A 72089-nucleotide genomic window follows, 5' to 3' on the forward strand; every position below is an offset into this window, starting at 1 on the left:
TGTTTCGTTCGGGATCCTAGAGAATGTGGTCATCAGCAACATAATTTTTCCATACCTAAACGTGTCATTTGGATAGGTTGACTGGATGTATGTGGTGAGCGTCATCCGACATTCTTCTCGCAACGAATCAACTTTGTTGGTGTCTACTAGTTTTGTCGAAGAATTTATTTTAGAGTTGAACATTGCAAGGCCCCTTAAACAAGTATATTCATTCATATCCAGACGCAACTGTCTAATGTTGTCCAAAATAAGTTGAAATTCGGCCACTGTGTTGAGGAAACTGTTCGGGCTGCAATGTTTTCTCAATAGGTCGTTATATTCTAGTAGTTCTTGAAAGTTGATCATTGTCAAGAATTGGGCCGAACCGATCACAAATAGCTCCTTCCACGTTTCTTGCAACAACGTAATTTGATCACTCTTGCATAAAGCCCCAAAGGCAGGTCCGTTTTTCGCCCATTGCATGTTCATGAATAGAAGTCTTGCCGCATATTCGCAAACAAGTGCCGGAGGACATGGCAGAAGTGATTGCGATGCGGGAGACACTGATGGAATGGGTATCACGTTGGATCCAAGCTGCAACTAAACAAATATTTTAGTGAAACAATATCTTAACATTGTTGCAATTTGTAAAAAATATGCATATATTATTTAAATACTTACAGGTCTATGTGGCGAATAAATTGTCGGAGTGTCTACAATAGGTGGAACATAAGAAGGAATTGGAACATGTGCAGCACTCTGTATAGCTAAAGCAATATTTCCTGTAGCGGCCAAAACTTGGTTTGATTCTTCGGAATAATATGGTCCCAACGCTTGTTTTCTCAATGTAGAGTTTCTTGGCCCACGTTCATTTTGTACAGCTGCAACAAAATCACAATATTTATTAAATCTCTTTTGATACACTATCCATTTGTTAGACTAGCCTATTTTATATTGTTCTAGTACTCTTTAGCCCGCCCCTTTTAAAAACAACAAAATTAGTATTCTTTAACAATAGCCTCTACCCCATATGAAAACAAACTGCTGCTACGTTAGATTATTATCACACCTGGCAGCTAAAGGACCCGTGAAGTTAAGAATCACGAATGGACTACTTCGCTTCATAAACAATGGCAAAAACTGTTGCAAATGCTTAAGGCAGCCGCTTAAAGAGTTCTTAACACTTGAAAGCACTTAATTTAAGTATTGAAAATCAATTGCTAAGAAACAATTACTACAAATAATTACAAATAAGCTTCCGAGGCTTTGTAAGTGTAGCTACCATGTTGATATTATAGTTAATTAAGTTTTTTTACAAAATTGAATCTAATTAAAGGGCTTAATTAATTGTCAAAATAGATAGTCACTTTTCGCACATTTTTTACACTTACCGTCTTTATTCATTCCAACAGCTTCACATTTTTTCAATCTGCATGCACGACACTGATTTCGGCTACTTTTGTCGATAACACACATATTTTCCACTTTTCCTTTGCACACATAATGCCTACTCCTTCTAATGGACCTTTTGAAGAAACCAGCACAACCATCGCAGGCGAAGATGTTGTAATGTTTCCCGGATGAATTGTCGCCACACACTTTGCACGGTATATCCAATATGCGCGCTGAAAAAATAATATATAATTATAATTACTGAAATAATTATAAGGTACTAATTAAGGGTTTTTTAGAAATGATTCTTACAGGAAGAGTTTGGTGATTGTTGCCTCACGAGGTTACTATTGGTATCCAGTGTTACTGGTGATTCACTGGGTTTCATGATATTTTCACTTTGAGCACTATGAACACTAATCATTTTTAACTAACTTCAAAAACGCCAACTGAGAACTGACCAAACTCCAAAATGTACTGTGCAAACTTATTGAAAATTTCCGTATATATTATGAGAAGCTTTGAAGGGGTGGGGATTTCTATCAACATCTATTGGTTAGGTAAAGGGCCATACCCTCCGCGGGGATTGGTCTGAGCTCACCCAAAAAGAAATAGGGGTGACGCTTTTTACTTGGTGAAGCCAAGTTTGAGCTATCTTTGTCAATTTATATATTACACACAAAAATATAAATACTTAATTATAATTAACAAATAAACAATTATTGTAAATAGAATGTTTAAATTTAAAAAATACAAAGTTAATATCTACTACTAGTGAAGCTTCAAATATAGTGTATGATATACACGAAATATTTCAACTAGGATTTCATAGTAGGTTTTTCCAATATGTTATAATTCACTGTATAAAAAACATATTTTTCATTTAATTTTATTTAATTTAATTAACAATTTTCTAAGCGGCAGTAATTTACCTAGGGGGTTGAAAATTTTAAACAATTTCAAATTAGGATTTATATTGTTACCTATACTAAGAATTTCGATTGCTTTTATTATCAATATTTAATAAATACAATTTTGCCGACAATGATGAAATTTATTGAATTTACAATGTTTGTATAGAATGTGAAATTGTTGATCAAATCCGTTCCGCAATCGAGTGAGTCTTTTGAGGGGCGACAAATTTCCGTCGGGATGTGCTTCTCCAGATTTAACTTTTTACTTTTATAAATGTTAGAAATATTCATTTTATTTGTTTTTAATTTAAATTGACTATATCTTAAAAAGTAGCATGGTAATTTGCATACACATTTATACATTAATGGTTTTACAATTCGTTCGTTGCATTATTCGATTTCCGAATGTTGCATTATGACATTATTTGTACCTGTATGCACTTTTGCAGTCAAGTGCATAATACTGCAATCTTGTGACATTAACTTTTGGAGTGAAATCCCCTTTATCCTTATCAACATATTTGGGAAAGATTGTTTTTGATGTCGGCCGTTTAAATAATTTAACTAATCATAATCTTTCTGACATTAGCATAAGTTCATCATAAAATATTTGAGACGGGAAACAATATTTCTAGTTTTATGTTTTATTCTAGTCTTTATTGCAATTTAAAATTCTCTTCTTTGACTATAATTTTCCTTTATGGAATAAAATGCAATTATTAAACGAGTCTTTTATTTACGTTTTATTCCAGACAATTGATCTCTGGAAAATAAAATTCTTTTCTTTCACTACATTTTACTCTTAAGTAGGAGTCAATTTTATATTTTTCTTTAGAATAAAGTGCATTTCAAATCTATAGTCACGGAATGCACTTTGTACTAGGTAAATAGTTTGCATGTTCTTTGATGTCGCGGCATGACGAGCAATTAACTTTGAAGATAAATCCATCTACATATTCCATTGAAATAATAGAATTATATAATATACCTAGGAATAATATTGAATAAGTTTTATAATTCATATTTTTTTTATCGAATATAGCAGGTCTTTGAGAGATTATTTTAATTTCTAAAAATTTTGATAGTACTGCAACTAAAAACATCTTTATGGGTAGCTACAAACTGCAATTTTACAATTTAAAACAGATTTGTTGATTGTTGTCACAATAAATTCCCCAAATGTAGTGCACCCTTTATGAAAATCGGTTATACGAACATACTGCCTACGTTATTAACTCGGTTATTGATTCTCCGCTAGATCTAACTGAATTAATTTTTATGAAAATATGAATGAGCATCAACAATACACAGACAAAATATTTTCTTTTGTGCTCCCATCCCTAATATGAGGTGAGTAACGTTAATATCAAAATATTTTTAATAAAGGGCAATACCTAATACGTCAGTAGGGGTTGGGATCATATACTGAATATTAATATTAGAATTCCTATCGTACTTCTGTTAAATTAATACCAATTTATTTAGTATGTTTATCATTTTTTCTGCATGCCACCAACGGGATTTTCGAGATATAAGCTGCAGTTTACATAACATATTAATTTTTCTGTATTGCTTAATCATTTCATTATAAGATATAAAATTGAAGTTTATAAAAAATATAATTTCTCATGAATCACTTTTCCCTTCACACCAAATAAACCATAAATAAAGTTTATAGCAGACTTGGTGCCAGACTCAATAATCTTTCTGTAGAAGTAAGTGCCAAAACGTGACATAAATATTAATAAGCAGTAACACCATCAACAAGTTGTTCCTGTTGTAAAATAAAAGGAACTAAATGTTTATAATGGGATTTGTATTCCGACAATAAAGATATTGATAATTTCCGAATAGCACAAAGGCAAAACAATGTTAAGAACTACTTATACAATTCTTTGACTTGGGTTTTTCCAACTTCCTAAAGGAAATAAACAGGTTCAGACTAGAAACGAATTTTGTTTATAGATGAATTATTGATTTTATACCAATTTTATTGAACTTGTTATGCAAAATGCAAATGTAAATGCAACTACCTGCGTCGCATTTACATTGAAGTTCCGATATGTCCAACTTAACTGCGATTAAACTCATAAATTGCATCTTTGGCTTTTATATGCAACATTTGCCCTATGCAGTTATAAATGAAGGCTTTATAAGTTAAAAATTAATCGGTATCAATTTTACTCAAGAAAATTAAAATGTAATGATGTAATATGTAAATTAGTGGTGTTTTACATTTAGCTGCACGCAAAACTCTAATGCAATTATTTTGTATTCTTATTGAAAAAAGTTTTGCACATAACATATTAAATCAACAATCTCTTCAAAAACTACATTTTGTTGTTACGGACAGTTACAAAATACAGGTTAAAAATTGTCAATACTATATAAAATTAAATGCAATAATTTCGGTATTATTTTGATGTTTGCTTTTAGATTTTCTAAATTATTTGATCAGCCCAGGTATAAACTATATACGTCGGCTTCTTTTAGTAGTGATTTAGGTGGTGTGGTATAATCATATCAATATATTATAAAAGAACAATTGTTTGAATAGGGCTTTCTTCCTCTTTTAAATCACTTAGTTTTTATTTTCCTGGATTATTACGAATTTATTAGGATTAGGTAAAATTCTAATTATTTTAATTTTACCTGATTACGGCGAAGCAAAGGAACGGTAATGAGTATTTATGTAAGTATTTCGGATATCGCACGATCAAAAACTGAAGAGCCGACATATAAAAATAAAAATACTAAAAAAATTGTGTAAATGAATTATTAATATTGATAACTTTGAGACACCGCATAAATCTTTTTTCGTAAAATTTTTAGAAAAGGATAAAATACTTGAAGTTACCCCTCCTCAAATTTGAATAATTTATAAAAAATTTAAAGACATGGGGTTCCCCAGCGGCATATTAGATTTTATATAAATTTAATTTATTTAAATTACATAAATACAAACATTCACTTATTTGTTTTTTATCTATTATATTAAAATAAATAAATAAAAATATTTCTCAATTTTTATGAAAATGAAATGTGTGTATGTAAATCCTTTTAATAAGACAAGTTAAATAATGTTGTAAGGATAATTGCTATATTATATATGTTGTAAATAACGTTTTCATAAAACAGAATAAACCACATCACATATTAATTGTTTTAATCAATTTTTGATATGTTCTTGAAGTTCTTTATTTGTGTCACGTCACGATATAACAATATACAGAAATAGAACAATTTATTAATCCTGTTTCACTCGAAAATTTATAGTATGGGAATTTAAAAAGGTGACAACACCAGTTGAACGTATAAAATTCCCACGGAAATTAAGATAAAACAAATGACACGGTATGAACCCCAAAGCATCCTTAAATATCGACGCAAAATTAAAATGACCATGTGGTATTGATGGTGAGACCATTTAGCATTGTCTACATATTGGGGTTTTATAACCAGGATGCATCACGCAGACCATTAATTAAAAGTTGAATGAGACCCCTTCCCCAAATAGTTTTTTGGTTAAAAATTAATAATTATATTTTGACATTATCCGTAAAAGTTTCATTTTCAATTTTTTCATTGTGAGCAAATATTATTTATTTTTATATGTATTTAAAAGATATTAAATTTCGTATAGTTCAATTAAACGAATTGTTGAATATTTTCTCTACTTGACATGTGAAATGAACTTGTTAAGAGAGATATTTTGAAGTGGTATAACTTTTTTTAAAATTCTAAAGAAAAGGTTTTATAGTTAAAAAGTTGTACAAGAACCACAGTATTTTCAGTTAACTAACCATTTTATTCAGTAGTTACTTAATACACCCGTATTACACATGTAAATTCTTATAAAATGTCAAAAGTTTGAAATAAAATATCGATAATATTTAATATAACTAGGGTTAGGGTTAATATAAAAAGTTGTACAAAAACCACAGTATTTTCAGTTAACTAACCATTTTGTTCAGTAGTTAATTAATAAATACACACGTATTTTCTTAAGATTACAGTTTTAAATTCTTCTTATAAAATGTCAAAAGTTTGAAATAAAATAACGATAATATTTAATATAATTGTTAACGTTTTAGGGTTAATATGTTGAGTACGACTAAATCCATGTTTATCTCCCAAGAGCATTCGATGAGCTTATCACAGGCGATCACCGAATAAACCAAATCGCGTAATGCATTTACCCTCCTTCGTCCGCCCCGTTTTTAATACGAATTCCGTGGGGCAGAAGCAAGTGTGCGATCGAGTTAATTTAGAGTGTAATAAAGTGCAGGTACAACGTATTTCCGGGCCTCCCCAATTCACTACGTTTTGCTCCCGCTGCTGATGGACCACATGGCATAATGTGTCGCACCCCTCCTCACGCAATATCACCCTTACGCTACTAATACCACCGAGGATGTCATCGCGGGGTAATGATGAACATGACGATAGGTTCGAGTCCAGGTGTAGATTTTATTGACATACCGACTGAAAATTCTACGTACTATTTAAAGAGCAGGGAAAATTATTTCTTTTTTACATTAAGTTTTTTAATATTTACATATATACAGGGTGTCTAGAAATTAGACTTAATTTTTACGATTTTATCATAATATAATTTGATTCTCAACCGACAAAACAAATAGAATAATCTTTTAGCATTCATCCCCTCGCTTCTAATTAAAATTTAAAATTGATAGTACCAGAATCATAATCTACATATCCTTATTTGACTCTTTACCATAATTATAACGAATAAACCATAAACGATTCAGAAATATTAATAGAACCATCTTCAGGGGACAATACTTTAAAGGATGTAACTCTGTAAGGGGCACTTTTTAACATGTCTATTAAGAAAACTAGAACTTCTTTTGACATAGTTAAAATTTTTTGTATTATTCCATTATCTATGAATAATATATATTTTTTAAACAATGGAATTTAATTTTAAATATTAACTACAAATTATAATTTTTTGTCAATTAAGAAATGTTTAATTTTATATATAAATTATAATTTATAGCATGTTTGTCGTTGTGTGAATATTAAAAGCATTTAATGCATATTAATTTTTAGTTGAACTTTGGTAATTATAACACTTCGAGTCCCTGTCATCTGGAATCAAATTTAGTCTAACAAGTTCCCACAAAATTGAGATAAAACAAATGACTATCTCATTAATCGGTAACATTCCCCTAAACAACAAAATATATTGATGCCACATCGATGATGACATATGCCGTGTTGATCGTGAGAGTATTTAGCATATTGTCAATTGGAGGGTTGTTACTGTAGATATTGATAATGTCTATTAGTTAGCAATCTGTTTTGCGGGGGATGATGATACATAATTGTTCGTGGGAATTCCTATGCACTTTGTCGCACCATATGACACGGGATGTGAGTCAGAAAAGTTAGGGTGAAAACTGATTTTCTGTGCTCATAGTATTCTAGTAATTTCCTAAACATTATAATTTTTATTTTTAAAAATTAAAAATATCAATTACGCTTTTAGCGTTAAAATTAACTTTTTTTAATTATTTTGGGTCATTCTGTTGTCACACCTTTTAATGTAATTTAATGTAATATAATATTTGACTAAATTAAGATAATTAAATAAAAATAAGATATTAATTTATATTATCTTATAACATTGTTGTCTAAGAAAGTAATAAGTAACAGTAATATTGGTCTTCCTAGTAGGAAAAATATTTATTTACCTATACTTAAACACAATTAGGAAAGTTTAAACTTCAGAAAACCTCAAAACCATGCGGAAAAATTAAACCTATTTTTGTGTCCTGTGACAATCGTCATTGTTGCATTTTTTTAAACATTTTCGGCATCTTTCTGTGGTATTAACATTACAATGAGGTGTTAATTCTGCTAATGCTCTCTTCATTTTACAACATAATAATGGCAACCGAGTAAGCCAAAAAGAGAAATAACAGATAATGAGATGACATCTAACTGGGATCAGAGGTAGCCATGCCGGCTGCAAACCGCAAACAATGGCCACTCTGATCTCTCCACAATAAATGCAGATTACGGATGGCTTTGGTTTTGCATTTTGTGCACTGTCAAATGCTCCCCCTTTTTGAAAGTGATTGCCCGCAAACAAACCATTAGATAATTGATATGTAGTCTGTGCGATATTCCGATTTTATCGTGCATCCACGTCCGTTTTCATAATCCGACGATCCGACTGTAAGGGGTTTATTGTGTCACGCAAATAGGACTTAACGATGGAAGTTAGAGGTGCGGGAATCAATCAATCCGTTTGTCACACAAAAAATTGTTAATTTTCTAAACTAACTTAATTATTTACAAAATTATTGTACAACAAATTAATATTAATAATTAATGGTTTCAAGGGGTGAATGTAAAGTTTCTGGCCTTGGCTGAATTAAAATGTAATCTTCAGTAGTAATACTGTAAAACCGTTAAGCTGCGTGGCTTGGTTTGTGAATGGCATCTATTTAAATAGAGAAAAAAGTGAATAAATCCACGTTGTGATAAATGAATAAAAAATGAATATGTGTCTGATTGTTCACTGTAAATATTTACATTAAACCGGTGTACATTATTCAACTCAATTAAATATACAAGAGCTTTCCGCCATTACATAGAATTAACGCCAACCAACTTTAAAATAATGTTTGACCATTTTAGGATTCAATGGAAATTGTATTTGTGGTCGCTTTAAGTTGCTGATGAAACATAATTCATGAAAATACACTAGAGACTACAGAGCAATCCAATAGTGGATTTTTCGAGGCCAATCTGTACCAAAGATGGCCAAGGCGACTTTAATCATGGCCACAGCCTTTTGAGTTCTTCGCAGCATAATTCACATCCATTGTCTTGAAAAGAACAAAACCTTTAAAATATTGAAAAAAAATTATATGCATACTGGAGTCGTTGCCATGGCAAAATTCCATAAATTAGGATATCAATTGCTTCCACATTCTAGTACACAATATATAAGTAGTTACTAATTCCAAATATAGGAAAATGACCAATGAAAACATTGGCTTACTAAAAACAATTAAACATTTATTTTTCTTTTAAAAAGCATTTTAGTACAATTATGTTCCAATTTTCACAAATCTCATAATGCAATAACTAAATCAAGTAAAACATATGCAATTTCATTTCGGCTCTATTAAAAAGCCTATACACAATTAAGTTTTAAAAATATTTATGTAGAAATAAGTCTTTGATGCATCCACCATGAGGGAGTAGTGTGTATACGCTCTTTAAATGTAAGAGCTTTTTATTCAGAGACTTCAACGTCATGTCAAGAAGCGAACCTGCTCTTGTTTAATCAGACGTATCTTAAGACACTGCTTTTCATAATGTCTTAAGATCACTTGTTCATTGAAAGGAACAAAGGCACACAAACCACTCACTTTTAAATAAAGGGGGCGGAAATTATAGGTCGTCGTTTCCCACGACATTTTATTATTTTCTATTTTAAAGTACTATTTTTAGACTTTTTTTTCATAATAATATGAACCTCCTCAGATGAAGGTAAATTTTATTTATAAATAACACAATACATCTGTTATCTAATTAGAAAATAATAATAACAAATTAGCTTATTAAATCTCTGTGTCGATGTTTTTAAATTAATTATAGATTAATTATTGGAACAATCGTAATATCTGTCGTATAAATATAAAATTATATAACATAAAAAAGTGTGATAAGCCCTTCTCTGTGATTTCATAAGAAACTTAATCTCAACATCCTTTTATTGATGTTGTGACAATAGAAACACGTTCTAAAGACCTCCTTATCCTTATTCCTACCCTTTATTTGAAAATCATTAACTGAAAACCATACGTAGACGGGCGAGAGTGCTTTAACTTTTCAATTAATCCATGTGGAAGGTCAGGTAAAGTCATCGAGTTGGCAGCGAGCTGAATTGGAGCAAGGGACACCTGGATAAGGATGCGCGATTGCTTCGGTACGTTTTTCAAAAGAATTGACCTAACTCTAGTTATCCTCATTAGTTGGTTGGACGAGCCGATACAATGCAATGATGGCCTCCCTTGCATACAATATTCGTCCCTTGCGATGGGATTCGAGCTTTTTAAATTTAGGGATAATTTCAGTTCATTGAGGCACATATGCTTATTACTTACAGGGCTGTACAATATTACATGTAGAAAATGTATACGAATACACTCATGTATATTTATAAGATTTGGTATTATAAATTTAGTGTAGTTTGTATGGAATTATTCTGTTTCGTTTTATTGGTTTATCAGTAATATATATATCACATTTTTTGTATGTTATTTATCTAAAAATCTAGTTCTAGTATCTAGTTAAAAATTAAGATATAGCTGCCAACGTTCTTAAAAAAATATTACTTTAATTATATATTATGTTATTAGACTGTTAAATATTGTAAATAAATATAAAAGTATTCTAGTCAATCTGGAATGTCTTATGTTTATGTTTTCATTATTTTTAATAATAAATAAAACATTGGTAATTGATACATATTTACTTTAAGATTGATAATGACCCTCATTAAAATATAAAAATAAAATAACATAAATAATTAAATCTAATAAGTAAATATATTTTTGTTATTGACGGCTTTTTATTCTAATAAAAATATGTTTATACAGTGTGGCCTATTATTATTAATCATATTATATATCATTACAATTTTATAGTTTGTGTGAAAAAATAATTTATTTCATTTTAATCAGTGTAAATTTTAAATATTTTTGTAGTAAACCTAAAAACTTTCTTGAAAAGAATAATTTAGTTTATTTTAATTAAATCAGTTAAAACTTTTCATTGAAATAGTGTTACTAAAATTTTAAAATACTATTATTAAACAAAAAAAATTTCTTGAAAAAATAGTCATACATCTTAAAGAATACCCTTATATAATAAATGAGCTTGTTCTTAATTTTTTTTCAGCTATTCAAAAGAACAACGAAAATAGAGACGAAAATTATAAATTTTGATATACTAAACTTTAAAAATTAATGAATTGTTTTTAAAGGAAATGCTTTAATTTCGTAATAAAAACATCTAAAATTTAAGGAAACCTTTAGATAAAATTTAATGGAAGAATTGAATTTAATTTTATTTTAATATAAATTTAATTGAATTATAGTCTACATTGATAAAAAACTAAACCAAAACCTTTAATGCCAAAAAGGAAAAAGTAGTCTACATTGAGATAACTACATTTAACTAAATAAAATGAAGTACAGAATTAACTAGGGTTGGTTGATTGGACAACCCTGAGTGAGAAAAAAGGTAAAATGGCGGATGAAACGGGGCTGTTTTGTGTGTGCCTTCTGCCTTTGTGCCTTCGCGACTAAATACAGGATTATTCCTTGCAAACCCCATGCTTTACACGCAGAAAGCCGAAAGTAACTGTTTCAATGATCATACACGAGTTAATAGCCCCTAAAAGCTGATCGTTTGTCCCGATAACGGATTGTTCAAAGGTTTAACGTACGGCGCAAATTTGTCGGATTGTGCATAATTGTCCCCTTGTATTCTGCAACATTTGAATTTATTGAAAAATTCGTTGGCTTAGTTGATATAAATATTGGTAATGAACATTTTCGATGTTTGTTATTATTTTAATTGCAATTTTTGATGATTGCAAAAATATTTATATTAACACCCAAAATAATATAAACATAGTTTATTTTGTTTATAATATATTTGATAATATTAATATTTTGGGATAGTGGCGTGTAAGTTACTCTCCATTACCTCAAAATTTCGCCAATTTACTCTAGACTTCATTAATTCAAATTATCATATATTATTAATTAATTATATATTAAGTAATACTTACAATAGTATAACGAACGCGTCATATTATTAAAAGATTTAATACATGATATATTTTTCTTAAATATGAAACAACATTGTGCCGAGGTTAAGTTACTCCAAAACATCCACAACATAAAAAAAACATTTATAGTAGTAACCAATATATCTACATTTCATGAGATTTATAAGTTGAAATTATTTTTATAAATATTGCTCAAGTGATTCTTTAGCAATGTAACTTGTTTCTAAAACAAAACGTTTTATGTAGTTAGGTTAGAAATTAGAAATTATGTTTGTTTGGAAAGTTAAAGTTGTGACTACTTTCAAGTGTTCAACTATATATGGCACATCTATTTTATTGTTTTGTGTTTACTTTTGTGATATGTAATGTTCAGTCGATATGCTATTTAAACGTTTCATTATGGACGAACTTATTTTATATATTATTAAAAGGTTTCAAATTTGTCATTTATTGGGTCATCCGTAGGACCGTCAAATGTAGAATGTTACAATAAGTAACAATAATAGTTAATTGTAAGTATTTGTTTTATATTTGTAATCAATGCTAATACTTTTTTTAAATTCTTCTAAAAAGCAAATAATAAATTTGCAAAATTTTGAGACAATAGACAAATATAGACCAAACCAATGTCTCCTAAAATTAATAATTCTGTCTAAAAATTGTCAAACTAATTAATTCAATATATATTCAAATTATTTTATTAACGTAGAACTACGATTTTATAACAAATTAACAAAAAATATAATTATTTGAGAAATATAAGTAGAAATTAATAATCTGAACAAAAACAGAGACTTTAAATAATATCATTTATACCTATGATTATATATTATAATTACATGAATGTAATGATATGTTGTACCATATTCAGTTCTAAGTGCCAGTTTTTGTTGATAACTTTTAACCCCTTGAATTTATGCAGTTTTATAAAACTTCTTCGACATGAGTCGTTAAATATATTGTCTATTGTTTAATAAATTTGCACTTGAAATAGAATATTCCTTTTACATCGGCTGCCCCGCCTCATTACCGACTTTTCTTTTCTAAAAGAACAGGATTCTTAGCTGTCCCAGACTATTTTCTACACCGGAAACGACGTCATTCGAATGGGAAAATAACGTCTTGGCATTGAAACGGCAACTGATAATGCACAACATGAGATCGGGGTATCGTATGTCGCATAATAAAAATCCACGGACTTGTTGGCAATAAAAAGGCGATCGGATGGGACTATCAGGTGTAACACGCCCATCGGACTGAAATCGCAACGGTTGAACTTCATAGAGGGTAGAACAATGGGGCTTGAGCTTTTAGCTGCTTTCATTCAAGTTATTATGCGTCTCGGTACAGGTTAAAGACTAGACCCAAGAACTTTGCTTTGACGTTATATCCGGGGTGGAGCTCCATGTCATTATATGTGGAGATAAAAAAAGTACCCAACAGAATAAAGCGGGGTGTAAGGCTGAAAGTTTATCAAAGGATCTGGTAAACTCGCCTTAAACGGCTTTTATACAAAAGACAAATCTGATAATTATTAAAATATAGATGTCTGCGGTAAGTATTTGATGTACTATGAAGGGGCAAATATGTAAATAGATTATGAATAATGAGCCTCGAGTCCCAAGGGAATATTAACATATGGTAAATCATCTGAACAAATGATTTCTTGATTTTTTTTTAAGCATATTAGTTATGCACTTCATTTCAAATAATACATATTAAATGCAAGAAAACTTGTTAATGACAAAATCAAAGTAACAAGTGTACTAATTGTAAAAAAGTGAAATTGAAAAAGGGGAGTCAATTATACAAGAATCACAAAAAATAAAATGACTGATATCAGAAACATTAATTTATTATATGCAAATTATTCTATTTTACAGTATGTACCGATAAAATGTTTTTATACAATTCAGAAATTCTTAACACGAGATCACAATCTGGAACGCAAAGGGTCGACATTCATTCATAAATTCTTCCGTTTCAAAAGCAAATAGTCACGATGACAAATCATTTGCCATATTTACTATTTCATTTATACATTCCATCAACACATCCATTATAAACGAAATAAGCGTGAAAAACCCCATTGACTGTCCAAATTCACTACGTTCGTACCCCACAATGGACGGTGTATTGTCAGCGATTTGTCATTTTAATGTCAAACAAATTGGTCTCTTTGGTGTGCTGCGGGTTTTTATTACCTGTTCTATTACGCCCGCAAAATATAAAAGGGTCCATTCAAGGAAAGTGCGCTTCCGGCCTATTTATTGCTAAATACTCGAGTCGAGAAACCTCAACATCTTTTTTCGATTTTATGGACTTGTATATTTAGATTTTATTTACTTCGAAGGACAAATATAAAATAAATTTTTGACCTGAATTAACTCTTTCAATAAAGAAATTCTAATTATTAATATATATTGTTATTTATTATTTATTTACTATTTTTGAAAGTTTGGTGAAATTAAAATAATCAATTTATTTATAAAATATTTATTATATGACATTTATATCAATAATAATCGATCTATTCAAAGCATTTAAAATAATTGTTTATGAATTACATTAATCAATTTTATGTGATCGTAAATGATTAAATTTTATTATTATTATTATTTATATGCTAATAGATTCTATATAAATTCTACTCAATGAATGTTAAGAAATATTGAAAAGTCTTCATACTTTTTAGAATAAAACAAAAAAGTTTAGCAGCAATAAAGGTAAATTATCATAAATTTTGACATCTATATGGTTTTAATAATTACATTAAAATTGGTTGTCAATAGTTCCATGGGGATTGCGTGTAATTTTTACTTGATAATTTGAGCTTGGTAACTTGAATGTCTTAGTAATTCAACCAAAATATTTGGCCTGCAAGAAATATCTCATTTTCTTGTAATCCGTCCGATATATTTTGAAGATTGAGCTTAATCTGTATTTTTTATTGAAATTTTAGAGTAGCTCACATTTTTTTTTTGAAAAAATCAAAAGCTTTGAAAGAATTTAAATAAATAATACCATAAAACATGATCAAGATAGTCTAACGGTTGATGCAGAAAAATTATATAATTTAGAATATAAATAAAATGTTCTTTCTTTTGATTTTAAGTTTACTGACTTTTGTTCAGATAAATTAATGAAATTATGGAGTTGTATCTTTTTCAATATTCAACGTGTTACCACCACTATAATTTAGAAAATTTTTAGGAATACTGTTAGTAATTTCAGAAATATGATGAAAGACTATTTGATCACCCGGTACAATTATAATTATTTTGTCGTTTATTTGATAACTCAAAAACTTGCTAAGTCGAATACTTTTCCTAAATAATCCTGTTTAAATCAAATAACTATAAGGAATTTTATCTATAAAAACTGATATGCAGAAATTTACAAATGGTCTGGACAAAATGAGACGTAAATTCCTACTAATACCTTGTCAAATTATGTCATGGTTTAGGCAAATAGAAAATATACAGGTAAAAAATATACATTGTATCAGTATCATGGATCATTCAATTAAGTATAATTGAATTTTTTAAAGGCATTATTTAGTGATAATATAAAATTCGATACGCAAATTGGTAAAACTGCCCTAAGTTAAGTTCAGTGCACTTGCACATAAGGAACATAAAGTGATCCATCACAAAGGCTAGGTAAAAATAGCGAAGCATCAACATCATGTAGTACATGTCAACACAGAACAATAGCGATAACATCTTGACTGACTACCAGCATCTTTAAGTGAACTTTTTGAATAGTGCGTGGCCTACGACATCTGAGATCTGTCCCACGGGTGTACGTATGGGCACTGCTGGTACTCGAACAAGGCACAGAAATACCTTCACGGTATCGCAAACGTTGCGGATCTTCCCATTGACTGATGGAATAGTCAACGCCCCTAGCTGCACGATATCTATTGTTCAACGAAGGGTGCTCGATGTGTAAAAAAATATTATAATTGATTTATGAATGTTTAAATGGATGATTCGAGATGGATTCCACACTTTTATTTCATAAGAAACAACTCGTCTACTGTATTCATTCGATGAAAATTTACAACATTTCTATAAACCAACAAAAAAATGAAGATTTGATTTGAAAGGTTTTTTCAACATTTCTTATTGTATGTTATTTTAGTTGTAGTTTCTTGAATTAAATCATGTAAATTTTATTTATTTTCAATAAATTCGATGCTGTTTTTTGCTGTTGCCTTTATTTATCTATTCCATGTAACTTGATAAATTTATTAACCACAAAAAGATACAAAAAGATCAATAAACCAATTCTTGGACAAATGCGGTTCGTAAAAGAAAGCTAGGTATTAGAATAACAGTCCATTCATTGCAAACAAGTAGTGCATGTATTTGGAATTTTCGTTAATAGATCCCGAGCACAATTTTTAAAAAAGCCATTCTTTAGAATAGTAAAATTCAATGAAGGTGTAATCCTACACTGACGGCCAGATCATCTTACTTTTTGTGTATTGAGTAGCGCCCTGATGAAGAAGGTAAAAAAGCTTTGACGCAGGATGCGAATAATTTAACATGACTACGTGAGATATCCAAAATTGACAAAATATTTTTTTTATAAATTCGCTAATATTTAAAAGTGTCTACAATTTAAAAAAAATCGGATAACGCTGTCAACTATTTGTCAGTGAATTATGCATTTAGTGACACTTTCGAAGTTAATTCATTAAGTGCACAACAATCAAATTACAGGCCAGTAAACTGCATACAATTGAAATGAGTAAAAGACCAATCGCTTTATATGGGGGGAATATAATTGGACCTCCTGTAACATAACTCCTTATTGTCGCATGTCCACCACCTCATGGGGGTGTCTTTCAGTTCCGTTAGATCTTGTTTCACTTAGCTTTCACATGACACGGACGATTTGACGATTAATTGTTTTGTATTTAAATTGAATTTTGTTGTGACTGGAGTTACGCATAATGAAACCGAATATTTGAATTAGAGAGTGGGTGAAACTAAAAACTATATTCAGTACAAAATAGACACTATAGAATTTTGTGACCTATTATATTAATAAAAAGCATAATTGTATAATTGTAGTCCTAAATGCATCCTTTATAACCCTTCCTCCTTTTTTAGGGTATGTCCACTAATCAATAAATCATTTTTGTTTTCACAAAATCTGTAAAATTTCAAGTAAATTTAACGCACAGACTGATTAAATAAATCATGAGTCCTCCCAGTCATATTTTTTAAACTGCAATGTATTCATAAAATGGTAACGACATTCACTTTGCAAAACATTTCGTCAGATAATATTTTAATATTGAATTTCGTGATATTTTGATTCAGATGTAGATAACAACCAAAGTATAAACTTACATGTATTGTTAACATCTTAACCTTAACTGATCAGAAAGACCCGTATGTTGTGTTCATGGTTTGTATTGAAATAGTGACACTTTCGCACTTTATAGGAATAATGTGGTAAAGTTCCACATGAACAATGTCTGTAAGGTGACATGTGACAGTAGATAAAGAATCTAAAAGAAAGGTGTCAACACCTGAATTTATTGTGTTTAATTTTTACTTAGAGTATGTGTTGAAATGTATGTAAATTAAAAATCATAGTGAATTCATTTTTTAGTAAATGTCTATATAAATCATACATTTTCAAACAATTTCCATCAAATGCTTTAATAATAATTCAAGTTATACGAAATATGTTAATAATTCTAATAAATTTTATTATTGTCATACGAATTTATAATTTTTTACTTTCAAAACATATTTATTCAAAAATTAATTTATGTAGCTTTTTTAATCTTATAGTTATATATGAATCGTAACAATACACCTATAATTAGTTATATAACATTAGTTAGACTAGGGAAAACTCTGTAGTAGAAGAGTAATTTTCAATTTTATTCAAGTTGAACACAGCTTTGTGATATGTACACAATGACCTAATAAAATAATATACAATATAAAATTGTACTGCATTATGTAATTTCATATGTTAAAGGATCCGTTTGTTTAAGGAGTATTCTGGGTTGCATAAACAATAGGCGTGATAAATACGGATAAATACGCTATATTTAATTATGTAGATGAGTGATTAAATAATGATTTTTTTTATAATAATGGGGTTGTCAGAAGCAGGTAATTGTTCTAAGACTGTAATAAATCATTATAGCCAGGTGTATGTATGTTTGTTGATTAATAATTATTGTTTCGGTAAAGATAATAATAATTAATTAGAAGTATTAATATTTTTTAAATATAATTTATATTTTAAATTTCAAGATTTAACTATGTGACTGAAAATAAAATCAATTCCAATAAGACCTTCGATAGCTCAGTTGGTAGAGCGGTGGACTGTAGTTTGAGTCAGAAAATAGTCATCCATAGGTCGCTGGTTCAAATCCGGCTCGAAGGAATACTTTTTTTCTATTTTATTTGTATTTTTTATTTGTTTTAGGTATTGAAATTTAAACATCTTCTATTATGACCTTTAAGTAGGTATTATACCAATTATTTATAACAATTTCAAAAGCTCACAAGTTTATAATTATAATTATTTAACTAACAATTTATTCAGTTAATTTTCTTTCTTGTTAACATGTTTTCTTGTAAGAATTTTAATTCTCCCATTAAAGTTTTTTAGCATTAGAAGAAGAACTTAATATTTCATTCAAGTTTACTGTCTAGAAGTAAAATTATATATATTTGTAAAACTAACAAGTACTACTCCATTCTATTAAATTAGATAGGAATCTTGATAAAATCGCCATGGTAATATTAAATTCAGGTTAACATTAAAAAAATTAACTACTACCGAGACCTTAATAATTACCAGGTCCAGATATCACTGTGATGATAAGACTAGTCCGTTTTGAATAGAAATGAAAAACAAGATATTGCCAAGGGGTTACACCAACCGTCATTAAGACCACTTTTGCATTTGGATTCAAGGCTGGTTTAACATGAACTGGCTAAATTTACCTTCCTTCTTCGTAACATTTTGTCGTCAGTACGCACATTAAAGAATATTTATCGAGTTGTGGACGAATCCACTTAACATTTCGCACAATAATTTGTAATGATTTATTTGTAACAAGAGGACAACTGCGGGAATGCCACTAATGACACTAACGCCAGTAAATTGTTACAACTGCTGGTTAATTTAATTGTCTGTCGTGATATTTACTACTGTAGTAATCGTATGGTATGTAAAAACTTTAGTTTAACACTGTCTATGAAAGTTTTTGAATTTTTAATTATATATTTACTCTGTTATTAATAAATTAGTACTGTCCATTAGTATATATTTATATTTAATGGTTTATTCCTGGTCTAAGTAATCCTAGTTTGAAATTTTCTAGTAATAATAATAAATAATCCATCTTATGAGTTCAAATTGGTCTTAAATACTTGGATAATTAATAAATCGTGTTTTTTCAAATTGGTTAATCTGCAAATAAAAGACATGTTTGGATTCATCGATATTTATTACTTATAACTACAGCATTAGATACAAATAATCTACTACTAACATTAATTAAATAATATGAGCAAATAGACATCATTGGAAGCTAGTATGAACTAAATTAAAATTAGCACAATTAATTTAAAAATATCCGTTTGAAGTTCGCGCAGTGTTCACTTCACTCGAGTCTAGTTTAACTACTCTATTAAATAAGACTGAGTCCTTATGAGAGGAACTAGAAGAAAATCAGTACGATGGCAAGTAAGCACCATTAAAATCACAATGATAAAAATTTCATTAGAGCGTCGTATATTAATCTAGGACTGATGGTTCCATCAGCTGTGTATCTGACTCCTCGCAGAGATCCATCGTCATGGTTTACAACACCATATTCACCGACGATGAACCCGTCCGAAGTACGTTCCTCCAGTCTGTATTTCCTAAAGTTTCTGCCCTCAACTACGTATCCAACTTTTTGGTTTTTGTCCACAGTTTTGTCTTCCTTCAATAACACCGGCGGTTGATTTGACTGTACACCATGAGTCCTCCCATTGGATATAACACTGACGGCTTCGTCTACCTCATAGTTTTGTTCTGGTTGACCATAAATCCTCGGTAGTGGTCTATTATTGTTCGGTGAGTAAATCTTCTCATTCATTTCCCAATTGCGCTCTGTTGTAATGCTTTTTTTCGTGGAATGTTCTTCATAGTTTATTTCCGGTTTCTCCCAGTTCTTTGGTCCAGCGTTATCAGCGTTGCGAAGAGGTCGGCTGGTGGAGTATAGCTCAGAACTTGCAGTATTTTGAGTCGGTGATGTTTTACTGTTGTTCGTCTTTTCGCCAGAACTGTCAAATTTGTTGACGAAAGATTCACCATTGTAATGTCTTTCGTGCCTGTCATTCGGCTTTGTTTTCTTGTCTATGTTCGCTTGAGGAATTGACTGGATGACCGTACTGTATGACACGGACCTGGCACTGCCAGAGTCCCCGGGAGTATCGTGGTAAATTACCGTGTGGTGGAAAGGTGCTTTAGAATCTTGGGTACCAAATTCTGGTCTTGGATTGAAAGGTAGATTGTCGGGTCTTGGTAAGACATGTACACTAGCCGGATAACTACGGGTAAACTCCGATGTTTCCAAATCGGTGTTTCTAGTGATCGGATCCTTTTCTTCAACGTTGAATTCACTTTTGTTTGCTTCTGCCACAATGCTCGGATGTTCTTCGGATGCCACTAATTCTTGATCCGGAATTTCGGTGGAATCGACTTTCGTTGACGATTCACTACTAGTTGCATCGTCTAAGACTTGTAAGTTCGTGTTCGAAGAAACGTGTTTATTTATTAATGTTCTACCTACTGACGATGAAACACTAACAGATATTATAACACCGCCGTCTAAACTAGAGTCACTGGAATTTTCAAGTTCTTTAGCACTAACTGTCGTTTCGAGTGATTTCGTATCGTCGGCTGCTTGCGAGTCCTTAGGCGTACTTCTTGATGTCCGGACGTATGGATTCAAATCGGTTTGCTCCAGGTCCGGAATGGTCGACAGGACGACTGCCTCAGTTGACGTCGTGGTTTCCCCGAAGGCTTTGCGGAGGGTTGATCCCATAAACACTGAGAGGAAATCCGCTCCGGCTAAAATATCTGGATCGGCACCGCGCTCCTGTCGTACCAACGGCAGGCCTTCGGTAGCCATTTTCGTTCCACACATTATCTGCAAAAACAAAACGGTTACTATCAGCATTTCTTAAAACGCATATTAATGTGTGGGCTTGAGCTGATGTTAAACGTTAATGTTGGGAAACGGTCCGAATACACATTTATATGGTTCATCTGACGAAAACTTGTCTTGCTCAAGTCGACCGCAATTATTCGGGTGAATCACTGGACACTAAGAATCCCTGAATCACTGTTAGGGTATCGGTGGGATTATTTATGGAAATGGGAAATAACGTCTATATCGTATCATTAGTTTATTAGGGAAGGAACGTTATCTCAAGGTTCGCATTAATGATGCACTATAATTTCCTCGAAAGACCAATTTTTCGTTGTAATTAATACCCACAGTGTCTGCAACTCAATGTCTGTTGTGTAAAATTTTAAGAACTCGTTGCGAAAGGAAATCGCAATTTGTTTCTTATAACAAAAAGAATAATCTCGAAGAGAACGAATTTAATTACTATATAAAAGACATATTTATTGTACTAACCCAATATATGCGGCGTCTCAAGATTTCAATTTGAGATAAAAAAAATATAATTTGATACGACTCTACGGTTGATTAACTCTTAGTTGTGCATGTGATTAAAACTTAATTGCTAATGTAAACATTGGCGCCGCATAGGTTCACGGACAGTTCAGAGCCAATTTTGATTTGCGGGTTCCACCTCGCCCATCATATATTATAAATGACGTCCACCCAAATCCTGCCGCTACAATATGCGTGCTGGCTGATCTAATTTAATCAGCGTTTTTTTGCACGAATCACCTTTGGAGCGGCCAGATTAACATAACGAATCGGTGTTTTGGATTAAATTTATTGTTAAACCAGAATTGATAACTGTTTTGGTTCTGGAACTTTTATTTTAAAATAGGATGTTGACCTTTAACTTTATACACTCATAGGTTTTATGAATCATTCATGTTGACTGATGTTAGCAGTGTTTTGGCTAGAATTTTTGCTTCGAAGACAGATGATTGATATTTAGAATTGCATTTGTCATGGGAACATGCCATTAAATTATTAAAAATAGTTTTTATTGTTTATAAAAATAGAAAAGAGGGTGTATCGTACATGTTCCTTAGTAGATTAAAGACGTTGTCCTTGCATAAGTTAAAAAAAAGCTTGCATATGTTTTGCAACAACAATCGCCTTGAGTAGATACAATGCTGGCGCTACTAGACAATTCGCAGAACAATCCGTACAGATATTATATAAATGGCATGTTAGATAATGTATACAACGTGATGGTTGCTGATTTATTGGTATATTTTCAAATTTAATGAACTTATTATCTGTGGTTCAACTATCTGGTGATTGATCTTGGTGATTAAATTGTCATATTAAATTATCGATTGCGATATGAATTATCGATGTGGACACAAGCTAAGCTCTTTTGTTGGTTGCTTATTGTTGCATATTATGTCGAGCTAGCAATAGATAATTTTGTTAAATTAATTTATAGTCAAACATTAATAAAATATTCAAAATAAATCAAAAAGCATCACATTTTATTTGTGAAACCTGATCTACAGTAACATCAATTACGCTAATGAACCTTTCAAATTGATAACACAAATGAACCACGCAAATGTAAATTAAGTAACCATAAATATTAATGGCGAAGACTTAATACATATTTCACCTACGCCATTCAGAACATTAAAACAACTTATTATTTCATTATCAATTTAATAATTAGTTTATATATTATTTTTCATGTTCGTTAATAACATTTTGTAAATATAAATAATAATTTATAAGTAATTAATGGTTGTTGTCTATACTGAGATTTCAAATCATTTATTTCAGTAGCAGGTCTTCTTTATTTTGTATTCAGATTAAGAGTACCTACGAGTGTTGGTATCAGATATCATTGTTTTAAATGGATACACATAAATACCATTAACGGAGTTCGATGCGCCTTCAACAGGTTTGCAAATGCATACGGGATGTCAACTTTGAATTCCGATTACGAAGCAAATAATGGCTAATAAATCGTGATGGGCAGTTTTTTTATATATAGAAATTTAAATATGCACTTAATTTATCACAGCTTTCGCTTCGCTAACGATATTTTGCAATTATATACGTTTAATGTTTACATATATTTTAAATCCGAGATTGTATCAGTCTTGTAAAATTGATCATTTACAGAAAATTAATAATGCCAATTTGTACACTATTTTGCAAGTATACAAACAAATACATTAATCAAATTTTGTTTCACATGGTCCGTTTATATCACAATTTCTTTACAGACTTACAATGGTGTGCAATTTTGGCGTTATCTTACAAATAAGTCACCTTGAAGATTATTTTTTTTTTTTGAAATCATTAATGAATTGTTATTGAGTAAGAATTGTCGCAATTAGCATTCCGTTGAAATTAAACTCGTACATACGAGTAGGTATTCTCGGCTACCGACTGAAACGGATGTAAATGGTATTTGTTTCGGAGTATTGTGTGCAAATTGATCGTTATAAATAAGATTTAAATTGACCGGACGAATATTCGTTTACCAAATACGGTCGTTATGGTTCCCGGTTTTTTGAGTAGCATTGTCATTCAAATCACATTTCGAACTGCGTGATATCGCACATAATTGGCGATAAATATTAATTATTAGTAGGAGCGTACCGTGACTTTTATATGAAGTTTAAAAAAGTGTAACTTGGCTGGCAATTAATTGAGTTTATGCAGTAATGATTTGAATAAATTTACATGATTATGTGAAAAAGCTGTAGTATTAGATATGTCTATATATATTTAATTATTTTTGAAAACAAACAGATAAAAGTCGAAATTTATTATTTATAAAATGGATTTCTAAATAAAAAAGGTCATCTGTCTCAAATTGGTACATTTTGTCAAATACAACTCATTCGTATCAGATATTCTTGGTATATTTCGAGATAATTAATAATATTGTCTTTGAAACATAAAGGACATATTTAAGAATAAGTAATTTAATTGATTATCGATTAAATTATTAATAGTTAAAACATTAATAATATATTTCAAAAATATCATATTTGGGTACTTTAATATAAATATACTTTTCAATATGAATATCATTAAATTTGTTAGAAATATAAGTAGAGATAATTTAATATAAAACTAAATATATATTTATAGAGAGCTTAATTTTTTCGATATTTTATAATGACTTTTAACAAATATCATATTTATTACTTTAACATGGTCACTTATTTGAAAATTCAACATTCAATATGATCATAAAAACAAAATTTAATATCTTTATTACGTATAAAAGTACATATAGAATGTTTTTACTATTTATTAGAATAATAATAAATAAAATAAAAAATTATTATACTTTGAAGGGAATTGGTAATCGTAATACAGAATCAATCACTTTGGGCATCCTGTATAATAATGATATTTTTATATATAATGAATAAATATTATTAATTAAACAATTCAAGAAGAAATATTTAATCATCTAAAACAAAATATCACCATATTTTTTATTAATAATTGATCAATATCAAAAAATAAGCTAATTACATAATTTGAAAGCCAACATAACTTTGTTATTATTTAAACCGATAATTTAAAGGTGTATTCAAATGCCGAGAATATTAAATTAAAATCCTAATGTGCAATTACTGGCCATTATTTAATAAATTGGGTTCCGACATATATATGCAATTTACAATTAAATTTTAAAAATTCAATTAAATCTTATATCATAATTAACACTCTACTTTATTCCTCAAATGTCAAGGTTGTGTATAGGGAAGTAAACAATACTTTACACTTAAAACAATAATTAAGTGCACAATTAAAGAAAATTTACTGAAACATTAAAATTACATCATTCAAATACATTTCATAAAAAAGTGTGTTAATATTGCACATGCCAATCAAATTGTAATTGTGATTAACGATTTTTAATCAGAAATATTAGAATAGGTTTTGAGTTCTTTAATTAATAACTTAAATTACAAAATAACTTTCCGGAAATGGCAATCCCATGTGTTTGCCTTGTGAAATCGTTTACATTTACTTCTATGAAATAAAATTGTAAAATTAAAAACATTCGATTCTTTATGTAAGAGTTACAGTTACTGTAACGGAACTAATAGTAATGAAATAGTAACACATATTTTCCCAGGATAGCAAGGTAACTTTGGCAATGTCACACTTTAATGATTTCAAATTTTTGACCAGTGATTCTGTATTTTATAAAAATGGCGAATGCGACCAACAAATAACTCTTGGTTCATAAAGATTATGATCTTTGGCGTTGAATAAATTAAAATAGTAATTCTTTATGTAAAAAAAACTACCACAACAATTTTAATAATTGGTTCCATGTAAGGCAGAAGACTTCCGTTGACCTTCATCAGTATTTATCAATTATAAAAAATGCAATAATGTAATTTGATTTGACATAAACGAGCTTATTTGAATATTCCTATATTATATATACCTATACTCCAAATTATTATATCATTAAAATACTTTGAGAACAACTTACGAGTATATCTATACATATAAATAAAATTGGAGTGTCTGTTTGTAATATTGAAATAACTCTTTTTTACTACATGCATATGAATATAAATACGGTACATACACCAAAATAACATTTTTTTCAATTTTCGTCTCCCTGTCTGTCTGTTTGTTCCGGCTAATCTCTGAAATGGCTGGACCAATTTTGACTTTTATTGGCAGGTAGCTGATGTAATAAAGAGTAACTACTTTTATTTTATAAAAATAAAGTAATGTTGCAATGTCCAAGTACTGTCCAGTACCATGCGCATCCCACCACTGGGCCGTCACGTCGGGCGCATCCCGGACGAAGCGTGGGTACAGCTGGTTAATCATAAAATTAATTTAAATTAAAAAGTATTGTTCTTTTAATAAAATGATTATCTCTTTTAGTTATTTCTTACGTTTTTAGTAATTTTTTGGGAATCCAGGAAGAATTAGAATTATTTATTACTTTTTTAATGAATTTTCAGGAAATTAGTATTAGTAAAAAAATAAAAATTCATAGTTATTAAAGTGAAACTATGTAATTTAATCAATATGAATTTTAATCCTATAGATTTTAATTGTATGGAAATTGATAGTATGGATTTTGATCGTATGGATTTTGATCGTATAGATTTTAATCATATGGAAAATGATCGTATGGATTTTGAATGTATGGAAAATGATCGTATGGATTTTAATCGTATGGATTTTGATCGTATGGAATTTGATCGCATTTACGTTTTTCTCACGTTTTTAATCAATTTTTGGGATTTTAGTAATTTTTTACGTTTTTAGTAAATTTTTACGATTTTCGTAATAATGTTATATTTATACTACTATACTGTATGTATATATATTTATTTAAGGCTACCACTCGAAATTTCGAAAGAATGGCTCATTAGTATTTACTACTCATACGGGAAATTTTCTTCGAAACCGAGAGGACCGAAATTTCTTCCAATTTTGTTTTCACAAGAAATTTATTTCACAATAATTTTCACATGAAATTTCTATAATTAAATTTTTTTTTATTTTTTTTAAACAGTTTGTATTAAATATATTATTTTTAAAAACGTATGTTTAATTATCATTTTATTGAATATTACTTTTTTTAAATAAATATAAAAAATTATAGAATAATTTAAAAAAATGATTTAATTAATACTTAATAAAGTAAAGTCTGATATAAGTAATAAATATTTCAAACATAACATAATTGATAATCATCAAAACCAATAGCTGATAAGAAACAATTTACTTTCTCTCTCTATATATATATATAGTCTCAAGACATTTGAACATTCAATTAACTGTTAGTATATTTAAATGACAATGGGATCAGATAAAAATACATATATTATTTAAATTAATACTACATATTAGTTTTATTGATGTAATCTCAATAAGATAACATGATGCCTAACACATAAAACGTATTAGAAAATTGCATCATTTATCATAGTCACCTTGTGTAATTATATTTGTTATTAGTCAAGTTCGAATAGAAAATTTTTAAGCAGTTAATTAATTTTTTAAGCCGCATTTCTAGTGCGTTTATAATTAGAATGTGTTAATGTAGGTGGTTTGTAGAACAATATCTATACGAGGATATGGGATGCTGACTAAAATTAAAGGAGGGCGTAGGTATTTACGTATTTAACATACGCCTTCAAAAATTGATACACATTGATATTGCCTGCCAGCAATTTTATGTTGAAGGAAGCAAATTTACTGCCAATTTTGACCACAAAAAATTATTATTCAATGACTCAACGTGGCCGCGTAACATTTTATTTGTTTATTTTAATAAATTTGCAAACGAATTAACTTAAATTAGTCTGTAACAGTTAACTGTCTCAGCGGTGAACCGGATAGGACGCTTTGAGAACTTGAGTGATGTATGTGTGCATTTTTAATGGGTAATAAATCAAATCAATATAATGTTCTGTATGTGTTTAAGTGAATAATACTTGTCATATGTGTGGGAACAGACCGATATGAATTAATTTTTCATATCCTTACTTTGTTGTTATTTATTGAAGTTTTTAGTTTAATGTTACTAATTGCAATTATTAACTAGCAAGAACCTCAAGTTGATTCTTTTAATAACACTTTTATTTCTGCATTACCACACCCTTTTCTGACCTTTATACAATCTATTGTATTTTTATTTTGAAGCGGATATGGATTTTTTTGCACGACTGGGAGCATATTGGTATCAAGTACGACCGGAAAATTAACGATGTGATGAACAAATTTTAAATCTATTGCTCATATTAATAAGAAATTGAAGAAACGATTCAACAGAAATTATAACATAAAATGTAAAATTTTTATTTAATAATATGATTATTATTAATTAAAAAAGCAAAGTAACTAGCTTAATTGAACATAAGTTAAGTGAAGAGACTACATACGTATAAAATAATTCTTACAGCAAGAATACGAAAAATACAAGGATAGATCGATTAATCACTCTTCATTGGAGGAGTAAACGGTGATGTAAACAGCGTTCGAGTTATTTATATCAAATCACGCAATTTTCCTATCTATATCTCCTTCCTTTCAGAAGCAAAAAAGTAATAATAATAATAAACATTTATTTGCTCAATAGAACATTCTTTCCAATATTAATATTATAGTAACATTAAAATGTTAAATATTTTAGCCATAACACTTTTATTTTATGAGAACTGAAGCATCCCCACAACATAATTGAACCACCAAGATGTTTCTCTGTAGGTATAACAACTTTTTGTGTAGTTTTGTCATTGTAGGATGTATAATATAAAATTTATATAAATTAAATTTAGACTCGTCACTAAAAACTATTCGTCACCAATGCTCTGTGATCTAATTAATATGATCCTAAACAAGTTGAACTTTTACATTTTTCGTAGAAACCACACGAACCCTCATTCCCTAACCATCTTCTCCCTGTCCTTAAACTAATTTCAGCAACTTTCATTTCATTAAGATTGGCTTTACTTTAAATTGACGATACGATTGGATTGTTTTTGTAATTCGAATTTACTAATTTTTTCCAGGATTCCACTTTCTAATTTCTCTAAATTTTTTAATAACACAGAAGACAATCGATTTAATTCATCATAAACTCCTAACCATCTCTTGATTGTTTCTCTGGATCTTGGTGATGAATTACATTTCTTCTTACATTTCCATTTCGACCAATGATTAAACGATATAATAATCAGAAGACCACTTTTAAATAATTGCAAAATATTCACAAAGAAAAATGAAATGTCCTAAAGTAAAAAGTAGTTATAGTATTGTCCATTGAAAAGTAAAAAAGTATGCAATTTTTAAAATTAGATCGACCAGCTGCATAGCTTAGGTATACAATAAACATTTTAGTTATCTTCAAAAAAGGGAAGAACACATATTCCTCACAGATAGCTCTTGCATCATTTCTATCTGATTGCATATTTTGTAATTCACATTACTATAAATTAAAAAACAGTAATCCAAACTTGATAGCCCAAATCTGTAATAAAGTAATTTCAAGGTATCAATGCAATATATACAGAATATCTTAATGTCTTTTAAAAGTATGTTTATCAACAAACAAACAACCTAAATCTTGGTAATATAGTTATGCTGAGAAAAATATTCATAATCAATGAATTTGATTCTATGAGTAAAATAGCAACTACTATATTTAGACACATTAATATTTAAATTATTTCTTGTAGAACGGTCACTCAGCATCGCCATTTGCAATTCGAAAAATCTTGAAAGTATCTTTCTATTCTATTTATATAATAATAACTTACTGAAACACCTAGACATTTTTTGAATTATTTTTTAGTAAGTTAGTTAACTGATTTTGGCAAACTAGATTTTACATTGAACAATGGAATCAATTATTTTTGAGTAAAATTAGTTTCTTAATCGATACAATTTCCAGTTGAGTTGATTTCAGACATTAAACTCGCCAAATTACAAAATTCGCAAGGTCCAAATAAGTAGTAAAATAGTAGTTTTTTTTGTAAGACAATTTTCATAATAGCTGACGCCATGGTAGGTGAACCTTGGCAGTGGACCCGCTTTTGGCAAACACAATAATATAAATTATCAAATTCAATTTGATTCGATGTGCCGATATTAATTAATTAAATATCCAAAACTCGACTAATTGAATTTGTACTACCCACCATCTGTGTTTTAATATTAACTTATCTTCCCGTTATAAAAAATAAATTAGGTACCATTGTACCTGCACAATGCTATCATTATGGAATCGACAAAGGAAAATCAATTTTTTGTCCCAGCCATTTCGTTTTTTGTAATGGTCTAACGTTTTGGAATGATTAAAATAATAATAGTAGCGGGCAGCCTTGCGAAGGTCGTACTTGCGTTTTGTTTACACCATGACCACCTCGATGGCGGGGCCCGTAATAACGAGAAACGGTCAAAGCGTGCAAGAATTTTAATATTTGATTTTGTTGATGCCCGCATGCCGTGCCGTGGTACGTTATTTCATGTAAATTTATTCTGGTGCTGTGATCATGTTCGCCACGTCTTTTTCTCTTTTGCTTCGCAATCTGATACGGCGCTGTATTAATTAGCGCAACGCAAAATCTGAAATTGAGTAATAAAACTTCGATATTCCACGCAAATGGGAAGCTTTATAATTTTATACAGAGCCTTTCTGAATTTCTGAGAGTTAATATAAATCGATAATTATGTATTTTATGTTACATTTTTTAACAATAATACTTAATAACAAGTAAAAAAGAAAGGTGAAATTAGATTTTGCCTTCAGGGATAGTCTAATAACTAATATAATTTAATAATTTTATTTATATTCAAATTTACAAAGCATATGTAGATTTAAAAACAACTTAATTGCATTTATTAATTAAAAATAAATAAAAATTTGTATAAATTTAATAGCAAAACTAACATTTCTTGTTCGTGTAGTCTTGAAGACGACAAAAAATTATTTTTCTTGATACTGGAATTGGGTTCAATGATATTTCTTTGGTATAAATGAATTTTGACAATTAATTATTTTTATTTTTTAATAATTACTCCCTCGTTTAAAAGAGAAAAAATATGGGAAGAACTGGAATTTTCCTATTGAAAAATAAAAAGTTTTTGATAATAATATAAATATTACTGAATTTTTCTGAAACAAACATCATAGCGTACAGTTCGATTATGAATAAAAGAATTTTTTTGAGTTCTTCTAGAGGACACTCATTGTACTACGTTATAAATAAATATGATGATTTGCAATAAAACTTGCCCACCTTTAGTAGTCAATTAAAACATAATAAGATAAATTTAATTGCTCGGAACGTACATTGATATTAATTAATTACATGAAGATTTTTTGAATCTGGACCAAAAAAGTGAAGACAAGTAGTCTTAAAAAATCAAGGTCATAAAAATCAACTTCCAGTCGGCTCCAGTGAAACGCAATTAAAAATTCCGCACAGTTGATAAAAGATCACAAACCGTAATACAGAAAAGTTTTTCAAAAAATATTTACAATTAAGTGAGTGATTTTAATATTAATTTATTACTCCGTTGCTGATAAATGCAAATGTTAGACAATCTAGTTACATAAATTCTATAATTTATGAATACTTAAGTTAATTAAAACAATTAAACAAAAAAACTCACACATCTATTTAAATAAATTTAGATATTTACAAAGGATAGAGGTTAAAAAGAATCAGTTTAAAGCAATTTTCTGTTAAATTGCTTTTAATTCATAATTATTAGACCTAGTTAAGTTAATTTTATATTTTTATTAAAATTAAAGTGGTTTGTTTTAAAAAAATTTAGGATTAACTTGAAGCACTTTGAACGTGTGTATCTTGGCTAGACAATAATGTTAGTTGAGTGTATTTCCAGTTCACATGTTTCCGATAAAACCGACACTCCGTGGAATTTAAAATTTCAAGGATATTGTAGTCTGCCTTTTTAGGCCATAAATCCCGTGAATATTTTTTAATGTTACTCCGCTGAATTTATTGATCCTGTATCAATAGCGTTCTTGTTTTTATCTTACATGAACTCCAAATACATCTACATCTTATCGTCTTTCTTAAAATAAGGGGCGTACCGAGAAAACCGTTTTAAAGGTTCACCTTCCCAATCGAAATCGATTTGAATGTGTTGCTATAAATTGTTCACACGCCTGTGGACGAAATAATAATGGTCCAATGCGTTTAATTAAAAACACGGTGTTTAGACCATAATTGAAAGTTAATCTGAAACCATTGTCGAATTCAGCGGCGAACAAAATTTTAATAACGCACGACTGGAATTATATGCTTCTAGGTCGAATTGTCAATGTCTTTCGAAATTACATCACAACTTATGCATATAATTCCGTCATTTACTTATGAGCGTACACCTACACTTAACTAGGGCATAGCACAGTGCTCTTAAGGTTACTTGAAAGTAATTGTTTAATGATTAATTTCATTATGTTATATATCTTTTGTTTCTAATTGTTATTAGAGGTGATTCTACAAAGATGCTTTACGTGTGTTCAGTGGAATAGAATAAAGATTATAAATATTTTTTTGGCCATTGGGTTACATCATTTAAATTGGAACACGGATGTGATAAATTCTATTAGTAAATTTATCTGTTCATCTTAATCATCATCATCAAATTTTGGGTTTTTTCTTAACCTTGTTGCATATAAAAACTTTTACAAGGTAGAACAAATTATTACATATATTAAATGTCACTTGTTAATTCAGGGCATGTACACTTGAATAGTTTATAATATAATTAATAATAACTGATGTAATTTTATTACAGAAATATAAATTCTCTTGTAAAACATTTGTAAAATGACACTGAATAACTTATTTACAACTGGTGAAACATTTACTTGTACTTCAAACATGTTATTATTGTACACATATTTTAGATATAAGTAATATGTAAGAAATTTAATTACTAATTAATTGTCTTTTTGATGACAATATCAAATTTTAATGTTTATTTGTTTCTACAACGTTTCAATCATAATTAAATAAGTAATTAAATAATTCAGTTCGTAATAAATCCTGTTTTTAAGTATTAAACATATAATATTACAATCAGGAGAGTTACAGAGACAAGTGTGCACAACCCAATTTATAATTAAAACAATAGTAAATAACCGATAAAATCGTAACAAAAACTATAATTTCGTTACAGTTTGAGCAGTAACAATAAATGTAGAAGTTTTGTATGTAAATCTTATGTCACAATCGACAAGGTAGTCACTTCTTATCTGGCGACCGCGGCTGTTGTAAATAAAATTTTGCAACGGCACGAATTCACAGCCAGTAAAAAAAATTTTCAGGTGGAAACCTCTGGTAGACTTTCGATTTAACCAAAGTATGCACTTGTGGCGCAATTTCATTCTAGCCTTGATTTGATCTTTGTCTGTAACTTTTGTTATACAACTTGATTAATGTAGACTACTCTATTTGTAAAACGAACATTTTTGACTGGTTTGAAAAATTGAAAACAATTAGAACGTATTAATAAATTGGATTTAAATTGTTGTGGTCTATTAAAAAAATGACTCTAATCCGTGAATAAAAATAAAATACACGTATTTGGACCCCTCGGCAAGGTTGTTGCTGTAATTTAATTAAGACCACTTCAAACGGAGATGATCTTATTTACCGAACATCCGTCTCATTCGCGTTCCATTCTAAACGATTAATTATAACTCCCATCTTTTTTACAAATCGCTGCTGTTGTGTGGTGATTTTTAGTAGCCAGTTTGAACTGAAAATTAATGATGCCAATAAGGATAAGCGTTATTTGCGTTATGGCAGTTTTATTATTCTAAATTGATGATGTAGAGGAGACTGTGAAATGCTAACGAGACAAGTTTTTCGAAAAAGTAAGGTACGGTCCGAGATATCTTCACACTTATTAACCTTGGTATATAAATTGTAAACAAGCTTTATGAGCGCATAGAAGTTAGAATATTTTTTTACATCACGAGGTTGGCAACTGATTTTTATAGTACAGATATTAAGCAAAGAAAATTATACAATTAATTTATATTCTATTCAACTTTGATTTCTCTTTGGTTGTTACAAAACTATTATGTTCTCCTCTTCCTACAAAAACATATCCTCAATTTGTCAATAAACTGCAATAAATCTTTATAACTAATTCTGGTGCACATAATATTCTTCATTTATTTTCAAAATACGTACTATTTGAGTATACATGCTGCTCACATTACGTTAGGTAATTTTAACGACGTCTGACGACTGTCGATTGAAAACTGTTTTATATTCCATTTAAATTATTTTGATAAGTTATTAGTACTTTCTAGTGCATATGGGGCATTCCATGCCAAATAAAGTTTTCATTTGGTTAATTAGACATAATTATTTGTATTAAGAAACGTGTCTTTGAATATTACAATAATAAATAAAAAATTCAGCAAAAGAAGTCAATTTGTCTACCCCATACATACAAGATGAAATGCTTAACTTATTCACTAAAAGCTTATGGAGAAGAGAAAAAGTTATTGATTTGATTATTTTTTAACAAATTTCATTGTCGGTTTCGCTATCATCAACTTTGACATTTTCAATGGAACACTGCACATTTTTGGAAATTCTAAAGTCTACATGTAATTGTAAATAAAATTACTTTATCCTGTTATTAACTCTTTAAAAATATTTGACAGATTGATGGTCTAACTAAAATATTTGTAAAGCCATCAGTTTAGATGCAGAAATGTTCATTTTTGGCATATATGTTACCTAAGGATCATCCTGTAAGTAGCCTATATTAGTACTCTCAAATTTTATATAGGATGTTCGTAATTTAATTAACATTAATTTTTGTTATATTTTGGCACAATTAAATTGAATACTAAATAATATTTCTATTGATTTAAGCATGTATAAAATGAATATTAACAGATATTTTTAAAAGTACCTTAGGTGGATCGCCCTGTATACTATATGTTGAAACATAATTTAATGTAAGTTAATAAATAAGACTCTCATAACTTGGGAGAATACCATCTACACGCACATAATAAATGTAATTGTAATTTGCAAAACAATAAATGTTTTTTAGAAATCAAATCGACTTATTTATTACTGTTGTTAACATAAGTGTTCAAAATATTTGTGTATTATAAGGTAGCAATTTGAATATAATGTGGAATTTAACTCGATAATATTTTAGCATCAATTAAAATAATCTCTCATTAATAAATAAATTGTGACTTATATAAAGCGGCATAAACCGAAATCCACAATTTTATGTCCTCGTATAAAGTAAAGGGCAATGACAAATCAACAGATTACAGCCACAAGAATCTTTATTACAACTCGGTACCATATTTGGTATTCATATTTTTAATCTTTTATTTTGTAATCAGGCAGAGCAAGTCTGGGGTTAACAAATGTATAATAATGATCTACAATTGTAATGCCAATGTGAAGTAGTCGCTTACTTGCTTAAGCGGATATAAAACAGTTGTGATGTAGAGAAGACTTCGGTCTGAACAACAATAACAATTACACCATATCTAAAAAATTGACTATAAAAATTAATTTTACCAATTTAGTCAGAAAACGGGGACTAATTACACTGAAATAAAGAGTTTGATTGCAGGCACTAAAAACTTTATAGACAGAATTTATTTACTTTAAAAAATGTATAAACGCTAATTGTAATTTACGGCAACAATAACGTTTAAACTTTATAATTACACTTATAGCATATTATAAATCAGTGTTCAAAGCGGGCACATAAAATGAAATACCAGTGAGACTAAAAAAGGTCCAGTTGACTTTATCGTGACTCAGGTGATTAAAATTAAGTTGTTTAAGGTTCTGCGAGAAAAGAAATGCAAGCTTATACATCTGCGTCAACCTCCCGCATGCGTTTGAATTTATTCCTGCACGGATGATTAACTCCACAATGTCATCGGGTTGTTTGAATCAATTTTTGTTTGTTTTAATTGAAAAATTCCACGCAATTATTTATAAATATTGACATAATATTTGAATATATTTTATATATTGTAAATACATACAATAGTGGCCATGTTCATGCAACTTATTAAATTATGAGGATTACAACTTGAATTGGATTCCAGTATGCTATACAGATATTAGGTACTATAGTATAATGTTATAAATGGATGCATTAATAATTGCAAACAAATATAGAATATTTATATAATTGTTACAAATGTTACTTGATGTTTTCCCTAACCAATGATATTATATTCAGAGATTTTAACTTCATTTTTTTATAAAAAATGAATGAATGAATAATATTCATAAAAAAATAACAATAACTCAAATATTTCAATGTTTTGTGGCGTAATCTTTGACTTATATCACTGCTTGGCATCTTTTAGGGATATAATCTACCAGTCTCTGCAATGTGTCAACAGGAATTTCTTACCACTACTCATGTATGGATAGAAGAACTTCTGCTTTTGATATTTTTTGTTCAGATGCGACGACCTAATCGGGGAACTGAGACGACTATTCCTTGGCACAGGTAAATTTTTTATTATAAACCAGTCTTTAATAATTTTAGATGTGTGTTTGCAACGAAGAAACAACTTTTCCTCGGTAAATGGAAATATGATGTTTCCCAGTATGTATTAACAACGATCTCTTTTACCCTCCCCTTGAACGAAGAGTTTAACTTTGGATCGAGAAGCATTTTTAAACCATAATGCTTCCGACTCCACGTTTAACCGTAGGAGTTTGATATTTAAAAAGGTATCGTCGCCCCACTGTCCGTTTCACAAATATTCTACTATTCGACTCAAATAAATTAAATTTACTTTCGTCACCCCAAAAGGGAGATTTATGATAACATCTAGACTAAATTTAACTGTGTATTTTAGTAAGAAACTATACCCGAATCATTTTGAAACTGTAAAGCTATAAAGAAGGATGAAACAAGATATAAATAGTCGAATATTTACCGCTCATTAAATACGTAATTACTGTGATCATGGTTATTTATCGCCCTCAATTTACTGTAAACTATCGCTTGATTATAAAATAATTGAAGTTGTAAATTGCAAATGTAAATTTGGCGCATAAATTCGGGAGGCGCCACCTTAATGGTCGAAAATAAATCTCGCGTTGAATATTTGTATTACCAAGCGCAGTGCCACTGGCATACCCACCAGCGGTGAGGTCCGCGACATTGAACGGCCTTCATGACCGTTAAAGGCAACTCGAGAGCTCATCATATTCGTGCTCCGGGGAGTGCCCAACAGAACATGGGGGCAATTAAAAAAATTAACGGGCACGACTTCGCAAAACACGATACTTAAATTGTTAAGCAAGCGCCTTATTCACCTCTCTCGACGGTCCTCCTTGCCGGCGTTAATTGTGGAATATTCGTTTGGAAAGGTTGGTGGCTGTGCCGAGAAGAATGTCGCTCTTCGACCACATGATATTGTTTGAGTAACCGTGCCAACCGATTGGGAGGATCTTAAATAAATTGGGTACTTGTTTGCATACAATTAGTATTAGCTCTCACCTGATGAGTTTTTACATGAAAAAAACTATAAAAAAATCTTTCTAAGTTGTATTTATTGTCCCATTTAAATGTTTTAGTTTTTGTGGTGATTACTGATTTCCATAAACATCTAAGTCGGTAATTAGTAAGCCCTAAAAAGATGATTTTATTCATCCCGTTATCCATAAAAATACATATAAAAGAATTGTTTGGACTGATATGACAAAGATAATTATAAATCACAATGGAGTGACATTTACAAAATGTTATTAAGGAATTTGACTTTGAGTCGGTGCATAAAATTTATTAACTGCATATTTATTTACTGTTTAATGAGTAGTAATACTACCGAACCGAATTCACGACGCCGAATAATATATGACCTTTAAAAAACTAATTTACATATATAATTCAAATAAATTATATAAATATTTAGTGGTGCCACAAAAAAATAATTACAAGTTTTCGATTTGTAAATAAGATCACTGTAAACAAAGTAATTATATTATACTATAACTATTTTATTTTAACTTTTTTGTGTGAATTTTTGCAGTGTATTAAATATCTACTCAATTATTTATAAATTAACAGATACGATCGTCTACCCACCATATTTGTTTAAATTTAAAAATATTCAAATTTCATTTAAAATATCATTAATTAATATCATTTATCACGTTTGGATGACCCAAAAGTTATTTATATTAATATTGCAATTTAAAATATTTTAACTAAAATTTAGGGAATCTATTTTAGAAAATACATTATTTATCCATTAAAAGAATTGTTATTTTCATTCAATTTATTTCTATAGAATCCTTATGGAAATTGTATACATTCATACGGTATTATCCTTTATTATTCTTTTATATTTCTGGATTAATACAACTTTAAATAATCTAGTTAGCCTGTTAATTAAATGTTTAAAAATGTTACTGATAGGTGTACAATAAATAATTAAAGAGGCACATAAATTATGGTCTGTTAATAATATAATTATCAGTTTTATTTGCATAAAATTTTTACGTGAATCCGGTAAAATTAAATTTAAATATTTAATTAAAGATAAATAAGTTTTGATAAAGGTTGATCATGGATTAATATCTTAAGTTAAGATATAATAACTATATTTCTTCATAGTTTTTTTTATTAATTTCAAAATATTTTTAAAATTGCCTTTGAAAATTATGAAATGTAGTATTTTTCATAGAATATATTCACAATTTTTTTAAAAATTAGGAATCATGTCACTTTTTTAAATTTTTTAACTTAACTCTAATAAATGAATAAAATATATGTTAAATTATATAAATTATTATCGTTATAGGTATATAAAAAGGTACCTGTAAAAAAGTTGCATAAAAAATTTTGGAAATCAATAAATTTAGTAAACCCTGTGTATTTTGAATATTTGTATATTACTACTCTTATGTATTTGAACTATTCATTTAATGTAATTAAATTCATTCGAAAACTGAAATAATTAAATTACACAAAAATCCATACTTAATAATGACATATTATATATCAATTGAATTCAATACAATATTTATTATTTAAAGGAATTGCTGCTTTCATTAAAGTTATTTCTTTTAGAATCCTTATGAATTTTTATAAATTCTTAAACTACTGTCCTTTAACTTTAAATAGTTTTAACCTATGCATTAAATATTTAATTTTAATTTAATTTTGTTATTTAAATTAATTTAATTAATAATTTTGTTATTGATAGATGTAAAATAATATTGAAAATGTATTATTAATTAGGAGGTCTGTTAATAACATAATTACTACTTTTGTCTGTCCAAAGATTTTCGTATTAAATTTTTACGTCAATACTGTAAAATTAAATTTAAATATTTTATTATATAAAGATAAATGAGTTTTAATGAAGGTCAATCATTCATACTAAAATAAAATACAACTAGGATCATTTGTAATTTCTATTTAAAAAAAAATATGTTGCGGTCTCATTTATATCTTTTAGACATAAGAAAAATCAATTCGATTTCTACAGTAAGATAAATTAATAATATTGCTTGCTAATCTATCTCAACCTACACATGTAGTTTTCGGATGTTAAGCAAACCCAATCACATAAATTTTCATTAATCATTTCAGCACTTCGTTTTTTATTGAAATTTAATACTGAATAGATTTATTAGGTCTTGATTTAAAACCAGGCGGTCTCGCCGACTGAACTAATAAATTTCTATTGAAATAAATCGAATCTTTTAAAATCTTAATTATAATACTATATTATACTATTTATGTCTATTAATACAAACATATGTAAATAAATTATTAAATTAATACGTTAAACAGTATTTATGTATTTTTTTTTGTATAATTTTTTAATTGGCTTACATGTTATGAATTGATATGCCAACAATACACCTTTGTTGATTTATATAGTGCAAGCATACTAAATCAAGATTTATACAATGGAGCAGCTAGAATTCAAGTCGGTTAGTATTAAATCTCAGTTTTTATCCTCAAACTCGTACGTTTAAAATAAATTGAAACGGCCCATGGTGTGTAAACTTTAGAAGATAGATCTGGGAAAAATCGCTAGGCGAAGTAAATTCTCGCCTACCCACAAGACATCGCGGCATAGATAAACTCCCAAGAATACCACGGTAAGAACGGCATACCGACATTACTTACATGTAATAAATGATCTAAAGCATCTCGGTGCCTTGTAAAATTACAAATCCCTGTTAAGACATAATTTATCGGTGCCGCGGTTGTCAACTGCTTTTTATCTCCAAGATATAATGCTGTTTACTCAAGGAATACAAAATACATGGAAAATGATATATGCATGCGGGAGACGTATTGTGAATTGTTAATTTATATTTTGCTTATACAACATAAAGTGGCAATCATACGTTACTTTTGTTAAGTCTCTTTTTATTTTTTTTTGTCTTGTTACTATTGCATGTTCACGATATTTATGGCTATGTAATTATTTTATAATTGTGCTTTTTACAGTACCAACATTTCACGCAGTTGAAAAATACGAAACTAATGGTAAGCAACTCATGTGGTATTGTAATCTATTTAACAAAGAATTTTAAGTAACCTAGGTTGTTTATTGATACACGTGTAAATTGGAATTCCGATATTGCGTTTTTGTTTTGAAAACGTTTGACGAACGATTGGAAAATATAATAATTCAGTGTGGTATAATAATATGTGAATTGATTAAAATGTCATTAATTTAATTGAAGTTAGACATCATAATCAGGTGCGGTTCGACCTTAAATAACTATTATGACGACCGTGCATTAATAAGAAGGTAAAGTGAACACATGGGAAGTTTAGAAATAATACTCAAAATTCCTCATCGCCAATCGAATCCTTAATGCGTCCGTTACGAGCAAAGCAAAGTGGGAACACGTATCTTTGAATTCTGTACAGTCATGACACGGATTGTCTGTTATTATTTTTTAAAATCACCTTGCAATTTGTTTACAAGAAATAATTATAATGAATGTTTCGAACAATTGTTCATCAAATTCCTGCAAACGAAGGTTACCGATGTCGAAATATTTTCAAGTCGGGGATTTGTATCAGTAAGCATTAATCTACAAATTAACATTCTAATGAAATTAAACAAAAACAACTTAATTTTATGGTGCAGTTTTTATTAATGGATAATTGCTCTAATTATGTTCAATTAGATTTATCGTTACCAATGGGTTATTTATAATTTATTAATGTAGAAAAAAATGTTATTGTTTGCTAATATTTTATCCTGCCAAAGACAAATTGATTGATTGAATTTATTTTGTATTTATAACGTAATAAATTTTATAATTATGAAGTGGAAAAATGTATCTTAATCAACTACATACAAATTAGTCATTAAATATTAAATGTATAATTCAAGCAATTATATTTAAATGATCACATTTTAGATAATTAATATACAAACACACATAACATATGTTTGTACACAAAGTAGTATAAATGAATTAAATAACATTTAAGCAATATTTCTTTATTATCTTTTAGTGTCACATTTTAATAATAAAATTATCAATTATCAATGGATAATTGTAGTATTTATAACAATCTTGAACATTCTCCAATTACTCTATATTGGAGGGTAATTACATCATTATTTTCTGAATAATATTTTGCAACGTGCGTATTAATAAGTTAATTAGAAAATTATTTTAAATTCCTAATAACTTAATAAAAAATCATACAAGAAACAATACAAAAAGTAATCAATTTGATCTTGATACATATTGACGTAATTTAACACTAATAGTTTTGCAAATCACCGATTTTAATATTAAATAAACGTTTTAAAATATTCAATTTCATGGTTTAGAATGAATTGGATCATAATAGTCCATATCTTGATCTACGTACAAACTACAATAAGAAAAAAGTTGTTTATAATTTATAATAACCGTTTAAAAACTGTTGTGAATTAACACATACCTCAGGGTACTAACTAAAAAAATTATTGTTAATACGCAGAACTGACTGAGTGATATATTCAGTGACGCTAATTATCAAAATTCTTATTTGAAATGTCAAATTTTTTAAGGGTGATTCGGATGTGAATAAATGTGAAACGTGTATAATTAATTTATTTCTCTAGAAAATTAGCAACTTAGGATTTTCAGTCCGCTTTCCGTTTTGAGCAACAATTTTCACCAACAAATAATTGTTACAAACAAAAAATTTGTGAGAGAAATAAAAAAAAGATGTCAGAATTAAAATCGATTGTTAAATCTTAATACTTTTTATTCACGTAAACAGTGAAAATGGCCCTGTAATTTCTGTCATATTTAAATAATTTATTTCCAGAAAAATAAATTTCAGATATTCAATTCAGTTCAACAAAGGTGGATAGAAATTTCAGAATCAATCCATTGTTTATCGTGAATTCCTGGGAGTCCATAATCAAGTTTTTGGTACAGTAACATATTATAAAGGTACAAATCAGTATTACTAATACTTTTTAAGACATATTTATAACTAAATATTCAATTTTGGTTTCCATGTTCAAATAAAACAATTAATATTAATTTGGAGATGAATGAAGTGAAGTTTTACCAACACATGATTGAAATAGAAAGAATATATCAAAGTGTTATAGATGTACAAATGATGATGGATTATCACTAATTTCATATATGAGCAGATGTGACCGATTGAAAACAAAGAAATTCGAGATGAAACTATTTACACAATTCGAATTGATCTTGGATGTATTAATTCACTCATTTTTCTAACAAAATATTGTGCGTTTCGATATAGTTCAAAAGATAAACCAAAAAACACGAATTTGCCATTATTTAGATGAGTGATTCAAACAAAAAAAAGCCCAGTACACCCAAATTATCCTAAATAATATATAGATGCTTGCTGTAAACTAGTTTAATAAAAGTATATATAACTATACTGTCGTCTAGAATTAATTAATGTCTTTTAATTTGTTTTAAGTTTATCTTAAATTTAAAATGATGCAACACAAGTAATACTTGCTCCTTTTCATTGATTAGCAAGAAAACAAACTGTTAATTTTAAACCATTTAGTATATCTTATCAAATTCATGTTAACACGTTTATAACAAAGCATAAACTGTTGGAGAGCAAAATTTCCTGAATTAATCAAAGTAGAACTAGTTTTTGATAACATTAGCATGTTTTGTTAATTCCAGATGATTACAGACCATTTTGATATAGTTTATATTATTATCGTCTCGGGTTACATAATACATTTTCGCATAATGTATGCATAACGGATGTTTTATGTTAATAACATTTTTTCTGTTAGAAATGCTCCAGTGATTGCTGCAAACAGTAAATAAGCAGTTAATGTAATACCATTTACAAAATAATTGTTGCAGAATTTAAGTCGTCACGGTTTTGTGGAGCCAAGTTATGAATTAGGTGATTACAATTGTCATCGCCTACCGTTTATACATATAGATCAAGGTTACGATTTGTTTGCATAATAAAAAAATAACTTGATCTACGTAAAACTAAGCGAAAATTTTGATTTCGTGAAAGATAAAAAACTGGATTATCCCACTTAAATGTAATTTGTCTGGTCTTTAAAATATTATTTTGTTTTACAGTTATTTCATCACGTGAATACAGTTAGCTACGGAGGATAATTGAACATTTTAGGGCAACTTTATAAACAGATTAAATTAATTAATTGAATTTTAATGTTGGGTACGATGGAATTTTAAAATACATTCAGAAACAATTTTCAGATCTGTAACATGGTAATGTAATCTCAAGAATCCGTTATGAGATATGTAACATACTCGTGTTATTATCGAATGCATTCAATTCTGAGATTTACCGTTAGTAAAATTACACGAATCTGTACTGTTGATAATCGGGTATTACTTGGCTTTTATTTACGGCATTACAAAATATGTTTCAATTTCAGTAAAAGTAAAAGATATGCTTTTCTCAGAACACACTTGATAATTTCAAATCAATGACCATTATTACCTTGCAATAACATAAATGTTGCGATTGTAATGATCTTAAGTATCATGTAAAACTGGTTAAATTAATAGATAATGACATTTATTGGGCTATACATTGTGTTCAAGTAACAGGTGTTTCTTAGATAAACTTATAAAACAAATATAAATTGCAATTATCGATGACGACCTTGATAAATTGCAATGTTGTTATGAAGTTTTCCATTCTTCTTTTTGTTTCCCTTCCCATCAACGCTAGAATTTTAAAACGTGACACTGGATAATACATTTTACCAAGTCTATACATTATAATCATTAAAGTTTCAAAGAATATTACAATATTTAATAAAAAATAAATGTCTAAACAACTTAAGTATTATATAATCTTAGAATATAACAATTTTATAAAAAATGTGGAAAATGTAGAGTTAAAAAAATTATATATAAATAATAACATAAGGAATTTAATAAATTTTAATGATATAAATAAACTAGAAATTTGTGAATATTCTAATAAAATCTAAAAGAAGGTAAAAAAATATATAAAAAGTTAAAATAAAAATAAAAATAAAAATAAGAACTTAATAAAAATTTATTTTGATATTAGCATACTATAATATCACAAAATGAAGAAAAATATTTATTGCATTGATAAAAATTTTATATCGAATAATACGGACATTTAATTTAAGTGGAAGATGAACGCCGAAAGCCTTCAACTTTGCACGTCTTCCATTACAACATAATATCCCATTGATAATTCGAAACACCTTTGATACTACTTTAATTATCCATTAAACTGTACTGGAATTTATCAAACTAGCGATTAGTATGGTTTCAGAATAACCCAAAGAAATTTCACAACCACTGATTTTGACCGACGACAATCGAATCGTCAATAATATCGTCTATCCGGAATAATAAACGGCTAAGTGGAAAACAATGGCCGAGTATTTATGTCAACGTAATTGATCGTTAACATGGAGCACGTTAGCAGTACATGACGCAGTCTACTCCCGCGGCACCGGAAGGTGGAACTCTCCGGCATGAAGCGGACGACAAGGTCGTCGGGTCTGCTCCAATTCGATAGAACGTAAAGGCGCGAGGCGACGCTGGTCAAGCTGTGGCGAAGGCGGTGGACACCGCACCCATGCCTTAGCACGTAACCGGAGCTTTTCCGTGTGAAAACTGCATCATTTCGAGTCTGTTTAAAAACCATTGTCGACAAAGAATGGTTGTTTCGGCTGTTCCGTCAAATCAATAGAAAATTAATTGATCAAAGAAATATAATCTTAACTTAATGAAGCGAGTATTTTCCTAAAATCCGCAAATTAATATAATTTAAAAATGAAATAAATGTACATTATAAAATGAGGTTTCTAGGTTTGGTCCAATATCGGATGATTATTGCAAAATTAAATGGAAATACGTTTCTCCGAATCACTCCGGCAGCTAAAAAACATTATGAAAGTATAATTGTGACAAGCATTTCATTGATTTATATCTCTAATATCCATGGACTGATTCTAAATGTATTTGCTGTTCATTATGATAGAGAGTAGGCTCAGCAAATGGGTTGTAGGTGTTGTTGTAAGGCAATGGCATCGTGCAGTTCAATATTTATCATATGTTAATAACACATTATATCGCAAAATTATCAATTTATCTAATATACAACTCAATAAAAACACAATGGAAATCAATGTTCCATTCATCACCCAATGGTTGGATTGACGTTACCTGTTACAGAGTGAACGTTCCACTTTAAACATTATAAGTAAACAATAAAAATGACAAGTGGACAGTTATTGTAAAACAATAGGTGTGCCTTGTACCGACAACCTTTTGTAATAAGCGCTCTCTTAAGCCGAACTATAGAATTTTAATTATGGAGCTGTTAGGCCGCCATTTTCCGATTTAATTGATAGATGTTATGTGATATCACTGTGAATAAGAGTGATAATTGTGCGGTTGTAAACGGTAGGTGGTCATGGCTTTAATTTGCTACCGGTGAGATATACACAGTAAATGTTAATGTATGACGTTCCAGATGATGGTGATTGATACGGTTTAAAATATCATTGTATGACAACGACAAAGATTCAGATTTCATTCATTCAAACCCACCTTACTACTACGATACTTTACAAAGTACTTTAAGTATCTACGGTAACTACTCTCATGTCTTGAACTATGTAGGTAGTACCCACATGTGTTGGTAAAAAACACAATCTTGAAATTACGATACGTCATGGCGGAAAAAGTGGTTTTCAGGATCACAAACATCTTAATCTAATTAAACGGGCCCAAAAACCTTTAAGCGGTCTCACGGACAATGAACAATGAACCGCTGATTCATTAATAATAATAAATCGCAAAACGGATCTGATTGAGATTATAACTTTTTTGTTTTCGGCTGTAATGTTTTTTGACAGATGTGAACATATTCATTAAACTCGCAGCATTCTTTAAATGTTTCACCGGGCGTGGCTGTATTATATCAAGGAAGTAGGAAAATTTAAATTGTGTTTAATTAATTATAAATAAATACCAATATGATAAACCGATATTGGAATGGTTCAGAATGGTATTGTATCCTAACTAAAAAAATAAATTTTAAGATTATGATATGCAAAACCATTTTTTTTTCTCAAACTATCTTTAGCCAGATTAAATTCTTCTTTGTTATGTTTATACAAAAGGGTGAATGTTTTGTAGAAATTTGACACCCAATTTGCATAATTATCACCTTTAAAGCTTATTAAAACTGACAAACTGCCACTAATCCCCCATTCGATTTCAGTCCTTGCACTTACAAGCTAATTCAGGACCTAAAAATCAAACTTGATTCGTTTGTTTGTCAGGTTATTTTATGTGCACCGTTGCGACATTTATGTTTATATAAACGACTGTTAAACGAACATAATCCCGAAATTATAGTATGAGACAAAAACATTTAGTGAATTATGAATTCCGCATAAATTTTAAACTTGACGCTAAGTTGTTAATCTAGATGCATTTTGGTCTTTACCTTACACAATAAACACTAACTTGAATTTTAAATGGCAAGGTCGTGTTTAAGGATACTTCTAATCGATAAAAAACCTTTTGTTTTTTGTGCATAAGAATTTAAATTTATGAATTTTGGAAATTTCACGGATATATGCAATAATTTATTAACAATTTGGATGGACCAACATTGGTATACTTCTGTAGAAAAAATACAGGTTAAAATTGTACTTCTTAAATCCCACTGGGACATTTTGCATTTTACAAAACATTTAATGAATTGTCCAGTTAACAACAAAATAATTCACTGTATTTTAAAAACTGGTTTAATCACACCTTAATTACATGACTTTAGTTAAAATAGATAATAATCTGGACTCAAGGTGAATTACACACGTTATACCAAAAACGAAGAATTGCCAAAGTATGGGTAATTTGTTAAGTGCAGCGAGATTGATGTTGATATTTTATTCATGTGTCGCATTGCCGAGTGAAATTAATGTACTCATAAATTAAAAGATATGTTTGCCACCATAAATCACTTTCGTACATAATAACTACAAAAAATAATTTGATAAATTAACTTAGGTATTTCCTTTTTAAGTGATACCATTAAAAATACATAGATTCTATTACATTCTCTAACTAATCATAATTACACACAAATATTATGAGACCTGTCTCTATATGTTGTAATTATTTATTTAACACTAATAATTACAAGATCGATGTAATATTATGGTGCCCATATATAGTTTAGATGTGTAATTCAGTTAGTAATTTATAGTATGGAAGTACCAATTATATCATGAGAGGTATTTACTTCTACATATTATATAATCAAAAAAAACTCAATGTTACACTCATAAAATTGAATTATCTATTTTTTGAAAATATAACTTATAGTTACGTGTTACCCTTTAAGTTAAAAAAGAGGCAAGTTATTGAAAATAACATGAATGCTTATTATTTAGTGTCAATATTACTGCTATAAATCTATTTTTGCATAATAATTGTTGCTGTCAAATAGAAACTAAAGATGATTTCTGAGGTGTATATGTTGCTTAATTATATTAATTGGCACCTTCAACTATTGTAATTTAAAAATCTGCAAAATCAATTCTTTGGAAGGTTACCACTAACTAATTTCAAAAATAATTCTTTTAATTAGATACTGACCATCACATGAATGAAAATCATTTAATAAAAATCTAATAAATTCAAGGCTCTCTTCGGCAATATTGTAAAAGTAAAAATTACTAATTAAAATTAATTGAGTATTTAATTTTATGATTTTTCTACAGACATCTTAAAAAGACTCATGAAATTTCATACTCATGTTATTAATATGTATTTTATAAATTATACATAAATTTTCAGTGGAATTCGTTGAATTTAATTTTATTACAAAAAACACACTTAAAATTGTTATTTACAGATTTTGATTGGCTCAAATCTGGTCTAGTGGTACCTACTAATTACGTTCATACGTATATTATATTTATTTATGATTAAATTAAGTTTCCATTTTATTCTTCAAAAGCAAGAACAAATTTGTCCCTTATTGCTAATTTATCTTTAATAAACTCTTTAATTTGAGTATTTCGAGTGGGCATTTACGAGCGATCTTCTGCCTACGTAATTTTAGAACATAAAACCCAGTCGTAAGGAAGTAAATAAATTTAAAGTACAATTCAATAAATTAGGGCTAAGACATTGTATAAATTATAAATACGTTTCGTGGCAGACTGACGAACTTTAGTGAGAGACCTTAATGCTCAATAAAACGGTGGTTTTCGTAAGTACCTTCGACACAAATGCGTTTATTGAATAATTATAATCAAATCCCTACAATATCACTCGTCATGAAAGAGAAATGCCATCTATTGACCTTGACACTTAGAAACTGGTATAAGTAAATTCAACCACCATATTGCTAGAAAACCGTACCTCCTGTACCTTTCAAATTGTCCATTGCCTGCAATTGCCACATTTTGCAATGTGCTATTATAATTATACTTGTTTTAATCAAAAATTTTTGATTAGAGCTTTGATGGTGCAAGAGGTTTTGTACCTTTCTCGCAGCCAAAGGATATGCAATAAAAAGTATTAGGATTTTTTAAAAAACACCTTAACTTAAGTGTATTATTTTGCATCATGTATTTATTATACATAGCAAATTATAAGTTGAACCACTTATTAGATAAAATGTATGCAAATCAGTGAGATTAAATTCATTTAATAAAATTAATTATTTATTTAATCAACGATTTAACGCAAATGCTAATACTGCTAGTAGTTATCAGGCTTTTACTGCATTTTAATGAGCATTCAAAAATTATAATGTCAAGTATTTAATTTATTTCAAATTAAAAAAATATCTGTTTTTAATCCATTTGTTTAAAGCTCTTATATTTATCTTATTTCATGATCACTTGTGAAATACATGCAAGGAAGTGTAATGACATCTATTTTGGAACCCCACGTAGACATTTAAAAGTCGTTAAAGGTGTCAATATCTAAATGTATTATTGATGGGTTTTTCGCAAGGAAGTTTAGTGAAATTTAATTTAAATATAATACCAGAGTGAAATATTGCCTAATAAATATGATACTAACAATAATGTAGTACCTTTGAATAAATTGATGCATTCTGTTACAAGTAATTGGCAATTTATTTTCAGAAGATACACCTATAAATGGTATATTATAATCAAAACTTAACACAGAGGTCAAATAGTGGGTCAAGTTTCCAGATGAATTAGATTGTACCATGGATTCAATAGGCTGCTAGTTACTTCCATTAAATTTAATTTTGAATAAAATATGCACGACATTGTTGAAAGTTTGATAAAACATTTGAAGGCCAAAAACTTGTGTTCAGTTGCAAGGGTGTGTTGTGGCTAATTTAGCAAGGTCACGGTTTATTCAAAATTGTTCAACGAGAAAAGGATTTTTTATTATATCAAGATCAGTGTTTCATTAATTAGTTTTATTAAATTATAAAACACTTCATGCAAAGTCGGATGTACAGTCTGAAAATGTTTAAAATTAAAATTAGAAACACAATTTAATAGTCAATACAAATTTATTTTCAGAAGCTTTTTTGGATAGTTATAAAAAAGGGAATACGAAACAAAATATAGCTTATTTAAATTTTTACTAATAATTATTTCAATTATTGAATTAATTATCTTTATTTTTTTATAATTTATAAAATTTCTTCTTTTATAAAAAATTAGTCTTAATAGTTTATTAGGAAAAATTTAAAAACGTGTTGTTTTTGTGAAGAACAAAATAAAAATTATTTTTTGGCTCATTTATTGACTATAAATGGTTAAAAAAAATTAATATTAAGAAAATAAATTTAACCATATTAATTGAATAATAACAATAATAATTATAATATAAAATAAATATATATTTTAAATTTATTTTAATTTACAACGGAATTTTTTAAAATAATTATTATTAAAAATATATAAATAATAATTATATAAATTATTAAAATATATATTTAATATCAATGTGTGAAATAAATTTTCCTAAAATAATGAGATTGGGGTTGGAACGTGGCCGATTACGAAGCGTACTTACGGAGATGGTGAGGGTGACAGTGAAGAAAGCAAGGAGCAGGGAGGAGTAAACGGTGGTACACATGTCTGCGAATTCACATCATCATGCGCCACTGCACACTCGCCCGTCCGCGCCCCAGCGAGCTCCGCGAGACACTGAGTCCGACTGGCGGTCGCACCCAAGACAAACACTCCGGGCACCCGGTGCTGGCCATCTCGCTCCGGAGACGCGCCAACACCGGACTGTCGTCGCGATCTTCGTTCCGGGTACGGAGCCCATCCTTCGATGGCATTTCCGTTGCGGCATGCACGGGCCTCTTTCTCGGCTCCGCTACCATCGCTAGGCGAACGTTATTGGTGTTTTGATGTTGCAAAACTGATCTTAATGCCATTTACAATTATTTATCCAAATTATTGGCATTGTTATGCTTTCGGAATTACCATTTCAAAGGCCACAGACGGGTGAGCATTGTAAAAGTTATCATGACACATTGATTTGTTGTAAACTTGAATCAAATTTTTAAATCGTTACCTTCTCTCCATTAAATAAAGAGTAATAACAAATACAATATATTTAAATTGTATACGATATTAGGTAGTTTTTTAACCACCGAATATACCTTTATATAAAATCTCTATAATTTATTATTCTTAACATTTTTTAGATGTTTACAAAATTTCAGACTGCATAATTCTTCAAATTAATTAGTCACTTCGAAATGCTTTAAATTCTTTATATTTTTTTAAATATTTCAGCTTCCGAAATTTATTTATATTGTTGAAATATCTTAAACTTAGATGTTTAATATTCCTAACTTTTTAGATTTTTTAAATCATAAATTTTGTTAGTTCTTAGTGTACGTTATTAAAATATTTTGGAAATAATAATAAATAATTTGTTTAACGAAGTATTTTAAATTTATTATATATTCTTAAGATTTTTTAAATATATCAGACTTCAGGATTTTTCAAATTAATTTATTAATTTGTTTAAATATCATAAACATTTTAAGTTTTTAGGCCACAAAGATTTTTTTATTATTAATATATTAAGTAATTATAAAACTACGTTATATTATGTGTTATTTTATTAATATTATAAAATATTATTTAAAATCATTAAAATATTTAGGTTACATTGTACCGTTTATAATTTGCTATATATAATATTTTGGGTGTAAATTGTGTAAACAAAATTTGAATAGACGTACTCTTTTTATTTTTGGCATTCGCAGTTTTTTCCTCGCACTAAAAATGACTCACACGGGTCAGTGTTCTTTATTTCTTTAAAATTGCTGGTTAAGCTTAAGATGTTAGAACCTAATTAAATTTTCACTACTGGCGTTCAACCTGAATAGGACCAGTTAAAATTTGTAAATTAATCTACTACATCGCTCTATATAATAATAAAAATAAATTATTATAATAAGATATTTCACCGGTAAACACTTACATAAAAATGTCTATAAGCGTATTCATGAATTTAATGTATAAAAACTCTGTCCTAGCTTTTATGATCCAACGCCATTAATGGATTCATTTAACAAGGTTTATTAGGTGTGCTTAATACCAGATCTAAATAAACAAGTGAATACCATATATTTAAATTCCCATTTTAAACGGACCATTTAGTTATACATATAATCTACGAATTCCTAGACAACTTTTTTTATCTTAGAAACATGATGCAAGACTTACAATTTATGAAGATCATTTTAAAATGAAGCGCAATAACGTTCCTCAATAATTTTTATTTGCTTTGTTTATACGAAACGCCTTAAAATCGTTTTTATGGTAAACCTGAAATATTTGCATTTCTTAGTTTGTTCCAGTTTAAAGAGTAACAAGATTGTTTTAAAATCATATTGGCATTGACATGTATATGTATGATAACACTAGAAAATGTTTGGGTGTGGGAGTTCGTACTGACATTGAGTTAAATTATTTTCTTACATTTACAACATATCAGCATTGTGCGTTAAATAGTTCACATAAATAAAAGATTGCACCTATCCATGCATATCTAAATTAATTCATCAATTTTCAAATTGGTCTGTGCTATTTCATTCACATTACCAGATCATTAAATACTTATATATTCACATATACTGAAAAAAATGTTTTTCATAATATCGGTGTTTGATTTTTTTATTGTTTAAATGAAATCTTTTCTATAATTGACAACATTATTCAATTATACTATTAAATTATGTTCATGAATTTAAAGAATAGCATTCATTGATTCAAGTATGGCATTTATTACGTATATATTTATACATGGGTGTATACAATGAAACAATTTCTTAATGATATGTACTGGTTAAAAAAATAACAAATATCATACCTTAAATCAATGAATACCGTTATTTGTATTGACAAACGTAATGTTTGTTTAAAGTCATATATGAATGATTCATTACAAATTCAAAAATCATTAGTTCAATAAACAATTTTTTTAATAGTTTTATGACAATAGGTAAACTTGATAAGATGAATTTTCTGTCTGTACATTCAAATCTAATTGCTGTTTTGTAACCAAATATACACACAATTTGAATATTTGAACGGGCTTTTTCTTTGAATTGGATGCCATCAAACCAGGTAATATTATTATAGTTGTAGTTGATTTGTATTTATTTTGATGAAATTCAGATAAAAGCAATATTACTTTAAGAGCAAAAAGAGCAAATTAATTTATACTTAAAAAATCGTGTTTATGACAAAAATAGGAAAGTAGAATATTTATAAAATATTGTAATTTATTAACTTTTATTAATATAAAGGAAATATTAAAGTAAGTAACATAAAAGATTAAGAACAAAACAGAAGCTAAAAAATAAATTAACATTAACAATATAAATTTTGATCTTTTATATTTTAAAAACCAGGGGGGAATACTGAAATATGCATTAAGATATTAAAATACGACAATTGGACTTGGAGGATGCTACCTGGACAGCTTATTGTCAATATTGTCTTTTTTAAACACGAAAAGACAAAAATCCCTCAGATTTGGTATGGTTGAATGTAAATAACTAGATATTATATTTTTGTGTTGCCGACTGAAAAACAATACGTCAATTATAAAAAAACCATAACTAATTTGTCAAAGAAAACAAGTCTTCCTTGTTGGAAAAATAAAAAAATGTTAAATGTTGATTTATTTTTAATTAGTTTCGCACTACAGTCTGGTTATTCTCCGTTGTGGTTAAAAAATAACAACGGAAATACTCGTTCTTTCTGCCATCGTATTTAATTAACTATATATTAATTATTTTGTCTACTTTTGGAATAAAACAATTTTCACTTTGAATTAAATTAATCAACAACTCGCGTTACAATTTTAATTGGAAAGATAATTTAATTAAGATTTACGAAGGATAACAAAAAATAAAACATTAATCATCGGTGATATCCAATGTGATGATTGGTATTCTGGGTAGTTTTAAATAGGATATTTAATACGTTTTAAAAGCTTGGAAACAATTATAAAAAACTAATTAAACAAATAAAAAATATATTTGCAAATATAATTTATGGTCTCCAACAATTACCACGTTTTATGTAATACAATAATTAACAATAAAACTAAACTAAAATTAAAAATTGATAAACATAAGTTATGAATAAAACTAAATAAGAATGTAAATGATTTCCAAAACACCACACAAGGCATTTGCAGAAAGGGTGTGTAGCATAATTATAACTATTTTTTATTTACACATACCTTTGAACTATTTTACCAGTTGGCATTTATAAAATTAAATACATGTGATAATTACTTTACATGTACATATGTCTCTTAAGGGTATAGTTAACTATTATTAATAAATCCCACATGAAAAGTGTTCTTGTACGTATTTATTTATGTGTATATGAAAGTTTCAATATAAAAAATTATTTCTTTATATTACGACAAGAGATGCAGGTATTAGTAAAGATTTTATTTACCTATTGGAATTTTTATTAACTTGAACAATTCTTATGTAAAACTGGAGAGTAACCCAAATTTCTCTTAATTTTATTACCCCAGCCTCATTTAATGCAGAAAGGTGTAGGTTGAATAAAGTAAGTAAATAACAAAGAAAATTAGTTCCTGATACGGTTTAAATTTATAATATCAGTGCGTTTAAACACGATGATATCATCATTAAACATTGCAAAACTAAACGTACAAATCGGCCTCTATTAAGGAAAAATTTATCATAATTAAGTATACTGTGGTGAGGGTATGTTTCTATATTTCAGGTGTGTTAGGCTTACATCAGTGACATTGAACAAATTTTATAATTTACATGCAAATGTGTTATTTTACAAATTTAAAAATGTTCAAAATATTAGTGTATTATTGAATGATTACTACGAATAATAAACGTCTTGTTACTTAAAGTTGACCAATAAATTATAGAAAATGTATTTTAACAATAATATTACATTACACACTTGATCTCATTACAAAAGAATACATGTGATTTATGGCTTTATATACATAGGTTTACGTGATACGTTATTCGCAGGGCTATATTACATATCAACTGGTAGACATAAATTCCCTGGCAGATTATATCAGTGATTTGGTAAGTGGAGAGCACGTATGCATTTTTGGACACTTGACGGCGCCAGCAGACCGAACTCCGTTACTTGTTTACTTGGGTCACGTATTTTGCATGCAGGGACGATACTAGAAGAAGAATCCACTGAATTTAGTGCTTGCCTTTGGAATATGCAGCGATATTTGCATTCTATTCAGTGGACAAGATTAGAATATAATTATCATTATATAAAAAGCCATAAAAAATCTTTGTTCTTGGTATCCGGATCAGTTACATTTATAGGTTCTCAGGAATGCTGAAAATATTATTCATCATCACAATTAAAACCACTTTTATATTACTCCACTCAGTTTTTTACTGAAGCACATTGAACCTTGTGAAGGACGTACAAAGACAATTAACCGGAAAATGTTACAAAAAACGTTTGTTCCAATTCGTTTGAGATAGTATTTTGTCATCATTTAAGGCACCTAACAAATAATGGTAATTATAGCATAACATCCACAATGAATAGCAGTTTATTTACCAGGTAACTAATAGTACCAATGGAATCTAATAATTTTGTAAGCGTATCAGTTTCATAAAAAATGTGATTTGTATGTAGTGTAATGTTATAAATATTGTCCATGCCTAAAAACGGCCCTGTTTGGTAATAACTTCTCGTTGCAAATTTGGTTTTATTTACGTGTGCACGATTTTTATTCGATAAGTATGCTTTATCAAGTTCGGAGAACTGTTTGTTTCGTTTGTTTTCGTTCTTTGGTCTTTTTTATATGCATGCACTCTCATCTGATTAACAATGAAAGAGATCGATTTATTGATTTTGTATTCACGTCACTAAATAAACAAAATTTTAACCGAAATTTTGCGACGTTATCGCTCAATCGATGTGTAATAAAATTCCAATGGACTAATGTCAGCACAATTCGAATACGTGGTTTAAATTGAATGTAAGAAGTGCATAAAATTGAGAAAAAAGCAAATTAATTTAACGTTTGAGAACAAAGTAAATTAGCTTTTAGCTCAAAATCCACTTAACTCTTGGTGGACGTTTAAAAATAGAAATACTCAGCAGTCAATAAATTACCAACTGTTATAGTTATTACTCATATTAATATTAGCCAACAAAAATGAATTGAACAACAATAGTTTACCTCTCAATTGATTTTTTGCCGTGAATAATATTACATTCTACACAAAGCTCCCTTCACATTCATAATATCACACATATTGTTAACAATGATACCATTAATTTGTCTTCTATTATTAATTTAATTATTCAATTTCAGACTCAATTGTCGCTGAGAGCTAATGTGGAACCTTGCAAGGAATAATATTTGAGTACCGTTACTGATAATGAAATTAACTGCTTTGATTACATGCATACTAAAGTCAAATTTACGTAAGAGTCTAATTTATTAATAAATAGAATGTTATGGTGGAAATGTTTTAAATTTTAAAATTATTTCTAAAAGCAATATCACATCAATTAATTATCCTTACTTTAAATTTCACATTAACAACTATAAAACCTTAATTAAATCAAACAAACTTGAACTGATTTTTATAAATTTTATCTGAATATGTCATAATAAATAAATGGAGATTTTAACGATGGGATGAAAGGAAACTCTATTTATTATTTAAAATAAAAAAGTTTATAAAAAGCTTTTTTATTTTAATATATGTATAACAAGTACATGTATCTGTGTTTACCAAAAGATTAATTCTATTTTATTATTTATTAATCTATAATCATGTATCAAATAATTTAATATATAAAAAATAAGAATCATGAAACTAACTTTAAAATTTCAAATTAAAATACCTATATAATTAAATTGCAAGACTGGAAAATGTTTTTCGCAATGATAATTATGAATTTTTTAATTGTTGTAAATTTCTGAATAATTTTGTAATATAAAAATAAATTAATATGGACGAAAGTAGATATGCAACCAATGATATCAGTATGTGACTACTTGGTTGCATATAACGAAGTATCCTGAAAAATATGTAAGTTAATAACTTATTAATGTAAACTAATTCTTATTTTTTACATAAACAATTAAAATTTATATGCTAAATAATAAGTCTCAATAATAAATAATTGTTTTTTTTTGCGGAAAATGTATAATTAAATAAAATATGTTTTCATTTAATTTTAATGTTTTTACTTAGTTTTATCATTTCTTTTTTATTTATTTAATTATACTGCAATTATTCATTGCAAAGTTAAATTTCACAGGAATTGTTAAAAAAATGTAGTTGTTGGATTGGCCAATGGAGTTGGGACAATACTAATAATATTTTTATAATTCCATATTACATAGAAACAAGACAAAAATAAAATTACAGAACAATGCATTTAACTACTTATAAATTGTTCTTGTAGGTGTATGTGAGAAATGCTACAGTTATTTGCATGTTTGAATATCGCTCGGCTACCGCTCAAGGTCTTAACCAGAGTGTGACCAAGTAAAAAATAAAAGTCTCTGTAATAAGCTTGATAACTTTCGCTTAAATAACTTTTCGTTTCTAATTGAACCCATATGACAATATCAGTGTTTTATAGGTCATTACCTTTTATGCAATTCCTCGGTTTTTATATAATTGTTATATTTATATGTATTGCCTCAATTCAGGTACAGGAACAGATTTTTAACGCATGATTGACAAATCAAATTCTAGAAAATACGTGCACATGGCGCCGTTTCCTTATCTACGTTTCAATTGCCTAACGATTTCCATTGTGAAACTTTTATCAATGTATATTAATCAAGAAATTCTAGACATAATGAGTAAATTTAAAAACGTATGTAATAAAAATGTTAGATGTTGTATCTTTCTATCTGCAATTTTTTCTTATTACATATTTTGTTTTTATTATAAATTTAATATTTATGATTTCTTTAACTAGACTATGAACCCGAACAACACTAGATATCATAATTAAATGTAATTTCTAGAAATAATTCCTCCAGTTTTGTTTGTGGGTTGAGTGTTTAATTAGTTGTTCAAACAAGATAATCTGTAGCCAGGATGCATATAGGAGGAAATTAAATGATTTAAACATTATTTCTTTTTAACCGAAAGATATCGTTTTATCACATTCAACAAAAATTTTCTTCTGCACATTAATTATTTTGACAATTTATCGAAAATACAAAATCTCATTATTTTTGAAAACTGCTTGAAACTGCTAATGTACTATATACCAACCAATCAGGATTTTTACATTAGCTTACAGCGTTATTATTATTATGGATATAGATCGATTGAGACAGTCCTGTATCATTTAATGAAAATATGTCCTCAAAGACAGACCTGATCCTCAAAGTATTACTGAACACGGAAGTAAATTTCTATAACATTTCCTCAAAAGTAACAATTCAATTTTTAAGACACTGAGACTCCCACAATCTGGACTGAAAAATTAGATCTATAACATTGCAGATAAGCGATATTATTTCACTAAGAGAGCTATGTGAAAATGACTGGTGTCATTTGTAAATTCTTCCTATCGCATTCAACACCGGAACTAAGATGCGAAATTATCGACAATCCTTGTTTCCCCAACGGGAAATCAGTAAGTAGCCTAAGGAAGATATCAAGGTCTTTGCCACCTGTACCTGTACCAAGAATTATATTTAGTAAGAAGTAAATTAATTGATAAATATGTTCGCCGTGCGTCAATATCAAATCGGAATACTCTTCCGAGGCCGCAGACACTCCCTGCTCTACAATTGACCATGTCCATACACCTGAGACCGGCTTGCTTTACTACGCATTCCGATAAAGTTGCATTACCTTCGATTTCACCTTAAGGTTAAATATTATTTGGAAAATGTTAAATAGAAATCATAAACGTCGCCGTGGTTACATCATTGATCTTAAAGTTATGTAGACCACTTCCTCAATAATGATTACAAGGCCTAATTTTTAGGTTCGCCAATTTTAAATGGACTCATTAAATAGCTTAAGCAATTTGAAGTGAGTTTTTCTTAATTTATTAAAGCATTGATCGGAAATTATCATAGGGAAATTGCTTGTCGCACGTACATTCGAACTACCTGATGCAAACAACAAACTTTTGTTATTCACCATCGCACACAAGAAAGCAGTCCGGATGTGTCTGAGGACATCCAGTACATGTAAATGTTGGGTGTGAAAAGAAGGTTTTAATCGTCGGATACAAATGCCATTTAGAAATTTTCTGGGATGATATATTCAGGTCGATAATCGCATTCGATTAAATACGATAACATCAATTAAACTAACAAATTAACTTGAGTAACACATTAGACAGAAATCAAAGTAACCAGGTGGAATTCTTGCGTTGGAATATTGTAATTCGATTAGTCATATAGGTAGTAAGTTACTCCGTTTTTGGATATTAAATTTTACCAATGACTCATTATCGATTTTAAATGTTACCATTGTTTAAATGTATAAATAATTACAGTAAAATAATTTATTATCATATAATTTCACTTTTACTAACAATAAGTAGTAATTCTAGAAAGATCAGGGTACGTCCATTTTAACGCTTCGATAGTCATTGAGAAAATTTTGAGATTATATAATAACTGTTTTCATTTTTTTATTATGCTTACAACTGGGTTAAAGTATCTAAAATGTGTCAAAGTAAACAAGTTTTAAACATTCTTGGGTGTTATATTGCATAAAATACAAGAAATGCAATATTCATAATGTTATCATTCTTATATTATGTTAATAGAGGAAATAGGTAAAATAGTTCAATAAACTTTTAAATCAACAAAAGTAACATTTTAATACGGTTCCTCGTGAATTTAAATTATGTATAAATATTAATGTATCTAAAATTAAAACTTATAGTTTATATTAATATTATATAGATAAATGTTTCTTACATTACTGGTTGACAATTACTGTTATTATTAATTATGTCCATTACTTGACCTAAGATAACCTTAAATACAAATATATTTTATTAACTAAATACAATATATGTATGCACATGTATGTAAATCAATTTACAATAATAAATTATTAGGCGTACTGATTTACTTTTTATTGTCAAGACGCTGCCTAACATTCCATGAATTATCCACATTCTTCATTGCCATATGATATTATAAACAATGTAATAGAAAGAATATGTTGACATATAACTACCATAATAACAACTAGGCTAAGTGATTAATATTTGAGAGAGAAAAACAAAGAAAAGTAATTGAATTTAATTTAATTTGGATGACGTTACTAATGAAACTTTATGAAATATATTTATTATTATATTTTTATTTTAACCATATATTTAAAAATATTGAATAAATCATTAATTTTAACAGACCTTCAATTTCGCGAAAAAATTATTAGGATAATTTGATGGATAATTTTCCAGAACCTTTAGAAACGGTAGACATTTAATTAATATCTGACTAAATATTATTCGACTGAATAATTTAAATTGAAGGATAAGTGAGAAATTACTGTTGTTTTAAATAATTTAGTTACGGAATATTGCACATTTAATTGTTTCGTACAAACAAATCAATTAGTTTTATATTATAAGATTATCTTATTTATAAACTTAATGGGAAATCATTAAAATAGATACTCATTTTTTAACGTGACTTATGTGAATTGCAATACAAAATTACAAACATATTATTTAATACTTGTAAAGTTATATTTTCATCATGTGTTCTCATATAAAAAAATTACATTTTATATAATATGGTATATATAATTTGAATTGTGTATGCTCTTCAATAGAAAAATACAAAAATATAAAGTAAAATGATACATACCAAATTAAATATTTGTGGAAAAATGATCAAAATGATGAAACATTTATTAAAAATTATCATAAAATATGCATATTAATTAAAGTTTGTGAGAATTTTCATTTTTATAGTTTTATATATTATATAACATGTTAAATTTTACTTGTATACTTAAATAAATTCTAACAATTAATGAAAATTGTTTGTATTTTTTAAAAAGATTAGGCAGGAATTTAAAAACGAAATACATTTCAGGGACTGTTAGACTATTGCGTATTTTTATTTCAGAAATGGTTTAATTATCATACTTAGTCCAAAATATTTCCTCGAAGATCTTAGGTTAAGAGCAGACATTTGTACCAATGGTAACCTTGCTCCCCGTAACTGTGGGGACTTATTCTATATAAACTCCGCCGTTGTGGAGGTGCGGCTGTTTACCTCTTCGTGTTCGACATCTACTGTGCCGGCCACACAATGAAGCTCTATGTAAGTATCGCGACAATTTACAATTGTTTGTTTACTAATAGTGCATATGTGTCGTGAACGGAAACAGTGCGGAAACAGGCAAAAATTGGCGATATTTTCTTAAGTGATTCAGTATTATTACATGGTGGATTTTTATTTAAACAAAGACATATTTTTTGTTTTGACACTAGTACAGTGGAAGAAAGTGTTTAAAGCAGCATTATGAATAATTATAAAACATTTTAGAATTTTAATCCAAAATTTATTAAAACTGAGTAATTTTTGCTAATTACATTGTTTAACAATTAATTTTAAAATCATTTTAATATTATACAATTTAAAAAATATATTTTTTGTCCTTGATGAGAGACATTTTCAAATTTTGTATTCAGACTTTTATGCTCCATTCTGTAGCGTCAGTAACAATAAAATTATGAGTGGGGGAAAACATAAAGGAGTGGTTGTAATGTGATCCTTTTTTACTACTACGACATTTTATTGGGTGTATATTTTTCAACGTGATTATATTTAACAACTATAAATTGAAAAAAAAATTTAAAAATTTTATGTCCCATTAAAACTATCGAACAAATTAAATAATATGTATAAACCATCTTTGGATAACACACAATAACATATTTCTGCCATATTATTCATGGAATTTATGTGGACGAAATTGCATAATTGGTTCAAGTACTTACTAAATATTTATTCATCATAAATATCTTGATTAAAATTCATTAATGTGTGAGGAACATATGGTTGAAATTGTTTGATGTAATACGTTAATGGGACACACCCAAATATTGAAATTGGAACAAATTTTTACAGGTTTTATTACACCTTATTGACAATACTTTAGTCTAGTTTATATTTTAAATATTACTACTAACTGGTTACCTATTGCATAAATATTAAAAAATATTATAATTAAATGTAATAACATTAAAACATTAATTTATTTTTAATTTATATTTATATTTAATTAATTTATTGCCATGTACACATACATAATTTAGAAATTAAAAGAAATTATTAACACAAACATACAGTTTTAATTGTCTCAGTAATAATATTTATATAATTAGTAATATGCACTTATGATGAAATAGCTATTTAAGCAGTTGCCTTATTTTTAAACTTTCAACCTACCAACTCGACAACTAAATAAAGTATACAAGGACAATTATCCTGACAACTAAAACAATCTCAACTATCTATAGCGTTTTGGGAGTGACACCTCGTTTTTCTCACATTGAGACTAACAATCTGAAAGTGAGTTTGATCGTCACTCAAGGACGTTTTTTATATACCAAATAATGTTAATAACCATATCAACTGGTCACTTAATGTAAAATGTGTTTGTAAATAAAATGTTTCATGAATATGACAATATAGGTTGGTTAACAACTGAATTTACATAACAGTAACAATTAGATAAAACCCAAGTGACTTAATATATTCGGCCTTTTTTTTTGTTATAGTTTTCACTTATAAAATTTCTTTTCTGTTTCAGTTTGTAATTGCAACGGTAATTACCGTAGCTGCAGCCCAACAATACACGACACCAGTACCAATCTTGAAGCAAATAAACAAGCACAACGAAGATGGTTCTTACAGCTACGGTTACGAAGCTGCCGATGGTACGTTCAAAATAGAAACGAAATATGCAAACGGTGAAGTATACGGAAAATACGGCTATATCGATGACCAGGGTAAACTTAGGGAGGTAGAATATGGTGCCAGCAGGAGGGGTTTCGAGCCAGCAGGAAACGAAATCCAAGTACCTCCTCCGACCCTTAACAGCAACAAGAACGCTATTGCCAGACCTCTTGCTCCAAACGAAGAGGACGATGGACAGTACCGTGAGGACCCACAAGCCTATTATAAAGACGATCCCTATTACCAAGACACCAGATCAGCCGCCCCTCAATCACGTTACAGACAAAATTATGCTCCCCAAGAGCCACCAAGGTCCATTTACACTCAAGCCCAGTACCAACCAGAGCCGGCTTACCAGCCCCAACCAGCCTATCAGCCACAACCGGCTTACAGACCAGCACCACAGCCAACTTACCAACCGCAACCAACTTACCAACCGCAGCCCGCTTTCAGACCACAACCTCAGTACAATTTTGCTCCATCTCAGCCTAGATATTACAATCCTCCTGCTCCAGCTTACCCTAACTACAATCATTTTCAGGGACATCCTGCTGCCAATGTTGACATTAATACCGGATCTTACTCTGTGAATTACAGGAGATAGTTAAATGGAAAATGTGCCCTATTTATTTTTAATAAGAGAATGTATTTCCTATAAATTACTTATTTTTTCTCTTCTTCTTTAAAGCTTCTTATTTATAGCACTTTCTTTATTCACGTATTTTCTTTACTTTTTCTTTACCTTTCCCTTTTCTTATAATTTCTTCTTCTTCTTCTTCTATTTATTTTTAATGCATTCTCTTTTCTAAGACTATTTGTTATCAATTCTGTAAATTTATGGGAAACGCAACTCCATCAAAATAATATGATCAAAATTATTCTACTTAGCATAAGACTTGAACTAGTCTATTAATTATAAATTTAGAGATACACTGCTGAAAATGTAAATAAGCTCTACAAGCCATTCTAGTATTAGCCTATTCTTACGCCGTATTTCACCGCTAGCTTATAAGTTTATAAAATAAGTATTGTGATATATAAACAATAAATAAAACTATTTTGTATATCAGACTTTTCATTTCTTCTTTGATCCAGACGTATTCAGAAGGCTAGGCAAGTATAATGGTAATATGGGTAGTGAACCCCACACTCCTATAAAAGAAAAAAAATATGAAGAAATAGTTCTATAATTATTAATTGTGGTGGAATTTTCAATGTAAATGTCTTTCATGGGTTTCTTGCAATGAGGTGGAGTCGGAAAGACCTTGGAATGGAATGCGATTAGAGTCAACTCCTACTGATTGCTGATCTGATTTTTTTTATAATGTTTAGCAATGTATAATTGCTTTTGTCCTATTGTTCGTCATATATTCTTCTTCAAAATGGTACACCTATGTATAATTTAGTAAAAGATACTACATTTAATATATTTTTATAATGGTCCATAAGGTGAAATAAAAAATATAGCTTTTAGGTAAATTACAGCTTAGGCAACCAAGTTCACCTCTAAAAATTGTTAAAAAAAATATTTTAATATATTCACCATTGTCTCTTTTATATGCATGAACAATAAGAGAACATTCTATTACTTCATAAGACATATTTTAAATATATGTATATATGTAAAATTATAAATATACATTCTAATAATAATATTACATATTATTTTCTTTTTTATTTTTAATTAAAATCATATTTGGTATCATATTGTGTATATTTTTAGTATTTTGGTACAATTCTTGTTCTGGTTATATAAAATGTGCAACAATATGTTTTAACCTTGCAATTTTATAAAATATTGTAGTGTAATTTAGAATTTTTGACCTTCGGTATACAAAGACCGAGCTGAAATTTATAAATTCTTTATATCTCGCATAATTAACCACTTTATTATATCTATTACTAATTATTTGTAATTTATTAAAGGATTTATTGCACACAAAATATAAATGAAATGCATAAAAAGTAATATATACTTTATGAATACACATATTACATTAATTTCTACCTCAATTTCTAAGTCAATTTTTAATCAGACTAATAGTTACAACACAAAAAAACTTGACTAAACTCATATTTACATGTAATTTTATATATTATATTCAAATGTCATAGACATATTTTTGTAAGTATGTAACGCAACGTTGTATCTAGAGCATGAATTGTTAATATTTTAAATTTATTGCGCTAATTAAACTTGACCATGTTGTTAGTAAAGAGCTGCGTTGAAAAAATAAATAATTATCAGTTAGGTATTTTTTTAATATTCGTATATACTTCCTTAATAGTGCATTTTTTATTTACCTTTAAACGTATTTAAAGGTATAATATAAGTGATACAATCTTAAGTTTATTAGAACTACTTGACATTTACAAAATTATATTAATTGCCTGAAAAACTGACTTAAAAGATAACAGGTTTCGAAAAAATTCCTGACCTTTATAAGTGAACTATTTTACATGTGTGGTCATTGATATCCATCTATCACGAAACGAAAACAAACAAAACATTCAGTAAATCACATTTTATCGCTGAACCGTAATATTTAAGCAATTTAGTTTATGGCATGAAAACCCAAGATCCGGAATTCCAAAAAGGCTTACAAATTTATATGTAATTTATTAATGTACAAAAAATTTAATTAAATTATTTATAGGATTAAATAATGCCATTAGTGCTGTCACCCTATAGATTCTTTTTCGGTTGATGACACCATAAAATAATTTGGATCCCAATAAATATTGGATATAAAACTATTACTATAAACTTAATGTAGTAAAACGAATCGCAATCTGTTTTGCTAAATATTAAAGAATTACGTAAATAACCTTCATAAAAAACTAATTAAATCTTATGGATAGTTGTTATTCGAGTGTATGAGTGTATCTAAATGTACGTAAAAAATGCGAAGCACACACAATAATAAAAGTCTTACTTATAACATTACATTTATGAGAAAATTCAGGTTGTGAAATTTGTATATTATTTCAAAAGAATCTTAAATAGGCGCATCCACCAAAAACTGAAAAAATTAGAAAATTTATTCTGTCATTAAAAACTTATAAACTGAATATTTGTAGATGTAGATTTTTGAAAACACAATACCAAACATTATTTTCCTAAATTATTTGAACACTAATTAACATGAAAAATTTAATTTTCCTTCCTATTTATAATATTCTATATAATAACAGTTCCTAACAATAACATAATATATTTGTATGTGTACATAATTTTAAATGGTTAAAATGATGACTTTATATAATTAATGTTTTAAGCATAATTTTTATTATACCTGCAAAATCACAACTGAAACATAAGTAAACTTTTTTTTTTTTTTAAATAGTCACATATGAAAATTGACATTTTGTGGTATGCGTATAAGTTGTTCCATATATTATTGCAACATTGACCCACTCCTCCAGGCATGGGTGTGAAATATTTACATTAAGCACTCACTTGATTTTATAATTATTAAGTCAACTTTTGACTATTTAGTGTTTACATATTCCATTTGGAATTAATGTATTATATAATTATTGTTAAAATAGATAACATTTCAATTTCTCTAAAAAACTGTAGGTTGATACAAGTTCAATGATTGAATAATAGCTGGCTTATTAATTAAGGTTTTAATTTGCTTTTACTTTTCATTCTTTCTTTTTAAATATATAGGTGCAGTTTTTAATTTAATTGTATATTCAAAAAATCACACGTGTTTAAATAACAAAAATTGCCCATTTTTGTATATTTATTTAACGAAAATATATTTTACTTATTATCCATAAAATGTCAAAATAATGAAACTTGTAAGAAAAATTCTACCTGACAACAAGCAGTGCAGTGATTAACAGATTTGGGTGGGGCACACTTGCCTCAGGCTTAATTAATGCTTCAATGTATTCCACTATAAAATATATTTGCCAAATTTGATACACTGACATTTAAAGCGCAAGGTCCAATTTAAATAATACTTTTCACACCGGAACACAAATTAAATTATATTTGCAAAAGTTATGATTAACTTTTATGGGAAAAATACTACTAAATGTTTATTCAATTTTAACCATGTTGTATTTAAAATTAACTATTTCATCGGGCACTGTTTTTATATCACAGTACTACCGTAAATTAATAGTAAGTTTGTACGATGTATAAGTTTTAATCAAATAGACAATATATTCCGGTTTAGAAATCATCGAGTTTACATATTTCAATTTCTTTATAATAAAATTTTGGAACAATATTTACTAGTAGTACAAGAAATCGATTTTGCTTTAGATAGATGAACTATTATATTTCATGATCTATTTACTATGGTTAATTAGTTTTCTGCATCACCGAATATCAGAACAACAATTTTAACAGATTTCTAGTTAATTAGTGAATTAGGTTAATATTGTTTAAGGAATGAACATTAAACTTGCTTGTTTAATATGCATTTGCTATAGAATGTAATTATAGAATAATATATGAGAACGAGATTAAACGATGTATTAATAATTTAACATAGGAATGTGACAATTTGGTTTAAATTGCAGAATATTATAAAAACATTTAAGGTTATGTTTTTTTTTTATTTTTAAGTATAACTTGGTTTATGGAAGTTTTTACAGTAAAGTACAAATACAATTTTAAAATATGAAAACCATTAAAATTATTATTTTTTAATTTATTTATATTCTTATTTCTGTATACTTTAGTATAGTTTAATTACTGAATAGTAATAACTATTTATAATGAATACATTTTAATAATGGCGTGAATATCGTTAAAGAAAGTTTTGTTGAACATTTTGTGTTTATCAAATATATTCTATAATTGATCAAAAATATATACAATTATTCTCAACAATAACATTAATAATAAACCGTTGATTAGGTTTTTCAAAAAATTAGAAAGTAACATTATAGTAATCATTGTTGTCCACGTAATATAATTTAATGGAAAAATGTGTACACATGTTTCAGTATTATCTATAATTTTAATTTCGTAATATCTAATAATAAAAATTAATAAATTTATTAATTAATACATGTTTTTTAGTGCTTAAAAAGTTGACATAACGAAAAGAAATCATCAAACAATTGACATTAGATGTGGCTGCTAAAGTTGGCCGATGAGATAGTGAAAGGAGTCACCAGGGGTCCGGTCCCGGGCCAGACGGGTACGACACCAGGAACCGGCGGGCCCGGAGACAGAAAGACTCTGGGACCTTGCCCCTTCTTCGGCGACTCTTTGGGGCCACGATATAAAAGGTAATTGTGGTCCCCCGCGCCATTCCAGTGCAGTGCCTACATCACGCAGACATGTTGCCTTTCAGATATGTGAGTATTTATTAAAAAAAAACTCTCCCTTTCATTTTCTCTCTACTCTTCTTCTTCTCCACCTGTGACATCCCGCCGTGATTTAGTGAACGCCGTTAGTGAGATGTGTGGTTCAGTGAATTATCGGACTAAGCGCATGTGAACTGTTCTGTTATTCTGTTTAATTCTTTCAAGGTCAATAGTAACATCAGGAATAAAGCACTTCTTGCAGTGACCGATCATGTCTGTAGACTATTTTTCATTGTTCTTTTAAATAAACCTACGTTCAAAGTTGGCACAATGCACTGTCGTTTAAATTAATTTATTCAATTAAGATCAGTGCAGCTTAAGGTTATTTAATTTTAATTTATTCAGTATTTCGCAGTGCTGACCGTAATTTTCCGTATTAATGAATTTTATAGCATTTCTTCTTATTGACCTTCATATATGATCTATATTTATAGTGAATTAATTAAAGCGTACGAATGAGTTTCATTTAATTAAATGCTTTTCTCTCATACCTAATGATTACTATTTAAAAATATTGAAGATGTCGCAGGTCACATTTTTGGTAAGATATTTTGTAATATTTTAATTTAATAAGTGTTAATGAAGCACTGTGATTCATTTGTGTAGTTTTAATTAATTGGGATTTCAAGAAAAAATTATATTTGTAATTTTTCTGATATATATTAGTATTTTTATGTCACGAGATTAGAATTATTCATTTTTATAAACGTCTACAATCTACAATAATTATTTTACTATACTTTTTACTGACTATATCTAACAATAAGTTCCCGCAATAGACTGTGGGTGTGACCAGTGAATAATTTAAATATCACGTTTTATTGCATTCATTATGCCTTAACATTTAAAATAATCCAGTTTCTTTCTAAGTATTAAATATAAAAAAACCTAGTTATAGAATAACAAATAAAATTTATTAATTATCACCAAATACATAAGGTAAAAAAAATTAATATAAAATACATTTTATTCATGTTTTTATTAAATATTGGAGGAAAAATTAGAACTTTAAAATTTTAATAGATATTAGTTACGAAGCATTATTTTTAATTTTTATATTTTTAATATTAAAATGCAACATAAAAAGTTGGCATTGAAAATTTAATCACGATCAGGGAGGGGTCATTTTAGATTTATCTCTATTTACCCGTCTAGCTCAAGGATATTTCCTTATCATAAGCGTTCTTGATCAAGTTCAACAACCCTTTCCATAACCAAAGTTTGCTTTAATCCCGTTACCAGAGAAACCCAGACCTTGCGAGATTATGCACTTAGAACCACATGATTGCGTTTAGATGTCAAATCAGACTTTTGTAAATATGGTTTTGGTCAAGTGAACTGATTTCACTTTCTTGTGACAGATTTCGATTAAGCAAGCATAGGTTTTCGACCCAATGAAAGTAAAATGTAACATTATGCCACTAAAACAAGACAGTTTGTATTATTCTGCTGATATCCACCACACCCATTCTTTACTGTACAGAATTTTAAATATATGTATGTACGAGTTAGTTTTGTTCCTAGGTCACTTATACCATAAGAGAAATTTTAGTTTTAAACTTTTTTTTATGTTTTATAATGTGAACAATTAATTAAATTAATATTTTAAATTAATTTTAAATATACTTGTTATAATCCTATTTAAATATTTTAGGTGGCAGTATTCGCCTTTGTGGCAGTAAGTTTTGCTCAGGATTTTTCTGACTATGAACCAGCATCACCAGTAAGACCTGCTCCATCCAGAGTACAACCAGGATATTCCGGCCCTGCTGGACCGAAACCCACTCCAGTTCCAATCTTAAAACAAATTAACAGGTGAGTTCAATAAAAAATGCACTAATACAATTTTTTATTTCTTTTTTATTTATTATCTTCGTGTATTAAAAGAAAATAATCATTTATTTATTAAAAAAAAAAATAAAATAATAATTCTTTATTTTAATTTTTAGACACAATGAGGATGGTTCTTACACTTATGGATACGAAAGCGCTGACGGATCTTTCAAAATTGAAACCAAATTGCCCAATGGCGAGGTAAAGGGTAAATACGGATACGTAGATGACACTGGAAAAGTTCGCGTGGTAGAGTATGGAGCAACTAAATATGGTTTTGAACCAGCCGGTGAAGGTATCACCGTTGCCCCACCAACCCTAGTCGACGAAACAACGAACAAAGAAGGAGCTCTTCTCCCAGAATACTCCGGTGCTTACTACGACCAAGATCAACAACAACCACAACCTCTGCCCTCTAGACCAGCTCCAAGACCAAGACCACAACCACAGCCAGCTTTCCAATCATATTCTCCCCCACAACAGTTTGAACCAGCCCCCGCCCCAGTGCCACAGAGAGCTCAAGTATCCGGCGCTTCCCTCTCATCTTCACAAACATTCGATTTCGGTCCAGCTGCCCGTCCAGCTCCTGCAAGATCTTTTGCGCCAGCTCCGTCCAGAAGCTTCGCACCAGCACCTTCGAGAAGCTTTGCCCCAGCTCCATCGAGAAGTTTCGCACCAGCTCCTCCAAGACCCGCTGCTGTGTCTTATGCTGAACCGGCCCCGATCGAAGAATATGAACCAGCCCCAGCTCCAAGACCCCAACCCAAAATCACTTACGCTCAACCAGCTCCATTGGCGGCCAGACCGGCTCCCTCTTTTGCTCCCGCTCCAAGGCCTGCCCCACAATTTGCACCAAGACCATCGCCATCAGGTCCAGTAGGACGCGGCGGAATTTTAGATCAATTGTCCAAAGACTATGCTTTGCCTTCAGATGGCGCCGCTCCCTTACATGATATTAGCTTCGGTTACTATTAAAACTAGGATATTTATTTAAAAAGTTAGTTTGAATTTGCCTTAAATTATTTAATCTTATTTTCATAATTGTTTTCTTTTGTGTCCTATAATTTAATGCAAATTCGATATGATTTGTACTTTTCATAAAACTAGTCCTGTCTTAAACATTCAGGAATAGGTCATCAATAGTTATCTTAATGATAGGTATTGACCATTAATTTAAGGGAATATTTAATATCTAGACAGACATTCCTTTGAATTAATCACTCAAAGCGTGTTATAAATACCTCTTGGGATATTCCAAGAATTAAGCCGACTGTAAATACTTTCTACTGTAGCCAATATGTATGTAAGCAAATAATTTTATTGTTTAGTGAATAAGATTGAAATATTGTGATAAAACCTCACACGTTTTAAAATATTAAAACCAACAGGGCTGCATATTAGTTTGTAAACAATTTTGTCAATAAACACTAATGTGAATTTATAAAATCTAAATTCAAATAAATTAAATAATCATTGTATTTTATTCATTTATTGTTATTGATAGTTGGTGCTAAGTAAATATTACAATATTAGAAGAAAACTTTGTATATTATATGAGTTAATATAGTACACTGTAAGTATACAATTCATTTGATCAGTTTAAATTTACATTAAAAAATACTAAATTATTATAAATTTAGTATTTGAAGTGAAAAAATTGAAATCTTGAAATGGTGAAGTTTTAAAATTATTATATTATAATATATTTATATTGTATTTTATATCATTTTATTGGACTTTTGACATAAAATTTGCAACATAAAATAATTTTGTATGTGAGCAAAAAAATTATCACTGATGAATTAAACAGATTTGTTTAAGTTATAATCTGAAACTTGCTAATAATATTTTAATATTATATTATAAATTAAGAAGAGTTATGTTGGTATATTTATAGTAATGCGGATAAAAAATAAAATTTACATACTTTTCAATGATTAATTTATTAAATATTTCAGTTATCTATTAACTAAGAACACACATACACCTACCATTAACGTAAAAACTTTGGAAATATTTTTTTTGCAAGATACCGATGTAAAATCAATATTACGATACTTAAA

At 28.7% G+C, this 72089-nt stretch overlaps 5 protein-coding genes across 6 annotated transcripts in view; 2 read left to right on the forward strand and 3 right to left on the reverse strand.

Moving 5' to 3' along the window:
• LOC109609065 (nuclear receptor subfamily 2 group E member 1) overlaps positions 1-12209 on the reverse strand; it is a 12860-nt gene extending 651 nt beyond the window's left edge. Inside the window, exons 1-4 of one of the 2 annotated variants that reach the window (XM_020025686.2) lie at positions 12130-12209; positions 1371-1604; positions 661-860; positions 1-579 (exon numbers count right to left, since the gene is read on the reverse strand). The exon at positions 1-579 is cut by the window's left edge and continues 651 nt beyond it. In XM_020025686.2, the coding sequence (XP_019881245.1) occupies positions 1-579; positions 661-860; positions 1371-1604; positions 12130-12151 (1035 nt within the window). In that variant the 5' untranslated portion in view covers positions 12152-12209. Of the gene's footprint in view, positions 580-660; positions 861-1370; positions 1605-1683; positions 1816-12129 lie in introns of those variants that run through there. The other variant, XM_049964556.1, reaches the window with a different exon arrangement.
• A 7396-nt stretch (positions 12210-19605) lies between these two features.
• Positions 19606-50572, reverse strand: LOC126264848 (uncharacterized). The gene is made up of 2 exons (XM_049964422.1): positions 50425-50572; positions 19606-21316 (listed from the first exon to the last, which is right to left on the reverse strand). Exons 1-2 carry the CDS (start codon positions 50485-50487, stop codon positions 19880-19882), a joined length of 1500 nt encoding a protein of 499 aa, XP_049820379.1. The 5' UTR covers positions 50488-50572; the 3' UTR covers positions 19606-19879.
• A 10611-nt stretch (positions 50573-61183) lies between these two features.
• Positions 61184-63927, forward strand: LOC109609067 (uncharacterized). Its single transcript, XM_020025687.2, has 2 exons — positions 61184-61215; positions 62711-63927. Exons 1-2 carry the CDS (start codon positions 61204-61206, stop codon positions 63458-63460), a joined length of 762 nt encoding a protein of 253 aa, XP_019881246.1. The 5' UTR covers positions 61184-61203; the 3' UTR covers positions 63461-63927.
• A 4114-nt stretch (positions 63928-68041) lies between these two features.
• Positions 68042-71504, forward strand: LOC109609059 (nematocyst expressed protein 3-like). The gene is made up of 3 exons (XM_020025680.2): positions 68042-68184; positions 69848-70008; positions 70143-71504. The coding sequence occupies exons 1-3, from the start codon at positions 68167-68169 to the stop codon at positions 70999-71001; spliced, it is 1038 nt and encodes a 345-aa protein (XP_019881239.2). The 5' UTR covers positions 68042-68166; the 3' UTR covers positions 71002-71504.
• A 446-nt stretch (positions 71505-71950) lies between these two features.
• LOC109609041 (trehalase) overlaps positions 71951-72089 on the reverse strand; it is a 2281-nt gene continuing 2142 nt past the window's right edge. The window contains exon 4 of the mRNA XM_020025652.2: positions 71951-72089. This exon is cut by the window's right edge and continues 501 nt beyond it. Within this exon, the coding sequence (XP_019881211.2) occupies positions 71985-72089 (105 nt within the window). The 3' untranslated portion in view covers positions 71951-71984.

The sequence above is a fragment of the Aethina tumida genome, chromosome 3 (assembly GCF_024364675.1).
Source record: "Aethina tumida isolate Nest 87 chromosome 3, icAetTumi1.1, whole genome shotgun sequence".
Taxonomy (NCBI): Eukaryota; Metazoa; Arthropoda; class Insecta; order Coleoptera; family Nitidulidae; genus Aethina; species Aethina tumida.

Coding starts and splice junctions, on each gene's coding strand:
- LOC126264848 (XM_049964422.1), bottom strand. CDS start 50,487: ATGTGTACCACCGTTTACTCCTCCCTGCTCCTTGCTTTCTTCACTGTC. Junction 21,317..50,424: donor CTGTCACCCTCACCATCTCC/GTAAGTACGCTT, acceptor TTGTTTTTGCAG/ATAATGTGTGGAACGAAAAT.
- LOC109609059 (XM_020025680.2), top strand. Junction 70,009..70,142: donor ATCTTAAAACAAATTAACAG/GTGAGTTCAATA, acceptor TTTAATTTTTAG/ACACAATGAGGATGGTTCTT.